Consider the following 72,089-nt stretch of genomic DNA (forward strand, 5'->3'; position numbering starts at 1 on the left):
AGCGTCCATAAAAATCATTTTTCTTAAATTTATGCAAATTTTGTGACTCGTCCATAAAACTCGTGACTTTTCTAAAAATACAACTTTATGTAGATTTTATGACTGATTTCGTTTTGGATAACGATTTTTATCACTTATTCAAAAAATTAGCCTGTTTGGTACCATAGAGGCTGAAAAAACTGTTTCCATAGATCGAACCCAAGTCTGAAATTAGCGTCCATTAAAATCATTTTTCCTAACTTAATGCAAATTTTGTGACTGATATCGTTTTGGATCATGATTCTTATCACTATTCCAAAATTTCAGCCCGTTTGGTACCATAGAGCTTGAAAAAACTGCTTCCAATTTTCGAACCCAAGTCTGAAATTATCGTCCATAAAACTCATGATTTTTCTAAAAGTACAACTTTATTTAAATGTTGTGACTGCATTCGTTTTGGCTAACGATTCTAATCTTTATTTCAAAATTTCAGCCCGTTTGGTACCATAGAGCTTGAAAAAACTGCTTCCAATTTTCGAACCCAAGTCTGAAATTATCGTCCATTAAACTCATGATTTTTCTTAAAGTACAACTTTATTTAAATGTTGTGACTGAATTCGTTTTGGCTAACGATTCTTATCTTTATTTCAAAATTTCAGCCCGTTTGGTACCATAGAGGCTGAAAAAACTGTTTCCATAGATCGAACCCAAGTCTGTAATTATCGTCCAAAAATCAGAAATTATCGTCCTGTAAAGGAAACCGCGTCTGCACAATTTCAAATTTTATGCAAATCTTCCATGCTTTGTACAGATTTAATATAAGAAGGTATTTGGGGGGTCAAGCCTTTGTTTTTTGTCTATAATGATGACTGCTTGACCCCGTGGTTTTATTTATTGATCAGTTTTGCATATAAGATTTACAGTTTTTTATACAAGTGCAGATAAGATTACAGATTTTTATAGAGAGAATTTTGTTGCATAAATTCGAAGGTGCGCAGAGGTTAGTTTGTAAAGGAACTGCCTCTGCGTAAATTCAGATTTATGCAAATTAATATAAAGTCGGTGTACACTTCCGGTACACCGCTGATTGTCCAAACTGAATCAACATCGTAAACTAAACACGTAAAACAAAATAATCTATTCAATTGATCACATGCACAGAGCTACGAAGCTTTGTTATACATTGTTTTGTTAAATGAACGAGTAAACTTCTTCGATCCAGATTTTCACTCTTGTTTTATTATCAGTTCAGGTTTTAGGTGGAACGGCATTTTTTATTATCACTTTATTTTCAAAACTCGACCTATTGTTCGTATTCCACATTCGAACTCATTATTAATTTATACTTTGAACAAACACAAAAGTAATCATAAATTAGTATAACCTGCAAATGATATGCCTTATTTATAATTGATATACAAGATCGATATAACCTGCAATTAAACTTCAAAACGTTCGCAGAGTAAGAAAAGTTTTAAATTCAACAGACAATTGAGACGATGCCCGGCAACGGCGAGTACTGACTTAACTGATAATAAGTTATCTGACCATCACTCATCTCTTAATGACAAGTTTTATCGTGAATGCTTGTATCGAAGAAGCGGAACATTCGCCGAAAAATAGCAGATGGTAAATTGAAACCACGATATCGACAATAATATCAAACATATGCGTTTTAGTTTAAATTTCTACTGAATAAACCGTTCCTTCTGATGTGGTGGTACAACCCCGAACGCCGTCCTTGATATGGTATTATTTGCAAAGAATAGTATGAATTGGTATGTACCCACGCTTTCGACTGTTCCACAGAATATGCGACAAAGCAGTTAAATTTTGGATCGCAATCGAAAACGAACTGCTACGAACATAGGCACAAGTCAAAGTCGGTCTGCAAGTTGCGCGCTTAATAAGTAGGTACCTTTTGAATGAGATATTATAACCGAACCAAGTTTCGTATTGTGATTAGCCATGTCGGAAATCTTGTTGGTTGTTCGGCGCTCGGGAGCACATATTAGCTGGCCGCCACTGATCTTAGGTGTTCTTTGACTCGCGTTTTGATATTACGCGCTGTTTTGCCTATGTAAAACGCGGGACAGTCACTACATTGCAGTGAGTAAATACCTGAGTGATTTAACCGATAGTCTTTGTCTTTAACGTTCATCAAAAATTTACCCATACTATTGTTAGTGTAAAAAGCTGGTTTGATATCTGGTGGGAGGTTTTTGATGCTTTTTTGAGAGAAATTATCGATGTACAAAATTCTACGCCATTGTTGAGGTTGATTATTATTAGTTGATATATTATTATTATGAGGGGAGCTGTTAAATAGAAATTTACTTGTCGATAATCTTTTTAATTTCTTGTTTAGGATGTTATTGACCATATTTGGATTATAGCCATTATTAATCGCGATTTGTTTAATCGTCGCTAATTCTAATAAGAAGTTGGAATTTGATAACGGGACGGTAACTAATCTATGGATCATGGAATGGAAAGCAGAATGTTTGTGGGAGATGGGATGGTTAGATGAATTATTAATAGTTTTATCAGTGTAAGTGGGTTTACGATAGATTTTAAATTCTATTTTATTGTTAATGATTGATAGGGTGAGATCTAAAAAGTTTAAGCTAGAATTAGTTCCTATTTCTATTGTGAATTTAATTTTTGTATTAAAAGAGTTTATTAGTTTTAGGAAGGAATCAAGTTGGCGCTCAGTACCTGTCCAGATACAGAAAACATCATCGACATATCTCTTCCACAATAACACATTCTTTAATAATGGCGATTTACAGTTAAAAATTTTATTCTCTAGATTGTCCATAAATATGTCGGCGATGAGGGGAGAAGTCGAAGCTCCCATCGCCAGGCCAATTAGATAATGTTAATTAAGTGTTAATCTCAAGTGACCTACCAGGTAAGTATTGAACTGTATATTTTCTCCATAAATAGTTAAGTAATAACACTGTAGAAATGTATTATAAGTTTGTACAGCGCCCTTGAGGTGTTTTTGCACAAAAACGGCGCTATAAAAGTCATCCAGGTATTATTATTATCTGTTTGTTGATAAAAAAAGTTCATTGTATTGGAAATAATTTTGGCCTAGACAAACATTTAAAAGGTGAGAAAGTTTCTTAGAGAAATTATTTGGTAGTTTTGAATTTTGTAATAATTTGAACAATATACTTTACTTTCATCTACGGGAATATTTGGAAATAAGTTAACAACACCAAATGAGACTTATTTTGAATTATTCGGAATATGTAGATTTTTCAGTTCATCAATCAAAGCGAATGATTTCTTAATGGTGAATTTCGGAGCAAACACTTTAGAATTATTAAATACTTCAGTTATAAATGAAGCTGTTTTGAAATTTGGAGAATTACAACTTGACACGACCGGCCTAATAGGTTTGTCACTTTTATGGATTTTTAAGAAACCATAAAATTTAGGGGCTTTTGGATTTTTTTTTAGAAATTTTACTTGTTGGTTTTATCGAAGGAAGCAAACACTTTGTGATGTGACATTATATATCAAATGAAAAATACACTTCGTTAAACACCACTTTTATTTTGAATTAATATTAACAACCAACCAGGTTTCGCTAAGCTCAAGCTTCATCAGGGCTTATTATATCAACTGAAAATCATACAAAATTATATCAACATCAGTTGATATCCTAATAAGCCCTGATGGAGCTTGAGCTAAGCGAAACCTGGTTGGTTGTTAATATTAATTCAAAATAAAAGTGGTGTTTTACAGCGTGTATTTTTCATTTGATTTACTTGTTGGTATGAATTGTCTTGAATGATTGGGGATTTGCATAAATTCAAAGCACTTTTAATGTTATCTAGGTATTTGGAAGTGGGGTCTTTACGTAGAATGTCAAATTTGTCCGTCTTAATAAAGTCTTGCACTTTGGAATTACAGTCACTTTTATTCATTATAATTATCGTGTTGCCTTTATCAGCCTTTGTTAAAATTAATTGTTCATCCTTTAATTTCTTCCTGATGTTCAGCATAATGGATGTTTCGCGATTATAGTTGACTTTAAGTGTAGGAACGAGCTTTTTTATTGTTTCTGCACTTTTGTATAGAGGTGGTGAGTGATTAGTGCAGTGGAAAACGTTGCAGTGGACATCGAGACCGCGTTATATAATAAACCGAACAAGTAAAATTTCTAACAAAAAATCCAAAATCACCTAAATTATATGGTTTCTTAAAAATCCATAAAAGTGACAAACCTATAAGGCCGGTCGTGTCAAGTTGTAATTCTCCGAATTTCAAAACAGCTTCATTTATAACTGAAGTATTTAATAATTCTAAAGTGTTTGCTCCGAAATTCACCATTAAGAAATCATTCGCTTTGATTGATGAACTGAAAAATCTACATATTCCGAATAATTCAAAATTAGTCTCATTTGATGTTGTTAACTTATTTCCAAATATTCCCAAAAACTCCACTCGAACATAAAATTTGATAAATTGTATTCAAATGTAAAATCCATTTTAGACAGTTACAGCTGGAAGATGGTAGCATAAATAAATATAAATCAAAAATAATTTTGAACATTCCCTCGTTCTCTCTGACTCTCTCAGTTCCCTCCAAAAACTTAAATCCAGTCCTCTTCTTCATCCTGATGATCACTTTGTATGCCTTATTCGAGTGATGATAATAATAATAATAATAATTGGATAATTTGTAGAGCGCCGTTTTTGTGAAAAATCACCTGAAGGGCGCTGTAGAATTTATTTACTAGGATCTACATTTGTTATTTAGTATTGATAGCCTCCATTCAAAGCTCTGGTAAAACTGTAACTCTGATTTGGATTCCTGGACATGTTGGTTAGGGTGGAACACTTTTGTATGAAAAAATTTTTTTTTTCGAAATTCGAATTGGAATACCAGGTCAAATATGCTTTATGTAATTCTAAATAACACTTCTCAATTTGGAACTTCTAGCTCGACATCTTGAGGTCCCGCCATAGACTTGAAATTTTATTTTTTAAGGTTTTATAGACGTTTTGTATTAAACACCCTATAAACAAAATAATAAGTAAATATTATATGTTATGAACGAAATGATAAAATAATAGTAGATTTTAATTAATAAAATTTTTTTTGTCAAAAATAAACACAGATTAAGAAAGTTATGTTGGTATGAAAAAAATCATTTTTTATACCAAAAAACCATTTTTAGGTTCATACTTTGGCATGAGTTTTCGAGATGCTAATTTAGATTTTATGAATCCCTCTCGTCTTGTCTTGTCGAATACACTTAGAACTGCTTCTGTCACAACTTTTACAAATCTTTCCACAGCCTGGGTGTGGCAAGGCAGTCTCATAAACTTCAACATTGTATCTTCTCCATTTTCAATAAGATCTTGTAACTGATCATCGGAAATATTCATCAGTATTGAGGGTTCGTATATATTTTCATGCCAGTCAATCATGTCTACGTAAGAAAATGCATTTAAGTTCACTTTTGGCACCTCAAAAATGCGCGAAACAGATTTTTTATTAACTTGACGAGCCTTTAAAATGCGTCTTGCAGCGAGTTCTCTAATGTGCTTACGTGAATCTGTTATCATACTCAATAACAAGTTTTCTGGATGAGCGAAGTAACTGTTTCAAATTATAACAGGGTCCACTATCACTAACAACTCGTCGGACAAATGTCTAGTGCCGTTCATGAGCTTCCATAAATGATTTGAACCATATTTGCAGGATGAAAGTGTTTTGATAGCAAACCAGACAGGAGCGTATGATTATACTACAAACGTTGCTAAAGTCACAAGATTATACAAATATACAAATGCAGTATGCGATTAGCTCTTGTCAACCAGCGGGCATAGGATAGTTTACCTGGGCTTCACTTTAATAAATCCAGGAGACCAGGATCCATTTATGACAGCAGTAGTAATTTCTTGTAAATATTTCTGGTCTGTACTGAGATCTGTGGATATTTGTGGAGGTAGTTCACCTTCTATCTTCTCAAAGTTAGCCAACGGCAGTGTTTCACATATTTCTAATGCTTTACCAATTCGACCTGCAAATGATTTAGGTCCTGCAGTATAGGGCCATCCAAATAGGTAAACGAATACCTCAATGGTAACTCATTGGCGTGTAAGAGACAAATTATCCATTGCAATGGTCGAGATAGTCTGTTTTCCCTTTATTTGTGTTTGTTCCATCACAGCCAACAGCCATTAAACCATCTAGTGATATCTTTTCAGTCGTTTAAAATCTGTGGATAGTTCTTTCAATATTTCTTGCACTGCCCGATGTTGGAACCCCATACCCAACATAAACAGTACCTGGTTCTTTTATAATCAAAATATGTTCCTCTTGTATAATCACTCTAAGCCTCTTCGATCTTTTTAAAACAGTTTTAGCCGTCTTGTCTTTCCTTCCATCGAAATATAATGAAGGAATTTCTGTTACTCGTTCTTCGGTTATAATTTGCTCGGGTCTCATTCTGTCTTATTGTTCTTAGTTTCATCCTATCTATTATGCCTAATTTCTTGTTTGAGAGTACGTAATCTTCTATTCAGCAATTTTTTACTATGGATAAGATCAGTTCTTCCTAAAGCCATTAGTCAGTTAGTGCGTTGGTCTTCTAAAAACACTTGTTCCTCTTTTGGAACTTTTTTTTTCTCTCAAACAAGTACAGCTTACAAATTCTTGACATTTACTTGCAGCTATGTCAAAAATCTTTCTTCTCTGTACTCTGAACTCTTCTAACTTTTCTTCCTTAAGTTTCTTCAAAGACTTTTTCAAATTATAACACTTCGAGTGATAAATTTTTAGTAATTGTAAGATTATTTTGTGTGTGACAATTGGAATAGAAGATTTTATCCACAGTTCTTCAATTTTCGTTCAAACTACTTCGGCAATTTCAAAATACGTAGGTTCTGTTGTTGTGTTATTCCTTATTTTTAAGTCTTATCTAACCCATTCGTAGAATTTCATCTCTTTTTCATATGTAGGTGGGATATTCTCTTTCAACTCTGCACTTACACCAAATATCGGACATTTTAAATTTTGTCTTCTAGAAATCAATTTAATTCACTTAAAAAATGTTTAACAATAAGTACTCGTGAATATAATTGACGCGCGACCTTTCACCTGAGACAATTATCTACAGTAGTTTAAACAAAACAATGCATTTTGTGGATTGTCAGGTGCCGCCCCCCGCTTCGTCCCGCACTTTGCACCTCTGTTACAGCGCCAAAGTATATTAAAATAAAGAAATATTTGATTGCAATAGCTATTTAACTATATTTGGATATGTTTTTAAATCAAATAAACCTGTTTTAATAAATTCTGTACTATTTTCTAGGCCGCGCAAATATCCCCTAAACTGTCGTTTTTGTAAATTTTCGATGTCTTGGCGGGGGCTCTTACCATTATTTTTAATTGAGGTAATTGATGGCAATTGGCAACTTAATACAACTATTCCAAATCAAAATTAGAAAAAAAAAATTCGTTTCGCCCTAATGTTGGTATCATGGGTAATGATATTGCGGATGCCTTGGCAAAACAAGGAGCGTCCAACCCTGTTGTTACCCTCGTAAACCACATTCTCTTATCTGACATTTTTTCCATCATCAAAGAAAGATCCCGCAATGTTTGGGCAGAGTATTGGCACATTGCTAGTCAATCCAAGGGACTATTCTCAATACAAAGGACTATTCCATCAAAACCGTGGTTTCAGCAATTCCCTCATTTTTCCAAAAAAGAAATTTCTTCACTCATTCGAATGAGGATCGGACATTGTTCCGTTCCTTCCCACCTTTTTAAAATTCACGTCCTTGACTCCCCAGATTGTACATTCTGTGGTCTAGAAGTGGGAACTTTAGATCACATATTTTTTGGTTGTCCCTCTCTAAACAAATATCCTCTCTTCTATCAAGCCTTAACTAAAATTGCCTCCCCTCCATTCAACATTTCATCTCTTTTAAGTCTGAACTCGACTCCAATTTTCATCATAATTTTGAAATTTGCCTATTTAAATAAAATTAATATTTAAATTCACCTTTCATTTCTCAATAATTTTAAATGATGGCCAAGAACACCCTTGAAGGGTGAAAGCCAGAAATTTTTATAAAAAAAAAAAAACTCCACTCGAACATAAAATTTGATAAATTGTATTCAAATGTAAATCCATTTTAGACAGTTACAGCTGGAAGATGGTAGCGTATTTATTGAATAGAAATTTGTTAATTTTTATGCCAATTTTATGTGAGGGTCAGGTACCTATTAATTTTATTCTCATCTGTGTCTGATTACATAATTTTATTAGATACATTTATATAATATTACGAATTCATACATTCATTCAAAGACGATATGTTCTTGCAGACAAAGTAACAAACAGTAAAATAGATTGAGATAGATACACACTCGATTTTCTAAAATTAACCATTTTGTCCGGAAACGGAACTAACGTGTTTTTGTTTGATCAATTTTAATCTTATCTATTATTCGTACCAACTTTCTCTAGGTCGCTTGGTGTTGTGTATATTTTATTTTATTTGGAAAACCAACAGTTATAATAATTACAAAGTATGGTGTATTAAGTGTTAATTATTTAACCAATAATAGGTTTTCACTTAAGTATTTTAATTATTTAGTGAATACCTATATAATATTTATGTAAGAAAAAAAGTTACATTAGCATATAGGGATGGGATGGGGAAGGGAGGGGTATGGGATGGATCTTGATATTGTGAATATGTTTTTACATTACCCCTCATAGGAGACCCTGAGGAAAGTAATTTCCCTCAGGGCCTATGTCATCTTTAATGATGCTGTGTGGAGGGTCTTTTTAACAAAAAGAAGGAGAGGAAATTCTGGGAAGGGAAAAGGTACGAGGAGTGGGTAAGAGCATAAGGATCAGTATGTCCAGGAGTGACGGACGTATGAATCTATTCCTCCCGCTGCGGCGCAAGGCGGTGGGTCAAGAGAGACCAGTTGGAGAGTTCAAAGGGTCAAGTGGGCAGGCGCACCCGATGAACCCGGGCACCCCTGCTAAATCACCAAACGTAGCGACCCACTTGGGGTGACCTATGTTAGACGTGTTGGTTACCCAATAATTGATTCTCGGGGCGGTGGTACCCAACCCCGCCTCCCAAATTGTAATATACTCTACTAAGGTATCTACTAATTCTGTAATATAAATATTATTGCGCCTATAACTTATAATATATAGGTAGTATATTTGTAGGAATGATTCATATGAATTAATTAAAAGGAAGGAAGAACATGTAGGTAATAGGTAATTTTGGTTTAGAAAATCTGCGTAGGTAATCACCCCACTGAAGAAATAACTTTTCGTCAGAAGAGCATCCCCGAACAGATTACCTAAGCAAATGTTTCTACCAAACTAATAATTGGTCATGTATTTAGAGTCAATTTCAATTTGGGTGGTCATTTGAGCTATTTTTATAATTATTCATTAATTGCCACCCACAAAGTATCCTTAGAGATTCACCAGTCTAATTCTCCGAATACAATATATTGGTGGGCACTTCCATCCCAGAGATAGCGGTAAACAAAACATTGCAGGTATCCTTGGGGAAAAGCGTTAATTAATTTTGGCAATCTTTTGTTAAACTGCAATGGACGAATCAAGACATCCTAACTACCTGGGTATCTGCCTATCGGGTGTGGTCAATGTATTATTATCGATTATGAATTCAATTATAACTGTTCACTATAACTGGAATTCATAGCATTTTTCGAAAAAGTTTTTAAAATTTAGGTACCTACCCACTCTTCAATAATGAATAACTAAATCCGTATTAGATATTTTGGGATTTTTTTTTAAAGAAAGACAAACACTTTACGAATACAAACACGTTACAAATAACCTGACAATATTTGAAAATCTCCTACTACCACCACGCTAAGCGGAAAATGTTGATTGTGTTGTGATGGAGGACTTAGCCAGCCGAGGAATCACAGACGCGATGTTAACTCGGCCACTATCTAATCAAGTCATACAAAATTACGTTTTTATTTTTATTATATTCCTATAAAATGTACTAATTCGCTGTCGGTGTAGTGAAATTATATAGTGGAATCATAAATGTAGTTTTTGTCCTATAAAAGACACCGGTGATTTATGAAGCATAAAATACATGTTTTAACCTAATAATCAATCAATGAGAGTTTTAGTGCAAAGGAGTCAAATCATACAATGTCCAGTGTGTTTAATAGATATGGTGTATTCTACGCTCTAAGTCATATCTTCTCCAAGCTTAAACTATATAAACGAAGGAACCTGCCAGGTAAGTATTGTTTGTATACCTGTTTCCAAATACGTAACGACCTTCCGTCAAACTTAAACAATGCAACGATTGAGGGAAACTTTTAACAGGTAATTCATTAATAATTTCCGATATTAAACACGGAAATCAATAATGGTAAGGTAATAAAAATTAAATGAATTTGGTTTTCATAAAAAATAAGTACCTATATGGAAATAAAATTCATGTATTGTCTGTAAGTGGCTTCAGAACAGTTTGATAATGTCTTCAGAAGCAAAACAAGAGCCACGCGTAATAATAATTATACGGCAGAGCCTGTTTAGAAATACGCTGTTTTTTGTGTATTGAATAATAATATTATTGAATATGTAAAAGAAAAACTTAGTCATATTTATTTTTATTTATTTATTTATTTTAGGAACATTAACAGTCTTAGTAATATAATATACATAAGAGAATAACAAAAAACAGACCAATTATTAATGTTCACAGATATATATAGAAACATAAAACTAACCTGCAAACGATAAACCTATAATATGCCTACCATAAACAGCAATAAATAAAAGTGATTTTAACTATACTTAAATAGACTTGGGTTGGAACGGGAAAGGGGAGGAGAGGGATGAGGAAAAGTTGCCACGCAGGTAATATTAAAATATTAGGTACAATCATTTTAACAGTGGTTAATATGAGTTAGAATGTGATACAATGAAATTCTGTAGTGATAGTAACTAGCAGTGAATATGTCAGCACGAGTGTCTATATTTGCAAATTTATTATTATAGTAGTTACATGTCCTTTGCATAAATTCATTTTGGTTGGAATTGGTATTGCATCTATCAATGTAGAAAAGGGTATTTTGTCTGCTGTATCGAATTGGCGCATGGAAATTTATTTTGTTCAGCAACTCCGGGCAGTCAACTTTAGAGTTAATAATTTTATACAAGAGCATCTGATCAGCGACAATCCTCCTGTTGAGTAGTTTCGTGATTCGAAAATGTTTCTCGATTTCGTCGTAAGAGTTGTATATGTTAAATGATTTAAAATTGAGGAATTTGAGAAATCGTTCCTGAACTCTTTCTAACCTATTAACATAAACAATATAGCGCGGGTTCCAAACCGGTGAACAGTACTCCAGGTGGGGACGAACATGTGAATTGTAGAGAGTCAGATATGTCTTAGTATTTTTGAAAAATTTGCATGTTCTCAGTACAAAACCTAGACTTTTTGATGCTTTGGTGACAATGTTATCAACGTGTTTATCAAAGGTAAGTTTAGAGTCCAAGAAAACCCCGAGATCACGCACATAGTCTTTATTTGTTAAAATCGATCCAGAAATGGTGTAATCATGCAGTATTTTCACACGGTTACGTGTGAATGTGACTTTGCAACATTTAGAAATATTGATAAAAAGCTTATTTCTGAGACAGTAATCCGTCAGTCGATCAAGATCTGCTTGTAAACGCGCAGAACAGTCCGGGGAGCTTATAGGAAGGTATATCTTCATATCGTCAGCAAATAGTAAAATTTGAGCGTTGTGAAAACATGTCGTAATATCATTAATATAGATAGAGAAAAGCAAAGGACCCAAAATGGACCCCTGAGGCACACCGGAAGTAATGATTTTCCAGACCGAGGAAAATCCACCCACTGTCACAGCCTGGGATCTGTTTGTTACGTATGAGGATAACCAACGAAGGAGATCTCCATGAATACCATGATTAGCAAGTTTTCTAAGCAGAATGTTGTGGTTGATCTTGTCAAAAGCCTTGCTATAGTCGGTATAGATTGTATCAACTTGCACACGTTTATCCATGGAGGCAGACAAGAAGTTTGTAAAAGTTATAAGATTAGTAGCAACAGAGCGACCTGCAAAGAATCCATGCTGAAATTCGTTGATCGAATTCTTTACCACAGGGAATAACTGGTCATAGACTATGTTTTCGAACACCTTTGAAAAAATGCAAAGCTTGGAAATGGGTCTATAATTATCTGCTTCACACTTAGTTCCCGATTTATGAATTGGTGTGATGTAGGCTCTTTTCCATATATCTGGAAATGTACCAGTCTTGATCGATATATTAAACAGTATTGATAGCGGGAGTGACAAATGATTTGCGCACTCGGTAATGAACAGTGGTGGGATACCATCCGGCCCAGCTCCCTTGCTAGAATCGAGCCGTTTTAAATATTTGGACACGAGGTCAGCATCGATAAAAACTGATCCCATCGCACAAACCTGCTTAACTACAGAGTCATCGCAGGAAATCCCCAGAGGGTCAGCCGGTTCGTAGACAGAATGAAAGTAATCAGCAAATAAATCACAGACTGCCTGTCCACCCTCGGCTGTTACATCCTTAAGATTTAATACGCTAGGAATAGATGCTGATAGTTTTTTTGATTTAACATATGACCAGAATGCCTTGGGATCTTTGGCGATATTCTCTTCAGCATTATTAATAAAGTCTTCGTGACACTTTTTTGCCATTTTTTTCTGTCTGGTGCGTAGCCTTGAAAAAGTAATGTAATCGGAAGGGTTCTTGTAGGTTGTATATAGTCTGTGAAATTTCTGCTTTTCACGAATAAGTTTTATTAATGATGAGCTATACCACGGGGGGTAGGAATATTTACCAGTACGCCTCAATGGAACCTTATCAGCGATCAAATTATTAATAATATTGTAAAAATGCGATACTGCAGGATTGACGGAATCGGTAAGGTTAAGTGCGTTCCAATCTTCTTGTGCCAGGCTATCTCTTATGTCATCATAATTAGCCTTGTGGAATGAGGGCCGTTTAATTGAGTTTTCCTTTATGACCGGGGGTTCAACGAACTCAGCAGTGATAATGATGGATTTATGATGAGCATCCTCAGGAACCAACGGATCGTTCGCGGGAGCTACGCGTACCAAAAAATTACAGAGAACGAGATCAAGAATTCTTCCTAATGTATTTTGAATACCATTATATTGGTGGAGGTTACAGTAATTAATATTGTCGATAAATGTTGAGCTTATTGTAGAAGTGTAGTTGCTAGGAATCAGGTTAACCTCACCCACAGGAAGAGTCCAGGTAATATCGGGTAGGTTAAAGTCTCCCATGATAAGAAACTTGCCGTCTGGTTGATTCAAAAGCTTAATACCTAGATCATTCGAGAAGGCGGTGATTCGAGCATTGAAGTTGAAACTTTTTGACAGGTATGTACAACAGAGATGAACGTTAGTGAATCCAGTTGCACGTGGGATGCGAAGAGTAACCCATATGTCCTCATCCGTAGAACACCATGAGTAATTACAAATTGCATTGAGTTCCTTTTTGACAGCCAGGAGCACACCACCACCCATGGTTACACCTTCGATACTTCTGTCGCGTCGGAATACGTTGTATCTTGAGTCAAAAAGCTCACCATCTGAAATAGTATCTGTAAGCCAAGTCTCTGTTATGCCGATAACGTCATAATCACCGCTCGTAACACTACGAAGAAATGTGTCAGTTTTAGTCCTCAGACCGCGTACGTTCTGATGAAAAATACTTAAAGGCAGTGACTCTTTTTCAGTTGAGTGTCAATAACAGAGAATGCGTGAATAGAATGTGAGGTACAATATAGTATTATCTGCAGAAAATAAAATAATAGTAATATCTCTAAGTAATTGTTCGTTACGAAAAGGAGTGGATCCTATAGAAGCATAATACATTGTGAGTAACATGTGCACTTGGAAATGAACGCTTAATGAGCCATTCGCACATCAGTATTACAGAATTCCGAGTTAAATTATCGAGTGACATTTGAAATATGAAGTACATAATAATATGATGTGTACAGAAAGTGAGAACATCTTGCAGTTGACAGGAGTTGTGAACATGATGATATAATAAGGTAATGTTGTGAGAGTATAATAAATATAATAGTAATGCAGTTGCAACATGAGAGGGAGGGTAGCGGGCGTGTGGAGGGAGAGGAAGGGTAGCGGGCGTGTGGAGGGGGAGGGAGGATAGCGGGCGTGTGGAGGGGGAGGGAGGATAGCGGGCGTGTGGAGGGAGAGGGAGAGGGAAGAGTAAACAATAGTAATAGAATGAGCAGTATTTTCTTATGAAATTTTCTGGAGGTCGTCTTCCCTCCTGACTAAAAAAGCTGGTGAATTATCGTTTTTTCTCACTAAGATCTTACAGTCCTTTACCCATACAAATCTGTAGCCTGCTTCCCGTGCCTTGCTTTTAACTTTGGAGAGCAGAATCTTATTGTTGATTGTTAAGTGGTTGTTAACATAAATTATTGCTTCTGGTCCGGAATATTTCAGGTCGGTACTGGTGATCTTCCTGGCCTTCTTAGATAGTGCAAGAAATTCCTCCTTTCTCCGTTTGCTTGCAAAACGGATGATTATCGGCTTAACCTGGGCGGACTTGGTAGCCACTCGCGTCACTGTGTCCACATCTTCTGGTTGTAGTTCAAAGCCAATCTGTTCGCCTATTTTCTTGGCTATGCAGAGTAAGTTTTCTCCCTTCGTCATTGGCACGTTCTTGATTTCTAGGTTTTTCACACGGGAGAGCTGATCGCGCTCGTCCAGTTCGTATCTGAAGATTTCCATGTTCTTCTTGATGGATGCAACCTCCGAAACTAACTTTTCGACAGTCTCCAGTCTCTTCTCAACCGCCTCCACCCTTTTTTCCGTATCGGACATAGCTGCTAGAGCAAACTCGAGGCTCTTCTTTATGTCAGATATCTCTCCCCACATGGGCTTGATGCGAGTGAGCTCGACATCGATTTTGTTGAGCTTCTCCATTATTTCGGCTAGAGAACTAGCCGGTACCGTTTGTGAGGACGCTGCTGGAGTTACAATTGGAGACCCACTGCGGGCTGCATTACGCGTACACGGCTTCATAATGTTGTTATAGTCGGTTCACTTATGTTGACTGGTCCAAATTGTGTTTATTTTATACACAGATAAACACTGGATATTACAGCAACTGTCACTTGATCGAAAATAGTGTTGATAAGTGATAACAATAACAATAATTAATAACAATATTGCATACTTCAATCCACTGTCTCGAATGTGTCGTCTGTACAACACAGTTGAATGCGACTGAAATACTGCAACTGCGACTTTCGGTCATATTTTTATAGCGCCCTTGTGGTGATATTGTCATAAAAACTGCGTTGTACAGATGATTCAATTATTATTATTTGAGTGATGGATATATGTCTCTCATTGGCAGGACTATGCAATGTTATATGTATCTTATGATGTTCTGATATTGGCCACTGGCCACGAGGGCATCGTTTTCAATTCCATAATTTACGACTTGATATTCTGGGCTGCATCTTCTGCTACATTAATGCTCGGAAATACAAATGGCTCTGGAGAAATCTGACGTCGCGTCGGAGACAACATTGACCGTTAATTGCTCATTTGTTGGTATTTTCCATTCGGACACGTCCCTTTCGGCCAGGGCAGAATATACCCCCGCCCCTAGAGGTAAATGCACCTCAGTTTGTGTTCAGGTGTGCAGGTGGAAGCACGTGGTCGAGCGCGAAGCAATTAAGCGTTTTAGCAACCTTAACACGATTGCCAACTTTTTACGAGTTGATCGGGGAAATAAAAAAGTTTGATTGCCAGCATTTTACGAGTTTATCGGAAATTAAAATATAGACTACGTTTTTTTAAAATTATTTATTATTGTGAACAGTTTATAAATCCAGTGAACATCATTGTGAAACTAATTCGTACCGATTTTTCGATTAATTAAAAAATGGGTTGGAATGATCCCAGTGATAACATCGAAGCCAAAATGTTCGACGATAACACATTCCGATGCCTGGCTGAGGTAAATTATTTAACTTTTTACTATTTTTTACTTGACTCATTTCAATGGGTGTCGGAAAGAGACGGAAATATGCAGTTATTCTTCGTCACTTACAGTGGGTTGCCATATTAATAGGGACAGTTCCAATATTTCCTGATTTTTATGTTTAAGTTGTCTCTACTTCTAAATAACTTGGATATGATGGCCATTCCTTCGTTATTTTTGTTGCTGGTATCACCACTGATACTTTTAAGAAGTGGCAACACTCGCAAAGTGCCACATCCCTCGAAAATTTAAGGTTTTCTCCATGTGGCCAGCATTTTTGTGAAAATTCGTAATTGAAGTTTTGGTAAATAAATATACATAATAATTATATTTAAGAGTTTTAACAGTTTAGCTGTACAAAAATGTAAGTAATTATTAATTATCTATTAATTTTGTAATTTTATTTTTAATATCTTATTTCAGTGAATAGTTTTTCCATATTGAGTGAATGTTCTGTTTTTTCAGTATTGCTAGGTCTTCAGACACGTCCCCAAGAAAATGTGCGGAAGTGAAGACACTATTGTTAAACACTCAACATTCCCAAAGGGAAATAGCAACCATTACAGGTATTTTAAAGTCTGTGGTTAACAGGATAAATTATAAAATCAATCAAAACCTGCCCCTTGAATTGAATCACAATGGGAAATGTGGCAGAAAACGAATCACTACACCTCGTACTGACCGCAAAATCAAAGACGTCTGTCTCCAAAACCGCAAAAAGAGTGTGGCTCGTCTGACCTTGATGATCAACGAATATGATATCGAAGTCTCCCAAAGGAGAGTCCAGAGGAGATTGGCTGAGGAGAACCTCATTGGCCATCGGCCAGCTAAAAAACTTCGCCTCACAGTAGATATGAGGAAAAAACTACTGGAATGGGCCAACGCACACCAAAACATGACTATAGAGAACTGGAATATTGTAATTAACAATTTCGTGGTTATCAAACTTTAAAAAAAATTCACTAGTTTGATTATGGCCTTTTTTTAGGTGTGCTTCTCTGACGAGGCCATATTCCAAATTTTGTTGGATAAATCATCGTTCGTCCGACGACGCCCAGGAGAGAAATTTCATCCGGACTGCCTTGTAGAGACGATCAAACACCCTACCAGTATCATGGTGTGGTCAGTCATCTCTTCCAAAGGGATGGGGCGCCTCCACATCGTGCAAGGGACTATGAGGCAGGATCAGTAAGACAAATACTGGAAAATCGATTACTGCCTCAAGTCGGAGAATGGTTCCCTGGTGGCCAGGAATACGTTTATATGCACAACTTCGCACCCTGTCATAAAGCCAGGACTGTCACTGCATTCCTGGCTGAAAAAAAATGTTCCGGTTTTACCTTTGCCGGGGAATTCCCCTAACATGAACCCTTTTGAAAACCTGTAGGAGCTCACCAAGAGGGAGATTGCCAAGGAGGTGGTCACAACGTAGCAGCAGCTCATCGAAACCCTCACCCGGGTGTGGCATCATTCTCCTGAACTAAAGATTACTGCAAAATTGTGCATTGATAGTATACCACGGCGTGTACAAGCTGTTATTGCGGCTAAAGGCGAAATTACGAAATATTAACTTTTTGTTCGATAATGTTTAAAAATAATAAAAAAATAAAATAATCGCAGATTAAGGACAAATACGGTGTATATAATTTTCAAAATTCAATGTCCTTGTTAATAAATAATAATAACCGCACCTAAAATTATAAATATCTTTGTTTTATGAACACAAAGTGTGAAAAACATTTTTTCCATAGGTGTCCCTATTAATATGGCAACCCACTGTATCTCTCGTCTCGCCAGTTTCTCCCGTTTTATGACTCTTATGATAATATCCTTACAAGCACAGTTGACGTTATTATTACGTTTGCAAATTATTCTCATAATGTGACTTCATCACAAATTATATTTATCTGGTTATTTCCGAAATAGGTGAGAACAAAATTTACCTACAACTTTTTATAGATTGAGGTTTTTTTAATACATTCGGTAAAATTGAACACTTTACTTGCATTTTAAAAATATTTTAATAGACCAGCGCCGTTATAAGTATATATGTACGTATTATAATAATATGAATACTAATGTGTCAGCTTGCGCACAGTATCAAACTCATATTGTAACACTGTTCTTGTATTATTAAAAAAACGTCTCGGTTATAAGTATCTATGTACATATTAAAATATTATGCATACTAATGAGTCAGCTTGCACACAATATCAAACTCATATTTTTAACAGTGTTGTTATATTTTTTTATAGCACGTATTTGCCACATTAATGATTTAATAGTTAGGTTAGGTTTACCTAGTTTACCCTTACCTAGTAGTAATTACGTGAGTTTGAGAGAATGAGAGCGCGAATGCTTGTGCGCATGGTTTTAATAAAGGCGCCATTGCTATTCTGTGGTTACGGGTGACAGTCGGGTGTATGTAAAGGGCTAATTACAGATATATATAACGTACGTTATGAATCGGAGCTGGAATTCTTAATTACTTACCCTAATATATAAAGGATACCACAATTAATCACCATAGTTTAATTGGTTAATCTGATGTTCCTCTAAGATCAATGTTGTTTATATTTTACTGGCTAAATACCCCGGCAGAAATCTTCTTCTTGTTTTGAAGGTCAAGTGTGCAAAATTTCATCAACCTCAGAATTACATTTTTAAACAAATCATATCCACGAAATTTCAATAATATATAGTTTGTATATTATGCTGTCCGTACATACTAATCATGAATTTATGGACATCATTGTTGCCTTCCAAGCAGTTGACCGAGTTCAATTATTGGCCATGGCATTTAAAAAAATATGTATTTTATCTTTTACTTTAAAAGTTGTGTTTAACTTTATATGGCGTGATTTTTCACGGATCTAGGAATTCAATCGAAAAACAACAAAATACCAACAACTTGTTTGTGGAGAATTTGATTACAAAAAATAAATCAGCACTTGGTCTGGCTCTAAATAATTAGTTTATTTATCCGTCGACTGTTGAATAGTATTATTATTATTATTATGAAATTGCCAACACAGCGGTCGTACGTGATATTGTCAAATATGTTTACCTGCGTTTCTGCGCTTGCAATTTAAAAGTCCTTCACCCTTTATCCCTGGGAGGTTTATAACCTGCAACGGGACCTCGCTACAAGACAAAGCGGCACCTTTCCTAAATTACTCCGGGAATTTGAATTTGTGGGGATACCTGGCTGTATTATCCTGTCCATGTGTATCAGAAGGCTCGTTGGCTTTGTTGACTTATCCTCTTACCATTAATGTTGAAACGGTGAAATAATATCGTTATCTACCCCCTTTATTGGAGTTTAGTATTGTTTCAGAAAAGTTCATTATGTTGTTTTGAAAATCGGTATATAAAGTTATTATAATTTTATAACCATCATGCACAAAGTTTTATAAACTTATTCATCTCGATCCGTTGGGTGCAACGGTCAAAAATTTAAATGTTTTGAGCCACACATCCTTAATTCATCCGTATAAAATAATAAATATCACACACTCTTTGCTTCATCCACATTCAAACATCAAATCATAAATAAAAAAAGTAGGCACACACTTCTTCCTTCATCCACATTTAAACGTCAAATTATAAATATAAAAGTAGGCACACACTTTTTCCTTCATCCACATTTAAACGTCAAATTATAAATATAAAAGTAGGCACACACTTCTTCCTTCATCCACATTTAAACGTCAAATTATAAATATAAAAGTATGCACACACTTCTTCCTTCAACCACATTTAAACGTCAAATTATAAATATAAAAGTAGGCACACACTTCTTCCTTCATCCACATTTAAACGTCAAATCATAAATATAAAAGTAGGCACACACTTCTTCCTTCATCCACATTTAAACGTCAAATCATAAATATAAAAGTAGGCACACACTTCTTCCTTCATCCACATTTAAACGTTAAATCATAAATATAAAAGTAGGCACACACTTCTTCCTTCATCCACATTTAAACGTCAAATCATAAATATAAAAGTAGGCACACACTTCTTCCTTCATCCACATTTAAACGTCAAATCATAAATATAAAAGTAGGCACATTCTTCTTTCTTCATCCACATTTAAACGTTAAATCATAAATATAAAAGTAGGCACACACTTCTTCCTTCATCCACATTTAAACGTCAAATCATAAATATAAAAGTAGGCACACACTTCTTCCTTCATCCACATTTAAACGTCAAATCATAAATATAAAAGTAGGCACACACTTCTTCCTTCATCCACATTTAAACGTCAAATCATAAATATAAAAGTAGGCACACACTTCTTCCTTCATCCACATTTAAACGTCAAATTATAAATATAAAAGTATGCACACACTTCTTCCTTCATCCACATTTAAACGTTAAATCATAAATATAAAATTAGGCACACACTTCTTCCTTCATCCACATTTAAACGTCAAATCATAAATATAAAAGTAGGCACACACTTCTTCCTTCATCCACATTTAAACGTTAAATCATAAATATAAAAGTAGGCACACACTTCTTCCTTCATCCACATTTAAACGTCAAATCATAAATATAAAAGTAGGCACACACTTCTTCCTTCATCCACATTTAAACGTCAAATCATAAATATAAAAGTAGGCACACACTTCTTCCTTCATCCACATTTAAACGTTAAATCATAAATATAAAAGTAGGCACACACTTCTTCCTTCATCCACATTTAAACGTCAAATCATAAATATAAAAGTAGGCACACGCTCCTCGCTTTATCCACAATCAAATATCAAATAATCAATGTAAAGTGGGCACACACTTCTTGCAAATTCAAAGGTCAAATCATAAATATAAAAATAAATGCACACTCCCGTTGCTTCATCCACATTCAAACATTATATCAGACATAATTTTTTAACAATTAGTAGCCCAATGGGCTAAAAGCTAGTTATAAAATAATTCTTTTCATTGTAAATATGTATTTGTATTCGAAAAATAATGAATAAACTATGTACAAAAGGAACTAGGCATCCGTTACTTAACGGTTACACCAAAACTAAACGCCGAAAACCACATTAATTTCACTAATAATTATTATTAGTATTATGTACTGAAATACCGGCCCTACGAGGATTAACTCTTGCAACACGGTATCACTTCTACATACACATACACACAATTCTCCACCATTCTCATCTGCCCTGATAAAGTACACTGTAACGCTAACAGAAACGTTGGCTAAATAATAACGAAGCTCTTAATGTGACATAATCACCCAAAAATTAACCACGATAAATTCAAAAGGGCCTCGCTAATAAACGTGTTTTAAATTTTATACATCTGATAGATAAATAAATCAATTGTTGTTTTAAATTTAAAACACGTTTATTAGTAAGGGGTAAGAATTTATAACGGGAAATTATTTATTGTTCTTGTACCTCCAAGTAGGTAATTACAAATTAGTCTGTGTTTGTTTGTTTGCTTACATTCTACTTAAATTGTTTTATTGTATTTTGAAATATTACGCATTAGAAATCAGGGGACAGTAAAATGACGCTCTGTTATCTACCTGATAAATATAATTTATTAGAAACTTATAAATAAACATGCACATTACATTAAGTCACAGTTTGACAAACATAATTCTATAGGCGGCCAAATGAGAAACTAACGAACGATCGAACTGTTTTTAATTTTTTATGTCCATAAAATCTACATCTGTGACGCCACCAAATTTAAGCATTTCTTATAACATTTGATTTTACCAAATATTTATAAAAGTTAATTTTCTTCTTAACATCACTTTCCAATATCAATGTTATTAAAAGTGAAACCTGAGGATTGCAACAATAACATTTGGCTGTCATCAGTTGTTTTGTTTTGCTCTATCTAAAATTAATTTTTTACCATTCTTTTTTGTTTTCTGGCAAAAAAAAGTGTAGTGTGTTGTGCCTTGAGGTTTCTTCTCCCTCCTGATCTTCCAGGAGTCACTTTTCGCTGCTGATTTCCAGATATTTATAAACTTTTTTACTTCTGTCATTTTTCATACTATTATTGTAGTTGTTTACTGTTGTGAATAATGGAGGAAGATTTCCCTCCTGGACCCCCTACAAAGCCCCCAGATCCCGCTCCAGACCCCCCAGACGTGGAAAATGTAGAAATTTCTGACAGTGATTCTGTCATCTTGACTTCTACCAAAAAAAGGAAATTTACTCCTTCTTCCCCAATAAAACTTGACTCGCCTTCGACTTCACTGTCCCCACCAGCACTTTCTCAACTTCCTCCAACAAACTTTTATTCTCCTCATTCCCGTGGCCCATTCATAGCATACGCCCAAAAAACTGAGCAAGGAAAAACCATCCACCCTCTTGAATTTGGCAAATTCCTATCAAATAGCAAGAATCTTTCAATCAAACCTGGAGGTGTAAAAGCCGAGGGTCGCTTCCGAATCTCCGTCGAATTCCTCTCAGGGCCAGCTGCCAACAGTTTCATCAAAAATATCTTCATTTCATCTAATTCAAAGTTCAAGGCATATATCCCTACTTTCAATGTCACTCGCATGGGCCTGGTCAGAGGTATCTCGACCGATCTGTCCATCGAAGAAATTCTGTCTTCACTTTCAACCCCCCAACACATTGGCAATCCCATAAAAGCCAGGAGGCTAAATTACAAGGACTCCTCTGAGGGTATAATTACCTGGAAGCCCTCCCAATCTGTTGTTATCACCTTTGAAGGTCAATCTCTTCCCTCCCATATATATTTATTCTTCAACTCATTACCAGTTGAAATGTATACATATCCCACCACTCAATGTTTCAATTGCTGCCGTTTTGGTCATACCAAAGCTGCATGCAGATCTCAACCCAGATGTTTTAAATGTGGAGAAAACCACGCAGCTGACCAATGTCCTTCTTCCTCCTCACCTAAATGTTTTAACTGCTCAGGCTCACATACAGCTATCAACACATCTTGCCCAGAACAATCTCGCCAAAAAAATATTAAAATTTCAATGGCCTCTCAGAACTTGTCTTTTCTGCAGGCTTCTAAATTATTCCCGCCTGTCAAAAAATCATTTGCTGAGGCTTTATCCAGCAACTCCTCATCCAACCCTCTTCCCTCCACTACAACAACTTCTTCTCGTTCAACTAAATTCACATACAAAAACGCTATCTCTAAACCGGCTCCTGGATACGATCAGCAACAACACAACTCACTGCTCTTAAATCCCAATGGTTCACCTCTTTCAAATGCCACAAATGGGTGTGCAAATAATTATAATCCATCCTCAATGAACTCTCTTAAACTTTCTGAAAAACTCTCCCAAGACAATTCTTCATTTATCCAAACTCTTATTATGCTTCTAATTGACCTTATTTCTTCTCAAAGTAATCTACCGTCCAACGCTGCTACTATTATTTCCACATTAAAATCATTTATTCAAAATGGCTCTTCAGGATGTCAGAATACTTCAGTGGAATAGCCGAAGTGCTATTTCTAACAAATCTGATCTCCTTAACCTATTAAATTCCAACTTGATTTCTTTGGCTGCTATCTCGGAGACTTGGTTTACTCCATCCACCCACTTTAATGTGGGAGGGTATTCCTGTCTCCGCGACGATCGCCCGGAAGGTTCGGGCGGCGGTGCTGCCCTTTTTATTAAAAAATCCATATCATTTTCCCCAATAAATAATATCAAACCCCCCAATGCTGACTTCCAAATGGTTGCAGCTAAAATAAAGGACACATCCTTTATTTCAGTCTATCTTCCCCCAACAGCCCACTTCAATAAACAAACTTGGTTGCAAATTGTAAGTCAACTAAGCCCTCCTTTCTTTATATTAGGCGATTTTAATGCCCATTCCCCCGTCTGGGGTTCTGCTTTCTCCGACCGAGATGGTCGAAGTGTGATGGATTTCCTAGATCAATCCAACCTTTTCCTTTTGAATGACGGATCTCCTACTAGGATCTCACGCCCCAGCACAAACCCCAGTGCAGTGGATCTCTCGATATGTTCTACTAGTCTGGCTTCTCTCTCCTCGTGGGTGGTGTCCCCCGACCCTTGCTCCAGTGATCATTTCCCGATCATCATTACTTATCAAACTTCTTTCCAATCGGACAAGTCTCATATTTCGACAAAGATTAAAACGAAACACACCAAATGGGATGAATTTAACTCTCATATGGACAAGTTCCTACTAAATTCACCCGCCACCGATATATTTTCCGTCAAAGATGATTATAATAACTTCAAATCAATGCTCATAACTGCAATAAATAAATCAAATCCTCCCCCTAAAACTAAATCTCTCAAAAAACTCCCTCCAACTCCCTGGTGGGATGAGGAATGTTCCAAAGTAGTAAGAATTCGGAAAGCTAAATCTCTTTCCTATCGTTACAATATGACTATGGAGAACTATCTTATATACAAAAACGCTGAATCCAATGCCAAAAGGGTATTGAGGTCAAAAAAAAGATCCGGGTGGTACAACTTCTGTAGTTCAGTATCTCCGAACACTCCAATTTCGGAAGTTTGGTCTATGATCCGAAGATTTCGTTCCTCCTTCAGTTCACCATCTCCTCGAGCGTCCCATTCTAAATGGATAGATGAATTCTTGGACAAAATTGCCCCCCCTTCTGTTCCTAACTTAGATGAAATAACGCCCATCTATAATACTCCCATGTCTAATCATTGGCTAGACTCTCCATTCACCTTAATTGAGCTAAAAAATTGTTTATCAACAGTCAAGGACTCATCTCCAGGCAGAGATGGTATACCTTACAGCATAATCAAAAATAGTAATGATAATGTTCTAAACCACTTCTTAAGCATCTTAAATAAAATCTTCCAGACTGGTATAATGCCTGATGACTGGAGTTCTCAAATAATCATCCCTATTTTAAAAACAAACAAATCTCCAAATTTTGGATCCAACTACAGGCCAATCGCTCTTTCATCCACCCTCAGTAAACTTTATGAAAAATTAATTAAAAACCGATTAGAATTTTTTGTCGAGAGTAAACAGCTTCTCTCTCCATCTCAATTTGGATTTAGGAAAAAAAAATCCACTCAGGATAACCTTGCCATCATCAGCACTGATATTAATTTATCAATTTCTAAACAGGAAGTTTGTCTTGCCGTCTTTATAGATATAGAAGGCGCCTTTGACAATGTTTCCATCCCAATCCTGAAAAAAAAACTTCTAGGCCTTGGCCTTCCCCCCATGTTTGTCCAATCAATTATTAATCTATTTCTAGATAGAAAAATTTTCATTGAACTTCCAGATATTTCTCCTCAAAGTAGGTCTATTTGGAAGGGTTTACCACAAGGCGATGTATTGTCCCCCTTACTGTATAATATATACACATATGATATGCATGTCACTATTCCCCCACAAATAAAAATTATCGAGTTCGCAGATGACATAGCTTTCTTCTTATCATCCAAAATCATCCCTCTTGCCGTCAAATATCTTAACGAAGCCATGAATGCCCTTTGCACATGGCTCACGTTAAATGGTCTTGAACTTTCAATCCAAAAGACTCAGTGTGTCACCTTCTCAAACCGCCATAAAAACCCCCCCGTTCAAATTTTATTTAAAAATTCTCCAATCTCCAACGCTTCTGAAGTAAAATTTTTGGGAGTAACATTTGATAGGAAACTTAAATGGTCTTCCCATATTAATAATTTAGTTACTAAATGCGAAAAAAATTTAAATATCATCAGATCATTATCTGGCGTTTGGTGGGGAGCTCACCCTACTTGCATTAAGTTGCTTTACAATGCACTTATTCGAAGCCATCTCGACTATGCCTGCCCACTTTTTAGTACTGCCTCAAAAAATGTACTTAATAAATTAGACAAAATTCAATCTAAATCTTTGCGAATAATAACTGGAGCGATGCAATCGTCACCCATCAATTCCCTTCAAGTAGAATGTTCTGATCCTCCTCTTTATTTAAGGCGTCAACTATTTGCTGACAAATTTGTTCTTAAATGTTTAAATTCTAAATGTCATCAGGTTATCCCCAGCGTCTCGTTGTTCATTGACTCAAACCATTCATCTACAATCAGAGCTTCAACTAAACCTATTCCTGACATCTGTAAAAATTTTAAGTCTCTCTCAGAGCTCCACATCATCCAAAATGATCTACTTCCCTTATACAAACTAAAATATAGTCACGTCACCCTATCCCCAACAATATTAGAAGGGATTGGAATCTTTAAAAGTCATTCCAATCTCCCGGCCCGAACTGTCAATAATATGTTCAATGACATTATTTTATCTAAATGGCCCAACTTTTCTCTTTTATTTACTGATGGATCCAAATCTCCCGACTCTCCTAACTGTGGTATAGGTATTAACGTTTACCACAATAATTCTAATGATAGAATATTTCATTCAATTTCAAATCAATTTTCAATATTTTCAGCTGAGTGCATTGCAATAATAGAATCTCTCAAATATATAATCAAAAATAATTTTGAACATTCCCTCGTTCTCTCTGACTCTCTCAGTTCCCTCCAAAAACTTAAATCCAGTCCTCTTCTTCATCCTGATGATCATTTTGTATGCCTTATTCGAGAGATGATAGCATCCATTCAAAGCTCTGGTAAATCTGTAACTCTGATTTGGATTCCTGGACATGTTGGTATCATGGGTAATGATATTGCGGATGCCTTGGCAAAACAAGGAGCGTCCAACCCTGTTGTTACCCTCGTAAACCACATTCCCTTATCTGACATTTTTTCCATCATCAAAGAAAGATCCCGCAATGTTTGGTCAGAGTATTGGCACATTGCTAGTCAATCCAAGGGAGCCTGCTATGCCTCAATACAAAGGACTATACCATCAAAACCGTGGTTTCAGCAATTCCCTCATTTTTCCAAAAAAGAAATTTCTTCACTCATTCGAATGAGGATCGGACATTGTTCCGTTCCTTCCCACCTTTTTAAAATTCACGTCCTTGACTCCCCAGATTGTACATTCTGTGGTCTAGAAGTGGGAACTTTAGATCACATATTTTTTGGTTGTCCCTCTCTAAACAAATATCCTCTCTTCTATCAAGCCTTAAATAAAATTGCCTCCCCTCCATTCAACATTTCATCTCTTTTAAGTCTGAACTCGACTCCAATTTTCATTATAATTTTGAAATTTGCCTATTTAAATAAAATTAATATTTAAATTCACCTTTCAATACACCTTTCTCAATAATTTTAAATGATGGCCAAGAACACCCTTGAAGGGTGAAAGCCAGAAATAATGGAAAAAAAAAAAAAAAAAGTGAAACCTATGACAGATAGACGAAGAAAATATTCAGTTGTTTTTTGTTGTTGTTGTTGTTGTTCTTAAATAATATTTAGACAGGTCTCTAATCGGAGGTTGGGGAAAATAGGTTTATTCCTTATACACCGTGTCCGGAAACTCGTATTACAAGCGGGAAACTGATGAATCTACATCACATTTAGAGTCGATTTTCTAGGATATTTTTTGTTTTGATTTAAGCTTTTGTTTTCCAGTAAATCGAATCCGAAGATGGGATCAAATTTTTAAAAATATCAACTGTTTAATGTATTTTAAATTGCATCCGGCTCCAAAATTTTTTTTACACTTTAGTGGTCAAAAATTGAAATGATGAGATCTTTAAAAAATATTTTTTGGGTCCTGGATGTGACTGAGGTAGATCACCATTTTCTCGCTTGTACTGCGAGTTTCTGGACACCGTGTATAAAGCCTCTTAATTGTAGGATTAATTATTTATTTCCTTAATTCCTCTGTCTGCCTTATAAAGAAAAATAATACACATATGATTTGGGATTTTCACGAATTTTTTTAATGAAATTTGTACAGTTTTTGCGTTTTTTCTTCTCGCATGTCATTTTAACTATGATCTGTGAAACTTTGCAATATACATTTATTTGCTTATTTAAAAAAGGCTTAATACAATAAAATCATTTGCCGCTTAGCTCACTACGGAATTCCTGTCCCGAGATGTGCAGCTTTTGAATTAAAGAAATAAAAAAATAATACATACAAACTTAATATAATATTATAAATATAAACCTACAAAATTCTCATCAAAAATACAAAATTTCAGCCCGTTTGGTCCCATAGAGCCTGATAAAAGTGCTTCCAAAGTTCGAACAAAAGTCTGAAATTAGCGTCCATATTTCTTAAAATACAACTTTATGGAGATTTTGTGACTGAATTCGATTTGGACTACAATTCTCATCACCATTCCAAAATTTAAGCAAGTTCGGTCCCATAGAGCTTGATAAAAGTGTTTCCAAAGTTCTAACCCAATTCTGAAATGAGCGTCCTTAAATATCATGATTTTTCAAAAAATACAACTTTATGGAGATTTTGTGACTGAATTCTATTTGGACTACAATTCTCATCACAATTACAAAATTTGAGCCCGTTTGGTCCCATAGTGCCTGATAAAAGTGCTTCCAAATTTTGAACCCAAGTCTGAAATTAGCGTCCATATTTCTTAAAATACAACTTTATGGAGATTGTGATATTTTCGCCTTTTCGCCATTCTTTTATTTGTTTAAAACAATATGAGATTTTCTTCTCTCTTGGCTATGGCCGGTATTTAAAATTTTTTTCTATAAGCCTTTGCATATGTGTTCGCAGGGATGGAAAATTCCTCCCCTACAACACATAAGCCTCCATGAAAATTGGACCCTTTATTTCTTTGATATCTACAGAAAGCTACTTAAAGCTCTCTTGCACTACATATCTTTATAGTCAATCCAAGGGAGCCTGATATGCCTCAATACAAAGGACTATTCCATCAAAACCGTGGTTTCAGCAATTCCCTCATTTTTGCAAAAAATAAATTTCTTCACTCATTCGAATGAGGATCGGAAATTGTTCCGTTCCTTCCCATCTTTTTAAAATTCACGTCCTTGACTCCCCAGATTGTACATTCTGTGGTCTAGAAGTGGGAACTTTAGATCACATATTTTTTGGTTGTCCCTCTCTAAACAAATATCCTCTCTTCTATCAAGCCTTATCTAAAATTGCCTCCCCTCCATTCAACATCTCATTTCTTTTAAGTCTGAACTCGACTCCAATTTTCATTATAATTTTGAAATTTGCCCATTTAAATAAAATTAATATTTAAATTCACCTTTCATTTCTCAATAATTTTAAATGATGGCCAAGAACACCCTTGAAGGGTGAAAGCCAGAAATAATGTTAAAAAAAAAAAAAAAAGTATCTTCTCTCTTGTCTAGATATGTCTGCTGATTGCATAATGCAGGTAGCATCTACCAAATGAGAAGAAGAGTTTTTTTGTACCAATTTAAATAAAAGTTTTTTTTATTTTTTTATTTATTTATTTAATTTAAATTAACAATTTAATGTTATTATACTATAATTGTATAATATTTTATAATAATCTTTAATTGTTTTAATCTAATTGTTGTAATACTTATAAACAATAATTAAAATTATCATTAAAAATGTTTTATACAGTAGAAATATTTTTTTTAGAGACCCCAGTTCTGCAGCTGTTGACTTTAGCGGCGAACTTCAATGAATTAACAGTTTCCTGGTAACTTTCCTCTAACTGGGCAATGTTGACCAACATCAGCGTTTTAGAGTTGCCACCCAAACTGGGCATCAATAAATACGTCAGCTTGGAGTTCCTGTACGGGATGTAGCTCTGCTTGGCCTGTAGAGCCAGAATAACATTGGACAACTCGCACAGAGACTTGTTGATGGATTTGGTTTCGTCCATCCTCTGCGAAGTCTTGCCGCTTTCTGAGCCGGCTAAATCCACGAGGTTCAAGTTGCTCACGTATCTCTCCTTCTTTTGTTGGTGGTAAGCAGATATTTTAATCTTTGAGACGGCGTGAGACCGGGAACTGCGCTCGTTGCAGATGGTGGCCGCAGTTTGCCTGTTTCTCTGCGATGTCATCAAAAGCTTCATGAGCTCTGCGCAGGTAGTCACTGGTTCTTCCTTCAAATTAGTGACGTACACATCCAATCCTTTGCTGTCTGCCATCTTGATGCAGTGCTCTTTCTGTTTCTTGTTTGGATTTAGTAAGTCATAAATATTTTCATTGTAAATCTCCAAAAAGGAAGCGTGGATAGTAAATTCCCAGCCGACTTTGTTGAGATTGGGAAGGCTGGTAAAAATCATTTCGATGGCTCGAGGGATGATTCCCATCTTGTCGGGTTCACTGAGCCCCTCCATGGTGTACGTCTTGCCAGATCCAGTCTGGCCATACGCAAATATACACACATTGTATCCATCTAGTACCGACTGGATTAATCCTGACACCTCGGCAAAAACATCACTCTGGGGGGAGTTGAGGGGGAAGATTCCATCGAAAGTGAATTTTTGTTTCTGTTTCTTTAAGCCTCCGGAGATGCTGTTTGTCAGAGCCTTATCTATTTCCATAGTGCAGGAATCCAACACGTTCACACTCAACAGTTGCTTGTAGGACTCCCCGGATAGAGGAGGCCGGATTCTGCAGAAGATTCTGATATGTCCTTTGAGGTCTTGGATTTCGTTCCTGAATTTCTTTTGATTTTCATGCATTGACTCGATAGTTTTTTGTAAATCAATATTGTGTTGCGTAAGGTGGTCAATTTGTTTGCTATACTGTAAATTCTTCAATTCTAGAAGTTCTTTGGTTTTATTTGTAGCTGATAAGTCACTGGAGTAGTTAAGGATTAGTTTACTCTTCTCTCGAATGATCTCATCCTTTTCTTTTCCTTTTTGAGCTTCCGAATTATAAGCATCGGTGAATTTAGTGCATTCTATGCTCTTTTCGTCCAATTTCTTTTGAACACTTAAAAAATCGTCAGTTGGTACGTTTAACTTCTTATTCAACTCAAGATTGAGCTCTCTCATCGCACCGAGCTCCGTTGTAATGTGAGCCAAGTCAGAGCTCAGTTTGGATGTTTGATTAGTTAAATTCTGAACTTTGATGGAAAATTCGGAGGATGTTATTTTTTCTGACGCGTACATGTTACTGAGATCTTCAAACTGGCAATTGAGGTTTTTATGGCTCAATGTAAGATTTTCTAACTGACCGGTGGCTTGGGAACTTTTACTGAAAACAGAATCTAAGGATGATTTGAGGGTTTCAAGCTCATTCGAGCACTCCTCGAATTGATCTTTTAACTCTGAATTTTCAAATTTTACCACTTTGTGTTTTTCCAACAAATCATTATACTTAGCTTTGAAATCGTACGGTGCAATTTTAGCTGGCGGATTAGCGGGAAGCGCTTTGGGAGCGGTTTTAAATTGTTTCTTGGGAGGGTTTAAACTTTCAGATGGAGCGACCCTTTTGTTGTTTGTATTTAACATCAACTTTGGCGTCATCTTCAGCATGTCCGGTTTTCCAATGGTGGCGGGGATTTTGATTTCCTTGTTGATTTCATGCAACGGCACCTTTTTCGCACTGTCAGGAGGGGTCATCTTGGAGCTCGGACATACGAATTTCGGAACCTCCAACATCGATAGAGGAGGTTGACCAAGAGTTGGCAACTTCGATACCGAAATTGGCTTGGCAAATGATCTTGGTATTTTACTCATTTTCTGTAACAGAAGAATAAAACTTACTAGAATAAGTTCTGAAGATAGATAAATACTTTTGTGCTGAAATACAAACATACAAACACGAACAATACTTCACTAAGGAATTAATTCACTTGATAAATTGTAAAAAAGAATTTCATAAAATCTATAAAGAACATAGATCTGTACCTAATTATATTAAATTTTAAAGTGTCAGGAAAGCTTGTAAAAATTTGTCTAAAAATTGTTATAAAAATTATATAATGGAAGTGGAAAATACTATAAATCATGATGTTAAACATTTCTGGAAACACGTAAAGTCTATGAAAAAAAATGAAGTCGGGATCCCCGGAACTATGAATCATAAACAAAAGAGTTCTAGCAACATAAAAGAAATTGTTGACATGTTTGTCGATTTCTAAAGATGCGTTTTAACCTGACGTTTCAGATGAACAAATTCCGGAATTTAATTCTGATATAAACTTGCAATCATCAAATATTAATATTAACATCACCGACATTACAAATTACCTTAAAACACTTGAACCAAAATTAAGTTCCGGGCCGGATCAAATACCACCCATCTTGATTGAAAACTGTGCAGACAGCTTATATATTCCGTTGTTCATATTATTTAATTAAGTCTCTGTCAACGGGAATTTTCCCAAAACTTCGGAATAAAAGTTACTTAGCTCCAATATTTAAATGCGGAGATAAATATGCAATTGAAAATTATCGTACAATTTGTATCCAATCATCGTTACCCAAGATTTTTGAAAAATTAATTCTTCTAGAGATAAACCCCAGCGTGAAATCCATCATTACAACTTGCCAACATGGTTTTGTTTCAAACAGATCAACCTAAACCAATCTATCCCTTTACGAAAATTATATAACAAATGCACTTGCTAATAGACAACAAGTCGATTCTATATACATATACTGATTTCAGCTAGGGTTGCCATCCGTCCGGGTTTCCCCGGATTTGTCCTAGTTTAGAAGGCGTCCGGGGAGCGTCCGGGCGGGGTTTCATTTGTAGTCCGGGTTTGTCAATGGTTCGCCAACGTGGAGAGAATATTCTCATTGATTTCACAACAATGGACAAAAGAAAGAAATTTACTAAACTTAGAAACAATCTCGTCAGTAATTAAAATTAAATTCAATTTCCAAGAATACAGCTGCATTGATTTTTACAAATTCCTTTTAAAAAGGGAAGATATTCTAAAAGCTCTCGGAAAGATAAATACAAAAAGACAAGAGGCTGAGGAAAAATCTTTAATAGCTATATAATCAAATAATGTACTTACAAGTGCTATAATTTCTATTCATTTTTGTAGTTAAAGTAATGATTGTTTTTATTACGTAAAAAAAATGTAGAATTTTAATTTTAATTTTTTATTATTTCATAGATTTCTTGAAATTACAATTGTTATGTTTTTTTACAACCATACTAGGCTAATGCCCGTGTTAAGGTAATATGGCTGTTGATTAAAATTTAAGGTGATATAAATGAGAATAGTTTTGGATATTATATGTTTTAAAAATTAATAATGTAACTTACATTCCAGTAAGTCTAAACTTTAAAAAGGGTCAGTTTTTTGCTTAAGATTTAAGAAGACTGAATTTAGTTCATATTATGTTAAGAGGTATTTTGTTGTGTAAATGGCTGCTGATACAAATTTAAAGAAGATAATTATTATTCATTTAAAAGAGTTACCTCAAAAATTGTAAGACTGAATACTAAAATGGTCTCAGTATTTTTATGATTTTTGTTTAAAAATTTAATTGAATTTTGTTAAGTTTAATATTTTAATAAGGCTTAGTTTTCATAACAGTATATTAATAATTTTTGTTTTATTTTAAGAATGAAAAAATTCTAACTGATTATGAAAACAATGTGTAACAAACTGTAATAAGATTCTGTTTTGATAGGTACATTTAAAATGATGATAAAAGATGACAAAATTCAATTTTAAGGTCTGAAAATAAATGAAAAGGTGATTTATGACATTTTAAACTGTTTTTATTACACTGATTGTGTTTAAAAAATTCTGTTGACATGTCCGGGATATGGGCTCTAAAATCCGGGGTTTTCACGCCTCTTGTCCTGGTTGCCAAATTTTAGAGATGGTAACCCTAATTTCAGCAAGGGTTCGATAAGCTGGCGAAAATTGGCATAACCGGTAACGTACTATCCTGGTTTAAGAATTATCTGTCTCATCGAGAACTTACTGTCTGCATTAAAGTTCAACTGTCCTACACTTTTACAGCTACAAGCGGCGTGCCCCAGGGATCCATCCTTTTCAGCATATTTATAAATGACGTTACAAATGTATTTAAACGTGTCTTTATTTTGATGTTCGCAGATGATATGAAAATTTACCGAATTATTGACAATATTAATGACTGCTTATTATTACAATCAAATCTCATTAGCTTTTCTGATTGTATCCTAAATAAATTAACCCTTAATGTAAAAAAGTGTCAAGTCATGAAATTTTATAGGAAGAAAAGCCCATTGATTTTCACATACTGTATGAATAATCAAGTCTTAGTATCTGTACCCAAAATAAAAGACCTGGGGATAATATTTGACATCAAATTAACATTTATCTCCCACATTAACAATATAACCACTAAAGCGATGCAAATGTTGGGTTTCATAATTAAGAACTTCAAAAGATTTCAAAAATTTAAAAAACTTATTAATTTACTGTATTCATCCATTTTCAGAAGCCATTTAGAATTTAACTCAACCATTTGCAATCCATTTTACCTCTCCGCGGGACACACTCCCTCCCGCATTCAGTCGCACATGACAGCTGCCTTGGTAGACTATTTGCTAAAATGTACTTTCTTGTTAAAACTCTGTTCAATTGAACAATTTAATTTTAATTTTACTATTGGTACTCAAATTACAAGTTACTGTTGAAAATCTAAATTAAATCAACTTTAATTCGACTCCGTATCACATTCCGGGGCAGAGATATTGCGTTAAGTATTCCTCTGGCGTTCCCGACTTCTTCTACCATTCAAACAAACCAGTCTCTAAACATTCCTGGCACTAATAAGAACAAACATTGAAATTTTCAGCGATATCGGTCGACACCTTTTAGAGTTTTGCCAGTACAAACCAAAGAATTTGTATTATTTTTAGCGACTTTCGCAAACGATAGCAGTCGTTGAGGAATGCTATCATTTAGCTTAAGGCTAAAAGAACGAGAATCGCCCTCCTGGACCCATTTCATGGAAAATCAGTTCTTATTAGTGCCACTAGTGTTTAGAGAGTGGTTTGAATGGTAGAAGAAGTCGGAACGCTCAAGGAAGATATGGCGCAATCAACTGAAATAAATATGTGTGGAAAATGTGACGTACGTAATCAACAAAGAAAGGGGTGTGAGAATGAATGGCGTGGAAGTGAACGCCTGATTTGACATGGCACAATCAAGTGATACAAATACTTGAAAAGGAAAACTTTTTCATTTCTTTAAAATAATTTAAATTCCAGCTTTAAAATGCACCTAGTTTTCCTTTACACTAGAATTCATAAAACGAACATCACTGGGTATGCACATCAGCTAGTAAGATATAAAACTCACAGTGGCATCGGTGTTATTCCTGGGCATGTTTTCCTCAAAGCCGCGGCCCTGCTCGAAGCCTCCGCCCTGGATCATGTGGTCCTCCGGCCGGTTCAGCACTGCGGCCATGGTCACGGAGCGGTCTGCGTGGATCTCAAAGTTCTGGCCCTCAAACTGGTTGACGATGGGTACCGGAGGCAGGGATCGCTCCGCCACAACTGAACCAAACAACAAATATATTTTCATAGAAAGCTATTACTTTGTGATTTGTGGCAGAACCGCCTTGAGGTCCTTATACGGATTGTTCTCCTTATTCGTGTCCTGCTGGGGATGCTGGCTAGTCGGTGGCGAAGTAAGGTGAACATCGTGGAGGCAATAGAGAACCGTTGCATAAGTTGCCTGTATGCGTTGTTGTAGCACACCCTCAGCTTGTCCCATTGCGCTACTGGATATTGTGTCCACAGTTCCCACGTGTATAGGGCAGTGCAGTATGTCTTAAAGAGCCTAACATCTTGGCTGCAGTGGCAGATATCTTCTTACGTATTTATTTATTTAACTACAAAACACAGATACAGACAGTCATTTATAAAACAATAACTTGAGAATTTGCCTGCATCCTAACTATTTCTCACGGATTGACTTGATATTTTAAATTTCCGTGTGAGAGAGCATAGGTTCGTATACAGTATTGAGATATTGACTATGTAATTATTTACATGTTTTTTGGAATTTTTATAATTTTAGGGCATCCTTTGATGTATTTGATTGTCAATTCCTTCTCCCCCTTTTCTGTTCTTTGATGCAGCTCATTCCTTAAATCAATTAAATGCTGCCGTTGCATCGGAGTAATTATCTTGATATTTTTGGGATATTATCACGGACACTGTAACACTGTCGATATGTTGGAAGGAGGAAGCGGCTAAATACTGACCTTGATTTAGAGTCACTGTCTTCTTGACCGAGGGCAATTTCTTCAGCTCCTCCAGCATCTTCTCGGCGGCCCGCTTCTTCGAAGTCTTCTTGCTGTAACCTTCGCCTTTCGTTACATGTTCTGCCACAGTGCACGTCGTTATAAAAAGCTGAAAACAATAACAATGTTTAGTGCCTAGTGCAAATATGTATTGTAATCTTTTGGTGTGTTTAGTGCCTAATGCAAATATGTGTTGTAATCAGGGATGTGCTTTATTTCAAATAAATCCATTTCAAATGGAAATGCAAAATGCAAAATGGGTATTTTCCATTTTGCATTTTAAATGCTTTTCTCAATGCATTTTCCATTTTAAATGCTTTTTTGCAACATTCTTCCTGTTATCTCCACTCGTCTTTTTATCATAGGCCCCGTATATCAGTCGGTCCTCAACCTCGCTATGAGAGATAATTTACGTCTGTCAAGTTGCTACCTGGTAGGAGCCCTGGTAATTAAGTGATACCATTAAAAAAATACAGATTCAAATAGTGAACACGGGGCCATGACGCTGTAATATTAAATTTTAGACAGCGGTTTCTATTTTTTTACGTTGCCAACATTAGTCCCGCGCAAATTTTTTGTGTTTTCAATGGTTTCATCATCTGTGGTCGTGGTATTTTTGGATTTACAATCATGTAAGTACTGTAATTTATTTATTATTATATCTCACATCTAACTATCTACCTATGCACGCTTCCTAAAGAAAATCAATATATTATGTTAGAATTGTAGAATGCTATGTTAGTATATTCAGTAGTTTAAGAATATACAAGTGAAGATGGATTTAGATGGATAATTTGTATAGCATTGCTTATCTTATTTCATTATATAAATATATGTACGAACTGCATTTTAACCAAATATTTTTTTTCCTTCAGGGATGTGAGAGATATCACAATACATTACCACAAAAATGAAGTATTTCCTTCAAAGATGTTAAGTACCATCATTGGCAGCATTGAGAATGGAAATGTTTCTGCCACTTACTCAACTTGTTTAAAGGTTTTAAAATGAAGCATGGTCGCTACTACAAGTACAATTTGCGCTACAGTGTCGTATCCATTTTAAAATGAAGTGGACACCTAAAGAACAGAAGGACAGAGTACGTTCAGTGTTTTTATACAAATAAGGAAATTAAAAGAAAGTACCAAAAAATGATATGTAAATCCACAAAGTGGAACTAATAGTCTTGTACAGAATGAATCTTATTTTTTAAGATAATGAAGATTCATCTGATTCTTCCGCAGCAACAGCAGGAACTCCGGATTTAAAAGCCTTGCAATACCTTCAAGACAAATGAACCGATTTTGAAATGTTTCATGACTACTCTACTGTTAGGCACATGTACAACTTGTCTTCCGAGTTTAGCACCAGTTGAATGTCTCTTTTCAAATGGAGGTATAATCATGAGACTTCATAGAAGAAAAATGAGTGATGATGTTTTTGAGAAGCTCGTTCTTCTAAAATCTAATAATGGCTAAGACTACATAATACCTACATAATATAGAAAATATATTGGTTTTCTCAAAGTTGTATCATATTATCTGTGGGTTTTCTAGTGCGCCTTGCTTGGAGTTTTCTGTGACAATCTATGATCAAATAATGGGTGCGCACTAGAAAACAACATTTTATATTGTCTGATTGTCTCACTGTCCTGTATTTCTTTACTATTCACTGGTGGATGTCCCCTTATAGAGGGTTACAACACAAATGATGATGGCCTTAAGAAAAAATCACGTCCAGTACAGTGGCTGATCTGTCTTTTTCATTGCAACGAGCTGCAATGAAGGGATTAAGCTTTCGCATTTGTTTTGAAATAAGGTTGCCCTCTTTCAAGCGCGTGATATCATCATTAAAATGTACATGTTGAGTGCGTTTAACTACTGTCAAAAGTGAAGTGTGAATTTCGGCACGGTTTAATGGAAGATACAAACAACGAGATTCTTTATTCTGTAGGTTGTAGATGAATCTAAGACAGTAACCTAGAATGCGTTGGATCTTCCGAATCGAAGAAAATTTAACTAGTAATAGGTCCACCAGATTTTCGTCCTGTTGGACAAATAACGATCGAACTCGTTCCTCAGAGTGAAGTTCAATTTCGTCGACATTGCCATCGAAAGACGGCCAAGAATCGGAAGGCCCCGCCCACCATAACGTGTTATCGATCAGATCGGCTGGAGATTGACCACGAGAAGCGACATCCGCTGGATTATCTCCAGATGACACGTGATGCCAAGAAGTCCCTTCGAGGGTATCTTGAATGTGACTGACACGGTTAGCCATGAAAGTCTTCCAGCGACACGAAGGAGAACGTAACCAAGCAAGCACGATGGTTGAATCCGACCACGCAAAAGAATTGGAGATCGGAAGCAATGGTACGTATAAATCTTTGACATATTTTAATAGATCTGCTGGAAGAACTGTCGCACACAGTTCAAGGCGAGGCAACGAAATCTTTTTTGTAGGGGCGACTCGAGATTTGGCGCAAACCAAATATGTTTGGACTTTATCGTCAACATCCGTGATTCGCAAGTAAACTACCGCGCCATATCCAAGTTCCGAACTATCTGAGAAGCCATGAAGTTGACACGACTCCATGTGAGGGAATGACACCCATCGAGGGATTTTGAACGACTTTAAGAGCGGTAATTGTTTAGTATAACGATCCCATTGACGAACAATGTCAACAGGGGGGGTGTCATCCCACCCAACCTTTAGAACCCACAACTTTTGTACTAGGGATTTGGCGAAAAACGTCAAAGGGCATAGAAAACCGAGGGCGTCAAAAACCCGAGCGACTTCACTGAGGATAGTGCGTTTAGTGCACTCGCGATCGAGGCATAGGACTTCGAATGAAAATGTATCATGTCGTGGCTCCCACTTTAATCCCAATACCTTGAGAATGTGAGAGTTATCAACATCCATGGACACCAAGTCATTGAGGCAGTATTCCGGAGGCAGATCGGCGAGTAATTCTGGTTTGTTACTAGCCCACTTCCGCAATTCGAATTGACCTTGTTTGAACAGCTCGATAACTTCGATTTTCGTTTGTTGAGCTTGTTCTAAGCTGTTACAACCGGTGACGATGTCATCTATGTAAATATCCGAAGTTAGCACACGACGCGCTAGCGGTAAATCATAACCTTCATCTTTGGTCAACTGTTTGACAGTACGACAGGCCAAAAATGGGGCGGAGGAGACACCATAGGTTACAGTGTTTAGTTCGTACTCTTGGATGGGTTCCGATGAATGAAAACGCCAAAATATTCTTTGGAAAGCGCGATCTGGTTCTTGAACCAATATTTGGCGATACATTTGTCGTACATCAGCAGTAAACACTACCGATGGTATACGGAATTTTAGCAAAAGCTCCAGCAGGTTCTTTTGAAGCTTTGGACCGATAAGCAAGGTATCATTTAACGAGGATCCGTTCACATCCGTCGCTGAGGCGTCGAAAACCACTCTTAACTTAGTGCTAGCGCTGCCTGGACGAAGGATGCAATGATGAGGTATGTGATACTTTCCCTTGTGCAAATCTTTTCCAGGAAAACGAGTCATGTGACCACTGTGTAAATAATCAGTCATGAAAGCAGAATATTGTTCACGTAAGGTTGGATTTGCTATGAGTTTGCGCTCGAGTGAATGGAATCTGCGTAAAGCGATCTCACGCGACCCTGGGAAAGAGATGTCCCTTCCCCTTTCTCGGAAAGGCAAGGATACGATGTATCTTCCCGAAGATCCGTCCCGTGAGTGGTCAGTGCAGTACATTTGTTCACAAAGTTGTTCCTCAGGAGTAAGGTGTGAAGACTGGGGAATGGTGTCTAACTCCCACAGTCGCTGGACCTCTTCGTGAAGCCGGTCCTCGTTAGTAACGATGAAAGATTTCGTTTCGTGAGCAGTGTCCGAACCAACTGAACCTAGAAGAAGCCAACCAAATGCAGAATTGAAAGCTGATGGCTGACGTAGACCACCATTCACATTACCAGGTCTCAGAAGAGAAGAGAAAACCTCAGCACCCAGAAGAAGATCAATCGGTCCCGGTTTGTGACAGTCAGGATCGGCAAGAGGCAAGTTTCTCAACTGATGCCACGATGACTTATCTAGACGAACAGTTGGCATGTTGCCGCAGATACTAGGCAGCGTAAGTGCCTTGATGTTGAAGAGAACCCGTCCCTTAACACCGATCTCTAATTGAATGACTCCCGACGTGGTTGCGGAAGATTGGCCTAAGCCGCTAACTCTCTGAGAACTGGCTTGACGAGGGATGCCTACGAGCTCCGCAGCACGATCGGTAATGAAGTGAGCTTGAATGCCCGAATCGATCAATGCGCGAAAGGTTTGGAAACGGACGGATGAATCGCGAATGCCAACATTGGCGGTTGACAATAGTACTATGGACTTGACTCCTAAATTGGTGAGGACCTGAATTTTAGAGTCGGAAGAAGAAGTCTCCGGGTCCGTAGACGTCGTGAGGTGTTGATGTTGATCTTCCAAAGAAGCATTTTCGTCTCGATGGAGCAAAGTATGGTGTTTTTGCTGACATTTTTGACATGTAAACAAAGATTTACAATCTTTAAGATAATGAGAAGAATGAAGGCAATTGAAACACCAACGGTGTGATTGAGCAAACTGTAGGCGATCCTGAACTGACTTGAGTGCAAATACCTTGCACTTGGAAATGGAGTGGTCTTCCCCGCAACAGGAGCACTTCAGGTAAGTGGTGGAGGTCGAGGACCTATTTGTTTCAGACTGTCCTTTCTTAAGATCGCGAAGAAGCGCTGAAGTGCGTTTTTTGGCAGCCTGATTAAAGTTCCGTGCAAGAGGTTTGTCAATAGTACTGCTATCGCGAGTCGAAAAATGTAAGTCCCGTACAAGAGCTTCGCAATTGTTGTAAAGAAACTCTTTGAGTTTCAAATATGAAGGCAGCTCGGTAGGAGACTGCAGTTGTTTGAATGCGCATCTTGTAGGTGAATCTAATTTCGATAGAATTAAATAACAAAGCACGAAGTCCCAATTGTCCGTTGGGAGATCCAATTCCTTTAAAATTGTTAAACCCTCGTTAAATATATCGAACACGCGACGGAATTCAAAAGGATCGTTGGGCGGAAAATTTAAATTTAGCATTTCCCGCCAACACGTAAATGCGAGTTCACGCGCGTTACGATAGCGCGCGATTAATCTTTGATATGCTTCAACGTAGTGAGCTCCTTGAACTGGAAATGTCCGAATTAACCCTAAAGCTTCTCCAGATAAACATGAGAACAAATACTGCATGCGTTCGATGTTGGATAAAGATTTGTTTTCATGAATCAGAGCGTTAAACATGTCGTAAAATTCGGGCCATTGCTTGACATTTCCAGAAAATATTGGAATGTTTATTTTTGGTAATTTAACGTTTGTGCACGCATCCGCGGTCTTACAATCGAGAGGCTGACTGGTTAACTCCTGGTAAATTTCGACAATTTGATAATACATCTCGTCAAAAGCTTCGCGAATTTTATCCTCATCAATTTCGTTTGTGTCATTTAAAGCTAATATTTCCGCATGAGACGTTTCAAATTCAAGAACTATCTTTTCCAGAGTAGTATAATGCGCTAACAGTAAGTTGCACTTAGTTGCATCGTGTAAAGCGCTTTTTGCTATTTCATGTGTCTTGAGTAACGTATTATTCGCTAATGTCCGTTTCCGGCGCAATGTTTGAATAGCTGGGGCCATGTTGAATAAACACGATTGGAAACGTACCCAAAAACGAAACGAAATAAATGATAATAATTTAATCTATTATAATTATATGCGCGGTAGGTCGTAAATACAAAAGAGCTAGGTACCTACCTAATTACTGTTCGAATTGATTATTATTCAAATTTTAAGAAACATTCCACAGCACTATCCGTTTTGGCATAGATAGATAATAATCTTAAAGTTCCCTAGTTTCGGCACCAAAATGTTCGAAGAACGAACAAGGGTTGGAATAGCCGACTCAAGGGCTATTCCACACAGATAACGAATAAATGAATTATATGGCTTTGACAGGCGAATGCGGAAACACAATGCGTAACGTTACTTCACAATCAACTTACCGGTGAAATCTGCATAAGCCTCATCTGTCAACACTGGAACGGGATTGTCGTTCGTTATCACTCGTTATTTTAAATTAAATTGCGATAAAAAATACGTATTACGATTAATCCGATAAGACAACCGGGGATCGATATTTGACAGGACAAACGGTTTTTGTGCGACTGCTCGGCCCACGGCCTCCGTGGATCCAGCTGACATGTGCGAAATTTAAACTATACAGTTTAAATTCTGACGGTACGATTGGTTAGTTCACAGCCTGTCAAAAGCAATCGGCGTTTCGGAACAGTATGTATGATTTGTTATTCCACAAGTTGTTCTACATTGATGTCCATTATTAAATGACAAAGTCGTTTAAAAATTCTATAACTATTTTAATTGTTTGACCTGAGAAACCATTTTGCAATTTCAATGCATTTTGAAAATAGGTATTTTGCATTTTGCATTTGAAATGCTTTTCTAAAAACCATTTTGCATTTTCAAATGGAAAAGTTTTGACCCATTTCCATTTTGCATTTCAAATGGTTTTGGGTACCCATTTTGCACATCTCTGGTTGTAATCTTTAATTTAAATTACGATTTTCATGAGGTCACCGGTGACCTACATGGCGTTCAACGTGTTAAGGGTAAACGCAACATACGTTATAATCTATGCATTACCAGATGGCAATAACTTAATTATTTCATTAAAATCCAATTTTTGTAAGTTATGCTTTGAAATATTAAGACAAATTGTTTATTTGCGCCCGTATGTAAGCAATATGAATATGAATAAATATTTTTTTCCATATAAAAACTCATTTCTTTCACGAAAGGATACAAAATTGGATTGAATCACCGATAGAGTATTGTGTTTGTATGCCTTTCCTGAAAGAATAGAGTTTTTAAACAAACAAAACTATTTATTCATATTCATATTGCGTATATACGGGCGCAAACAAATAATTTGTCTTAATATTGTAAAGCATAACTTGCAAAAAGCATATTTTAATAAAATAATTTAATTAACGCCATCTATGAACACGTAGATAATAATGAATGAGACATTTAACCTTAAGGATAAATATATATGTTTATTCATAGATGGTGTTGATGTAATTATTGTATGAAAATACCCTTTTTGCAAAAAAATTCATTATTATCTTTTTTACTTCTACCATCAGGTAAAATCACATACCGAAGTCTGTGCACTTTACCCCCGGACACCCTGTATTAATTAATTGTACAAAAATAATAATGAAACAAAGATATTTAACACAGGGAAATCCAGATAAAAGGATACTGTCTTTAAGTTGTACAGGAAATAAACATATTATGTATCTTTCTACCTTCATATGTGGAGGCCCTTTTTCGCTTTTGGCGTTAAAGTTGACAGGGAGGTGGAATTTGAGCGCTATCTCATGGACCATGGAAACGGGAGATTTCAGGTCACACAAGTCGTCTTCTGTATCACCATCTGTTAGAGAAGAGCTAAATTAATAATACCAGATTACTAGAAGTCGGGTTTTTTTGACAGTGCAGAAATTCTGGGACTAATTACCGTAATATGAACTCCTCATTGGCCAGAATAGGTACCAAAGGAGGGCGATAATGTGGATTCTTCAGTGGACATTATCAATTTATCACTTAATATTTACAAAAGATTGTTCCTAGGGCACTTCAGTTATGTATAAAAAAAGCTGTTTAGTAGTAAAATAATTGCATATAATTTTATAAACTATTCCCTATGTAAAAGCCCCTAAAAAGGTGTTTGAAAACTAATGTGGTCACTTAATGGAACACATCTACTATTTCTGCAAAAATATTGCCAACTGCATGCAATCTAGATAACAAGGGAGTATCATTATTATAAAAGATTACCAATGTTAAAAGAAAGAAGAGAAAGGGATGACTTGATCGAGAATAAGAAATCTTCACCACCAACCAAAATGTTAATTTTTTTTAACATAACATCTTTTGCATTCAATCCTTGCAAATAGAGTAAACACGGAAGAAAAAAAAATACCACAATACTTATATAAAACAATTTAAAGCTCGATTGGATGCTTAACGCAATTACTGTTAAACTTATTGTGAAATCAGATACGAGCGCATCAGCAGAATGCTGTCTGCTCATAACATGTAATAATTATTAAAAATAATTTGGAAGTTCTAGATGGTGTATTAGGCTAAGAAAATCAGGGAATAATATAATTCCATCAACAATTAGTTGGAAACAAATCATCTACGTGAGAGTTTAGTAAAGAAAAAGTAGTTTACATAAAAACCGAGAATGGAGATACGTATTTTACAAAAGATGGCACTGCAATCGTAAAATGGTTTTAAATGGCAACACCGAGATGGTTGAAAGGAAAAACAATGATACTTTTTAGATCCATTTTAATATATTTTGTTGCAACAGTAAAATTATCTAATAAGTTTTTTCTTGGGACCATAAAAAGCCTTGCCTGTGTGGTGTGAGGAGGGGTCCCCGCTGCAGGCTTCGGTGTCCTCATTCTGCCTCAGGTCCAGGGCCTGAGAGGCTGCATCATGTTGCATGGCCTGGGGTGACCCACCTTCTCCGCGGGACACACTCCCTCCCGCATTCAGTCGCACATGACAGCTGCCTTGGTAGACTATTTGCTAAAATGTACTTTCTTGTTAAAACTCTGTTCAATTGAACAATTTAATTTTAATTTTACTATTGGTACTCAAATTACAAGTTACTGTTGAAAATCTAAATTAAATCAACTTTAATTCGACTCCGTATCACATTCCGGGGCAGAGATATTGCGTTAAGTATTCCTCTGGCGTTCCCGACTTCTTCTACCATTCAAACAAACCAGTCTCTAAACATTCCTGGCACTAATAAGAACAAACATTGAAATTTTCAGCGATATCGGTCGACACCTTTTAGAGTTTTGCCAGTACAAACCAAAGAATTTGTATTATTTTTAGCGACTTTCGCAAACGATAGCAGTCGTTGAGGAATGCTATCATTTAGCTTAAGGCTAAAAGAACGAGAATCGCCCTCCTGGACCCATTTCATGGAAAATCAGTTCTTATTAGTGCCACTAGTGTTTAGAGAGTGGTTTGAATGGTAGAAGAAGTCGGAACGCTCAAGGAAGATATGGCGCAATCAACTGAAATAAATATGTGTGGAAAATGTGACGTACGTAATCAACAAAGAAAGGGGTGTGAGAATGAATGGCGTGGAAGTGAACGCCTGATTTGACATGGCACAATCAAGTGATACAAATACTTGAAAAGGAAAACTTTTTCATTTCTTTAAAATAATTTAAATTCCAGCTTTAAAATGCACCTAGTTTTCCTTTACACTAGAATTCATAAAACGAACATCACTGGGTATGCACATCAGCTAGTAAGATATAAAACTCACAGTGGCATCGGTGTTATTCCTGGGCATGTTTTCCTCAAAGCCGCGGCCCTGCTCGAAGCCTCCGCCCTGGATCATGTGGTCCTCCGGCCGGTTCAGCACTGCGGCCATGGTCACGGAGCGGTCTGCGTGGATCTCAAAGTTCTGGCCCTCAAACTGGTTGACGATGGGTACCGGAGGCAGGGATCGCTCCGCCACAACTGAACCAAACAACAAATATATTTTCATAGAAAGCTATTACTTTGTGATTTGTGGCAGAACCGCCTTGAGGTCCTTATACGGATTGTTCTCCTTATTCGTGTCCTGCTGGGGATGCTGGCTAGTCGGTGGCGAAGTAAGGTGAACATCGTGGAGGCAATAGAGAACCGTTGCATAAGTTGCCTGTATGCGTTGTTGTAGCACACCCTCAGCTTGTCCCATTGCGCTACTGGATATTGTGTCCACAGTTCCCACGTGTATAGGGCAGTGCAGTATGTCTTAAAGAGCCTAACATCTTGGCTGCAGTGGCAGATATCTTCTTACGTATTTATTTATTTAACTACAAAACACAGATACAGACAGTCATTTATAAAACAATAACTTGAGAATTTGCCTGCATCCTAACTATTTCTCACGGATTGACTTGATATTTTAAATTTCCGTGTGAGAGAGCATAGGTTCGTATACAGTATTGAGATATTGACTATGTAATTATTTACATGTTTTTTGGAATTTTTATAATTTTAGGGCATCCTTTGATGTATTTGATTGTCAATTCCTTCTCCCCCTTTTCTGTTCTTTGATGCAGCTCATTCCTTAAATCAATTAAATGCTGCCGTTGCATCGGAGTAATTATCTTGATATTTTTGGGATATTATCACGGACACTGTAACACTGTCGATATGTTGGAAGGAGGAAGCGGCTAAATACTGACCTTGATTTAGAGTCACTGTCTTCTTGACCGAGGGCAATTTCTTCAGCTCCTCCAGCATCTTCTCGGCGGCCCGCTTCTTCGAAGTCTTCTTGCTGTAACCTTCGCCTTTCGTTACATGTTCTGCCACAGTGCACGTCGTTATAAAAAGCTGAAAACAATAACAATGTTTAGTGCCTAGTGCAAATATGTATTGTAATCTTTTGGTGTGTTTAGTGCCTAATGCAAATATGTGTTGTAATCAGGGATGTGCTTTATTTCAAATAAATCCATTTCAAATGGAAATGCAAAATGCAAAATGGGTATTTTCCATTTTGCATTTTAAATGCTTTTCTCAATGCATTTTCCATTTTAAATGCTTTTTTGCAACATTCTTCCTGTTATCTCCACTCGTCTTTTTATCATAGGCCCCGTATATCAGTCGGTCCTCAACCTCGCTATGAGAGATAATTTACGTCTGTCAAGTTGCTACCTGGTAGGAGCCCTGGTAATTAAGTGATACCATTAAAAAAATACAGATTCAAATAGTGAACACGGGGCCATGACGCTGTAATATTAAATTTTAGACAGCGGTTTCTATTTTTTTACGTTGCCAACATTAGTCCCGCGCAAATTTTTTGTGTTTTCAATGGTTTCATCATCTGTGGTCGTGGTATTTTTGGATTTACAATCATGTAAGTACTGTAATTTATTTATTATTATATCTCACATCTAACTATCTACCTATGCACGCTTCCTAAAGAAAATCAATATATTATGTTAGAATTGTAGAATGCTATGTTAGTATATTCAGTAGTTTAAGAATATACAAGTGAAGATGGATTTAGATGGATAATTTGTATAGCATTGCTTATCTTATTTCATTATATAAATATATGTACGAACTGCATTTTAACCAAATATTTTTTTTCCTTCAGGGATGTGAGAGATATCACAATACATTACCACAAAAATGAAGTATTTCCTTCAAAGATGTTAAGTACCATCATTGGCAGCATTGAGAATGGAAATGTTTCTGCCACTTACTCAACTTGTTTAAAGGTTTTAAAATGAAGCATGGTCGCTACTACAAGTACAATTTGCGCTACAGTGTCGTATCCATTTTAAAATGAAGTGGACACCTAAAGAACAGAAGGACAGAGTACGTTCAGTGTTTTTATACAAATAAGGAAATTAAAAGAAAGTACCAAAAAATGATATGTAAATCCACAAAGTGGAACTAATAGTCTTGTACAGAATGAATCTTATTTTTTAAGATAATGAAGATTCATCTGATTCTTCCGCAGCAACAGCAGGAACTCCGGATTTAAAAGCCTTGCAATACCTTCAAGACAAATGAACCGATTTTGAAATGTTTCATGACTACTCTACTGTTAGGCACATGTACAACTTGTCTTCCGAGTTTAGCACCAGTTGAATGTCTCTTTTCAAATGGAGGTATAATCATGAGACTTCATAGAAGAAAAATGAGTAGTTGCGCGTGAGGTTTAAAATTGAATAGCCTTAAATGTGTACCCTTCACCCCCCTTTGCCCTTTGTCCCCTTTCCTTGATCCGGGCCCAGAGACAAGGAGTATTGTTATCAGTTGTTATCGTTGCATCTTACCCGCGAACATTTCGTGTCATATTGAAACCCGCATAATATGTTGAACTCGGCCGTGACTATTTTGGAGCACACATCGTCCAGTGAAACGTTTTTACCCGCCGCAGTGAATTTCACTGTCTTGTTTTGTTTTGTGTTAAGTGTTAATGTTAATTGTATGCAAACTGATAAGAGAACAGAACCAGCGGCTTAAGGAGAACGAGACCAGGGTAAGTCTTTTGGCCTTTCCTACTCATTTTCCTCTTGCAAAACACTAAGGCAATTCAATTCGTTTTTATTTGTCTTAGTCTATATCGCATCCGCATTACCGCAACCCCCCGCACAATTGCGTACGAAAGATTTCCGCACAACCATCAAATTGGTCCAATTTCGAACCGGGTTATATTGTATTACTTTCGTTCGCAATTGCAATCTATAATCATTATTTGTACCAAAATCATGGCATTTGCATTATAAATGGGTTAAAATTTAGTCCGTCAAATAGTTATATTAAAAACGAATTACATTTAATTCCTCGTGGCAAATTATAGGTTGACAATAATTTAATCGTGTATGTAGGTACCTGGTTTAACGCAAGGAATCGTATTGTGTAAGTAGGTACTTGTATTCAATACTGAATTCTAATAATACGAGTACATACTTCGCTAGCGTTAAGTACGTAGGTATGTATTAACGACCGCTAACAATAGATAGTAAACAGAATAATAATATTCAGTTGTTATTGAGTTTAATTTGGAAACACATATCAGAAGAATTGTTTACTTTGATCAATTACGCTAGCGTTAATTCAATTATAGCGTTATTTAAATTATAATTAATTATTTGGGTTAATTATTTATTGCTAAATACATAATGGCCACTAAAGAAAAAAAGTTGAGATTACTGACGGCTCAGCGAGATGCGTTAGATGCACGTCTTACTAAGTTATTTGAACTATCAAATAAAATTTCCGACTTGAGTATTCTAGAGGAGTTTCTTTCGTTAGTTGAAACTCTAGACTTGACTAGAAGTAAGTATGAGGACATATCTCAACAAATAAATATATTAAATTTGGAAATCGATTCAAACTTTGAACCTGATTTTGAAAGATGGTTCAAGTTCGACGATATGTACGGACATATCAAAAGAAAAATATCATTAAATCGGGAAAACACTTCGCGGGTGGTTAGTAAACAGAAAAAATGTAGTGTAAAACTCCCACCGATTGAATTGGCATATTTCGATGGGGAAATAAAAAATTGGCCCATATTTTATTCAAGTTTTATTAACACCGTACACAATAACGATACACTTTCGAATTCAGAAAAGTTATATTATTTGTTGGGAAAAATCAGTAACCGTGTTAAATCAACGTTCGCCGGGATCATTTTATCGCCGGAAAATTACGAAATTATTTTTAACTCGTTGATCGATAAATATAACGACAAAAGAGTAATATCTTCTGCATACATCGATCAAATTTTGGATTTTAAATCCTTTGCTGTTGCAAATATTAATAATCTGGAATCCTTTATTGATCATTTTGCGTCAGCTGTGGCAGCCGTTAAAAATGTAAATTTAGATAATTTGTGTGACTTTATTTTCTTACACATTGCATTGAAAAAACTTGATATGGACTCGGTGAAAGGATTCGAAACATACAATCGGGAAAATGAATTCCCCTCGTTTGAAGATTTGGTGAAATTTGTGCGTGAACAAATTAAGATCTTGCAAAGAACCGGTTCTTCAAGAAAATCGGTGGAAAATAAAAGTGAAACGTTAAAACGGTCACAAAAATCGACGCAAGCCTATATGAGCGCTGGTAGTGAGGAAAATCGTCAGCCTATTAAATGTTTACTTTGCAATAATCTATCGCATGGAAATTTGTTTAAATGTTCAGAATTTAAAAAATTGACTGTAAGGGAACGGTTCAATTTTATCAAAAGCAAGGGATTCTGTTTTAGGTGCCTTAGTGATAGACATAAGGCTAGGACTTGCAATTCAAATCAAAATTGTCATAAGTGTAATGACAAGTTTCATCATACAATGTTACATTTTGAAGAACAGGGTGCATCACACAAGGGGCAGTCAGACTCTCAAAATGCCCAAAGAATTGAAAACCAGAAAGCTGATCAATTGAATGATCCAAAACCGGGCTGCTCCAATTCTGATGTAGCTTTGTGTACTTTTTCAACTGTTCGATCTCATAATCTAAAGACTCATTGTACTGTATTGCTGGCTACCGCACGAGTGGGAATAATAGACGCACAGGGAAATGAACATCTCGTTAGGTGTTTATTGGACAGCGCATCTCAGAGCAATTTTATTACTCGGGATTGTTGTAGAAAATTAGGATTTTTTGAATATCAACGCCCGTCTTGTTCCACCGTTAAGGGTATTGGAGGATCGTCTAAGCCCATTACAGGCTCCATACAGACCGAAATTTACTCTCGTTTCAATCGAGCAATAAATTATAACATTACTTCATTGATTGTGAATAAAGTTACAGAGCGCTTACCTACCGCCAAAGTTGATGTACCTTCATTGTCATATTTGAATGACTTACCGTTGGCGGATGAGTCATATGGAGAACCAGGAGAAATTGACATGTTGCTAGGAGCCCAGCTCTTCCCGCATCTCCTGTTGTCAAAAAGGGTTCAAGACCCTTTTCAGAGGCATAATCTGCATGCTTTAGAAACAGTTCTAGGATACGTTATTTTGGGATCAGCACCAACTCGGGTTGAGGATAATGTTAGCGTATCTTGTTGTGCCATGCTAGAAGAACCAGATGATATTTGTCTCAAAAGATTTTGGGAATTAGAAGAGGTAAACGTACCGTCTATTAAAAGTCCTGAAGATCGTGAATGTGAGGAAATATATCAAAGAACAACCACAAGAGACCCTGAAAATGGAAGATATATAGTAACTTTGCCATTTAAAGGGGATGTTTCAACCCTTGGGGATTCATTTGCAATGGCAAAGAAACGTTTTTTATGTCTTGAACGTAAATTGGAAGCCTCTCCAAAATTAAGAGAAGCTTATAATAATATTATCAATGAATATTTAGAGAAGGATTATTTGACTCTCAGCACTTCAAATGAAGGAAATGAGATGCCTTCATACATAATTCCGCACCATGGAGTTGTACGAGAGGATAAAATCACGACCAGTTTGAGAATAGTCCTGGACGCTAGCGCAAAAACAAGCACTTCCGTGTCATTGAATAATATTTTATATAGTGGGGAAAATTTACAGGGAAATTTATTTATATAATTATGAATTTTCGTGTATTCCCAATAGCTCTTTCAGCTGATATACGCAAAATGTTTTTGTGTATAAGAGTGAAAGATAGTGATCGGAGATATCAACGAATCTTGTATCGCTTCTCGCCCAGCGAAGATATTAAAACTTATGAGTTTAACCGCGTTTGTTTTGGTCTTACATCCAGCCCATTTCAAGCTTTACGCACTATCAGGCAATTGGCCTCCGATGAAGGAGAAGCTTTTCCTGAGGCTAAGAAAATTATTGAAGAATTTTTATATATGGATGATTTTGTATATAGTATGGAAACTGAAGAGGGTGCAAAGGAAACGTCCTCTCAGTTAATCGCATTATTGAAGACTGGCCAATTTGACCTTGTCAAGTGGACCAGCAATTCGCAAGATGTTCTGGAATCTATTCCAGATTCGCATAGCTTATCAGCGATAAAGGAATTTGATGAAGTAAGCATGCATAAAATATTGGGCTTATACTGGTCACCAAATTCCGATTTATTCTCGTTCGTCACTTCTACACCTAAAACAGGTTGTACAAAACGAAATATATTGTCTTGTGTCGCAAAAATATGGGATATTATGGGCTTCATCGCGCCTGTCGTTTTATATGCCAAGCTTTTAATTAAACAATTGTGGCTACACAAATGCGATTGGGATGATGAGCCTCCCGACGATATTGTAAGGATATGGACGCAATTCTGTGAGGAACTTTCCTCACTGAATAGAATACAAATTCCGCGTCATACTGGCATCACGTCCAGTAGCATCGTAACCATTGTTGGTTTCGCAGATGCCAGCGAAAAGGCATATGGAGGTATAGTGTATTTCCATGTCCAAAATCATGAAGCAATTTCAGTACATGTTGCTTGTGCAAAATCGAAGGTTTCTCCTGTGAAAATTGTTTCTCTCGCACGATTAGAACTTTGCGCTGCATTAATACTTGCAAAATTAATGCATAACGTAGTAGAAACCTTAGAAAAACGCTTGAAAATTGAAAATATATACGCATTTACTGATTCCACTGTAGCACTTTGTTGGATTCAGTCTTCTCCGCACCGTTGGGGGACATTAGTGGCTAATAGAGTTGCTAAAATTCAATCTGAATTATCGGCTACCTGTTTTAATCATATAGCAGGCACAGATAATCCCGCTGATTGTCTGTCACGAGGGCTTACCCCCAATCAAATTTTAGATCACCCGCTATGGTTTCATGGCCCACCGTGGATGAAATTTAGGCCTGATCGGTGGCCTTTTACCACATTTGATGTTACTATGGTGACAGAACTACCCGAACAGAAGTCTATTTCGTTAGTAATGACTTCTGGTTTAGAAGAATATGATATTCTAACCCTGTCAAAGCGTTTTTCCTCGTGGAATAAATTATTACGATGTTTGGTTTACGTATTTCGTTTTCTTAAGGTGTTGCCATATCGAAAATATATAAGTGGGTCAGATTTAGAGTTCGTTGAGCTTAAAATATTGCGCGAAATACAACGAGCGTACTTTCCCGGGGAATTGATAAATCTACAACAAGGAAAAACGTGTAAACCCGTATTTCAACGTTTGAGACCGTTCTTGAATGACGGACTCATAAGGTTGGGAGGTCGTTTAGTCAATTCGGATTTAAATTATGATCAAAAGCACCCCATAGTTCTCCCGCGAAAGGATCACGTTTTAAATTTGTTGGTTGATCATTATCATAAAATTCATTGTCACTCGGGTCCCGCATTATTAATGTCTATTTTGAGGCAAAAATATTGGATACTGTCAGCCCGTAGTTTAATTCGAAATCGAGTACATAAATGCAATTCGTGTTTTCGGCTACGCCCTAAAACAATTGCACCTTTAATGGCGGATCATAGAGATTGTCGTGTCATTCAGTCTATAAAACCATTTACGCATGTGGGTATAGACTTTGCCGGGCCTATAAGGGTAACTATATCACGTGGACGTGGAATTCGTTCTCAAAAGGCGTATATTTGCTTATTTGTGTGTTTGACAACAAGAGCTATACACCTTGAATTGGCGTCAAGTTTGAGCACCGAATGTTTTCTGAACGCATTCAAACGATTTCTTTCTAGGCGTGGTCCTGTGTCAAATTTATACTCAGACAACGGAACTAACTTTGTAGGAGCCAAGAGAAAATTGAATGAATTGCACGCATTTTCGTCATCTTCACATTTTGGTGAAGAATTCGCAAGTATTTTGGCCAATAATAGAATAAGCTGGCATTTGAATGCGCCAATAGCACCCCACTTTGGTGGAAATTGGGAATCCAATATTAAAAGTATGAAGACTCATCTTTTTCGGGTAATAGGAGATCAGATTCTATCGTTTGAAGAGGCAACTACAGTACTTGCACAAGTAGAAACCATTCTGAATACGAGGCCATTGTGTAGAACGCTCTCTTCAGACCCCTCCGAGCCCCTTGCGTTAACGCCAACTCACTTCTTGACGACAACTCCCTTAAAACACCTGCCCGCCATGGAAATCGAGAAGGATAATTTGAACCTTCTATCGCGTCATGATTTACTCGATAAATTAATTCAATCATTCTGGAAGCGATGGAGATTAGATTACTTGCATACTTTGCAAGTACGTCCAAAATGGAATACTCCTACTAATCCAGTAAAGGTCGGCTTAGTAGTAATAGTGGGAACTGAAAACGCCCCACCATTACATTGGCCGTTAGCTATTATTGATGAAGTTTTCCCCGCAAAAGATGGAGTAATTCGTGTTGCTCGTGTCAGAACAGTGCTGGGATCTTATATTCGCCCAGTAATACGGCTATACCCTTTGCCAACTCAATAGTAGTCTAGTAGCATTAGGTTTAGTCAATGTAGGTTAGGAAATTTAGGATAACTGTAGGTTATGTTAATTTGTTTATAATAATAATAATAATAATAATTGGATAATTTGTATAGCGCCGTTTTTGTGAAAAATCACCTCAAGGGCGCTGTACAATTTATTTCCTAGGATCTACATTTGTTATTTAGACCAACTGTGCCAGCACGAGGTTCGTCATCCGTTCAGGCATGTGTCTGCCGCCAATATAGCGCTGACATGTATCTGCTGCCAATAAAGAGCGCTGACACAACATCCTCACATAGACAACAAACCTTGGCAGCACCGCTGTGACGCTCGACGAAGACAGAAGATGGAGACTCTGCTGCAAGAGTCCTAGGTAGCGAAGGAACTGTACCAGCTGCTGCAGGGAGAGAGACTACCCCGTCCACCAACTGTGCCAGCACGAGGCTCGTCATCCGTTCAGGCATGTGTCCGCCGCTAATATAGCGCTGACATGTGTCTGCTGCCAATAAAGAGCGCCGACACAATATCCTCACATAGATAACAGACCTTGGCAGCACCGCTGTGCAAAATCACCTCATCCTAGTTTACCTTAGTCTCTCCAATCACCTCTCAGTCTTTCATGCCACCTAGTGCATCTTCTCGACCCTTTCAGACTCCTTCCTGGCTCCAATACATTCTTTCTATTGTCGTGATCCGACGATTTCACACCTCTGTCTCAGACCCTTAGGGCTCGCTTATCGCAGGCTATCATAAGCAAAATCTTGAACCAAAGTCAAAGTGAAGTTTATGAGTGTCATCTGTAACAAAATACATAAACAAAAACAGAAAATAAAAACAAAGACAAAAACTTTAAACAAAATATGGCTTATCTGTCCTCCATGCAGACATCCTCGGTTGAAAAGGTCCCGTAAATCCCAACACCACTTGACACTTGAGTCAGGTATAAAATCTTCGACTGCATTGAGAAATCTTCGTTCTAGCTTCACTTTTAATCGGTTTAAAATGCTATAATAATTTCAAATTCCGGCTAAACGGTAGAAGTTACGCACATTTCGTGAAATAAGAAGGTAAGCACTATATAAAACACGGATGCTGAACAATTTTCAGCGATCTCTTAGCAAGGGAAACCTTCTGAAAGGATCAAACAAACCGGAGCGGTTAAAACACGTCCGCAACGAAGAACCAGTGTTATATGATAAATGCCATGACAATGCGGTTTTAAAAGGGGTGATTTCGCACCCTTTCAAGGCGGGGGGGATAGTTGCGCGTGAGGTTTAAAATTGAATAGCCTTAAATGTGTACCCTTCACCCCCCTTTGCCCCTTGTCCCCTTTCCTTGATCCGGGCCCAGAGACAAGGAGTATTGTTATCAGTTGTTATCGTTGCATCTTACCCGCGAACATTTCGTGTCATATTGAAACCCGCATAATATGTTGAACTCGGCCGTGACTATTTTGGAGCACACATCGTCCAGTGAAACGTTTTTACCCGCCGCAGTGAATTTCACTGTCTTGTTTTGTTTTGTGTTAAGTGTTAATGTTAATTGTATGCAAACTGATAAGAGAACAGAACCAGCGGCTTAAGGAGAACGAGACCAGGGTAAGTCTTTTGGCCTTTCCTACTCATTTTCCTCTTGCAAAACACTAAGGCAATTCAATTCGTTTTTATTTGTCTTAGTCTATATCGCATCCGCATTACCGCAACCCCCCGCACAATTGCGTACGAAAGATTTCCGCACAACCAATGAGTGATGATGTTTTTGAGAAGCTCGTTCTTCTAAAATCTAATAATGGCTAAGACTACATAATACCTACATAATATAGAAAATATATTGGTATTCTCAAAGTTGTATCATATTATCTGTGGGTTTTCTAGTGCGCCTTGCTTGGAGTTTTCTGTGACAATCTATGATCAAATAATGGGTGCGCACTAGAAAACAACATTTTATATTGTCTGATTGTCTCACTGTCCTGTATTTCTTTACTATTCACTGGTGGATGTCCCCTTATAGAGGGTTACAACACAAATGATGATGGCCTTAAGAAAAAATCATTTAAAATGACAATATTTAGTTAATAATAGATTCTATTATATTCCACTCAAATTCAATTGTTTTTTACACAGTACATATCAGTATGTATGATTTGTTATTCCACAAGTTGTTCTACATTGATGTCCATTATTAAATGACAAAGTCGTTTAAAAATTCTATAACTATTTTAATTGTTTGACCTGAGAAACCATTTTGCATTTTCAATGCATTTTGAAAATAGGTATTTTGCATTTTGCATTTGAAATGCTTTTCTAAAAACCATTTTGCATTTTCAAATGGAAAAGTTTTGACCCATTTCCATTTTGCATTTCAAATGGTTTTGGGTACCCATTTTGCACATCTCTGGTTGTAATCTTTAATTTAAATTACGATTTTCATGAGGTCACCGGTGACCTACATGGCGTTCAACGTGTTAAGGGTAAACGCAACATACGTTATAATCTATGCATTACCAGATGGCAATAACTTAATTATTTCATTAAAATCCAATTTTTGTAAGTTATGCTTTGAAATATTAAGACAAATTGTTTATTTGCGCCCGTATGTAAGCAATATGAATATGAATAAATATTTTTTTCCATATAAAAACTCATTTCTTTCACGAAAGGATACAAAATTGAATTGAATCACCGATAGAGTATTGTGTTTGTATGCCTTTCCTGAAAGAATAGAGTTTTTAAACAAACAAAACTATTTATTCATATTCATATTGCGTATATACGGGCGCAAACAAATAATTTGTCTTAATATTGTAAAACATAACTTGCAAAAAGCATATTTTAATAAAATAATTTAATTAACGCCATCTATGAACACGTAGATAATAATGAATGAGACATTTAACCTTAAGGATAAATATATATGTTTATTCATAGATGGTGTTGATGTAATTATTGTATGAAAATACCCTTTTTGCAAAAAAATTCATTATTATCTTTTTTACTTCTACCATCAGGTAAAATCACATACCGAAGTCTGTGCACTTTACCCCCGGACACCCTGTATTAATTAATTGTACAAAAATAATAATAAAACAAAGATATTTAACACAGGGAAATCCAGATAAAAGGATACTGTCTTTAAGTTGTACAGGAAATAAACATATTATGTATCTTTCTACCTTCATATGTGGAGGCCCTTTTTCGCTTTTGGCGTTAAAGTTGACAGGGAGGTGGAATTTGAGCGCTATCTCATGGACCATGGAAACGGGAGATTTCAGGTCACACAAGTCGTCTTCTGTATCACCATCTGTTAGAGAAGAGCTAAATTAATAATACCAGATTACTAGAAGTCGGTTTTTTTTGACAGTGCAGAAATTCTGGGACTAATTACCATAATATGAACTCCTCATTGGCCAGAATAGGTACCAAAGGAGGGCGATAATGTGGATTCTTCAGTGGACATTATCAATTTATCACTTAATATTTACAAAAGATTGTTCCTAGGGCACTTCAGTTATGTATAAAAAAAGCTGTTTAGTAGTAAAATAATTGCATATAATTTTATAAACTATTCCCTATGTAAAAGCCCCTAAAAAGGTGTTTGAAAACTAATGTGGTCACTTAATGGAACACATCTACTATTTCTGCAAAAATATTGCCAACTGCATGCAATCTAGATAACAAGGGAGTATCATTATTATAAAAGATTACCAATGTTAAAAGAAAGAAGAGAAAGGGATGACTTGATCGAGAATAAGAAATCTTCACCACCAACCAAAATGTTAATTTTTTTTAACATAACATCTTTTGCATTCAATCCTTGCAAATAGAGTAAACACGGAAGAAAAAAAAATACCACAATACTTATATAAAACAATTTAAAGCTCGATTGGATGCTTAACGCAATTACTGTTAAACTTATTGTGAAATCAGATACGAGCGCATCAGCAGAATGCTGCCTGCTCATAACATGTAATAATTATTAAAAATAATTTGGAAGTTCTAGATGGTGTATTAGGCTAAGAAAATCAGGGAATAATATAATTCCATCAACAATTAGTTGGAAACAAATCATCTACGTGAGAGTTTAGTAAAGAAAAAGTAGGTTAGGTTAGTTAAGATTTGATGTTTATTCTTTCCTTCAATATTATGGAACCACTGATCAACCGAGTGGATTCTGCTAGGTGTCAGTCTCTACGATATGTAAGTATATAAAGTGAATGGTTACCATTTGCCCTACGGGGAGGGGGCCGGGGGTAGGCAGTGCGGCGCAGGGCCTCGGCGGCCGCGGCGTGCTGTGCAGCATGGATTCGGCTGCCCTCGGCGCTGTACTCTTCCACGGGACCGCCGCCCTCGCCTCCCCCCAACTGCAGCGACACCACAAACGGCTTGCAGTGGGCGGGGCCCTGTTCCGAAGTCAGGCGGTACTGGTGCTGGATCTAGAGGGAAATGAGACGGTTAAGGTAAAACGCGCAAACAGGACTGTGACGAATTAAAGAGTCTTGACATCTGAGGAAATATCATGATCCTCAGCAATGACGAAATTAAAATTGGTCATCTCCAAAAAAATACTTTTGAGATATGTATATGAGAAAAACAGTTTATGACAAAATATTAAAATAACAAGTAGAATTCAGTACACGTGTATTATTGTTTGTGCCAAGTCTACCCTTTCAATTCCAATTTTTTGTTTAATATACATTTTTTTCTTTCCTTGAAAAATCCAATTTTTGATAAATAAGTTAAAGGCCATTTTTTTGCAACTGCAGGAAGACAGAATGGGACACTACACAAATCTGTTCTGACACACATTTTTGCTTAACCTGTTGAAAACTAGGGCAGAAAATCCTCAGAATACAGTACAGTCAGCTGAAATATGCAGAACTGGATGAAAATTACCTAGATGAGTTTTGCTCAAATATGGGAACAAAAACTGCAATTTATTTTTATGATTAATTATTTGTTTTCTGTTTACCAGATAGGTAATATATATTCCACGTTTACATTGTTAGACGTTTGCCCAGAAGAGTTTGTTGTATCAAAAAAAAAACTAAAAAAGCATTTGGTAGACAACCTGCAAACTTACTGACAACTTAACTTTGTTTAAATGAATACATACATAAACTGGTTTTATTACTTTTACATAAACCTGAATAAACTATACATGAAACACAATAATCAAAAGGTGTTTTCAAAGAAATGATAACCTTGACATTCCTTTTAAAATTCGAAAATTTTGGAAGGCTGTTGAACAAAAATGAATTTTGACATGAACAGACAAAAGTTTACTCTATTTCTTCTCTTTCCGCTGATTCACCGATTCAAAATCTCGTCAGTGTTCATTGGCTCTATATATCCAAAACATCCCTCTCTCTTCTACACGTACGTAATACATGGTTTTCAACACATACCCTCCAATCTATCCAAGAGGGTATGAAATGTGCATGCAGCATTACTTGCCTTATTGAACCGAACCAACTCATTGACCAGGAGCTTGGGCGTATTCTCTGTACTCTTAGCCACACTGCTGGAAATATCAGGCCGGATCTGCCTCATCGTGGCCTGCACCGGCTCCAGCTGATCCATCTGGGTCTCCTGCGCAAGGTGCTGCTCCAGCTGTAGCTGTGGCTTCTGCTGGTGCGGCTGGTGCACGGGTGGTGAGGAGTGGTGCTGCTGCTGCGGCTGGGACTGATGCTGCGAGGACTGGTGCTGCGAGGACTGATGCTGCGAAGACTGGTGCTGCGAATAATGGTGCTGCGGAGGAGAGTGGGAAAGAATCTTCTCTAGGTGCCATGGATGTCGGAGAGGACAATATAACAAATTGTAAAAAATTTGGTAGACTGTCCAGGGGGAAAATTGGTATCTTTTGCGTTAGCCTCACTCCTGCATTTTGCGTGGAGGCACAATATCATTGCTCTACTTTGAATGGATTCAATGTCAAATTCGGTGTTCGATTTGAAATCGACTGCGCTACCACGCGATTGGTTAATGCAAACGATACAGACTCACCCCACGAGGAACAGTCATCCAAGGCAACCTCTAAAGGTCAACTGAACTTGGATTGCTTGTAACGAGATAATTACGAAGATTTACAAGATTTCAGTTAGCTCAAAATTCTTTAAAAAAGTTAATTAGTTTAACGTGACATGTTCCTGAATTATTTGCAGGTTTAATGGTGATGCCTCCAAACAATGTGCTGTCTCTAGAACCAAGCAAATATGTACCATCTAACTTTGTGGTCTGACATTTCCACAGCTTTTTCTGTTAAAAATTTCTAAGTTACCGTATCTATTTTTAGCTCGCAAATGTAATTTCCGTTATGTGATATGGATATTAGGAATAATATGAAAAGGACGCCCAATGCGTGTTCCATATTTTTCAATCCAAATCTCGGATGTATAGGGGTTTTCAAAACGAGTATGATATAAAACGTAATTTTTACGCTTTGAAGGACTGTTTGCCAGATAAATATTATTTCTCATTGTTAATTGGTTAACGGTAGCGTAACATTGCATTCAATTGTATTGAATCTAGAGCTCATATTTGACTTTCATAAAATTAGCATATTTATTAGCGTGTAAGTAATCATTTCATTATTAAGACGTAAGATCCAAGGAACGAGAACGAGGTGCATTAAGCGTTTGATTTGTTGGAGCACCCGACTTGAGAAGCCTTCGTTTCACCCTTCACATAAATAGCAACAAAAAGCATATCAAAATAAACAAGTTAGGCAATAACAAGCCAGGTTCGGCGGCAGAGAGAAACACAAAGAACAAATTGTCTTCTGACGATTAAAACAAATACATGTTTATAGCATTACACACGCGCAGTGAACCGCGCGGAACGGAGCGAGCTGCTACCTTTGTCAGAATGCCAACATGATTGACATTTGACGTCGACATACAATGTAATCCCGAAGAATGAGAAGCAAGCGATATATTGACATTTTAACCCGTGGCCGTGATTAGTCGACTATTTGACACTGACTTTCCGTTTCTTTCTCGGAGGCCATATATATTACTATGTTACTATGTATTATTATGTTATTATTATGAAGAGGCCATGCCAATGGTACAGTGTTATCTCTGACATGCCAGCAAGAATCTATAGCGGGTTCTGGGAGTTTGTATGAAGTATAGTGGGATTTTTTTTAACAATGACGAACACTTTTATGAACAAAATATTAACTCTACTATTCGGCTACAACCCGGTTAATGGAAAAATGATATTTTAATGACGTCAAAAAATTGTTTTTTTTTGCGGAATCGGTCTATATAACTGTTTACAGCTTGAAACCTCATTTCCATCTGTCCAGAGGATATTATGAGACAAAAATCATATTTTCTTCTTCATAGTTACCATATTAGTTACACGGAGGAAAAATACTAATATTGAATATTGCTAATTGATTAAGTATCTCTTCAAATACTCGCAAGCCGGTTAGAAACGGGATTGCAGATCCTGAACGAATGAAGTGATAGGTTTCCTAATAAACCTCATTTCGTCATTGTACATTTTCAAGGGAAAGGCAGGGCATAAACACGTGTTTCGATATATTACGAATTTACTAAAAGTTTACCAGGAAACGGTCTGCAATTCCGTTTTTAACCGGATTACCAATAATTTGAATACATTTGTAATTAATTAGTAATACTGTTTTTTCTCACACATGATCACACGATCTTCAATTGCTCCATATAGTTAAAAAGTTAGTTATTATTCAATGCTTCTCTGCAATTCGCTGAAAATCCATACGATAGAGATCCCGATAACTCCGCCGATATGATTAGGAATTAGAAATCTAAGCTGCGTGCGAAGTTCTTATTTCCAAGTGAGATTGAAGCACGAACCAGCATAACTAATAACTCGCCTCGAAGTGTTCTGCTTGCCCAACTAAATCGAGGGCGATAATTGCATTCAGATTCGTCAATTTACACAAATACTACAAATAATCAAATAGTACCTACGTTTATTCGATCTAATATAATATTATTTTCATGGAAACAGAAATGTTTCTTATATTAAGATATTCAAAAGAATCTTCATAGATTTAGGCAGATAGAAGATACTAACGACTTTATATTTCAAACATCATCACTGTATATTGTATCCCCAAAAAGAAGGCATGACCTCAAAAAGCCGCTAATGGGCGTTTACACCATTTCTTTTCATATTTTAGAAGAACTAAGCTCATAAACAGACAGACGCGGATAGAGAAATTTATGTATTATTTTGAGATCTCTTCAAATTATTAGTCATCCTGTTGAAAACGTGACTGCAAGCCGCTTCCTGACGAAGTGTTGGTAAATTTGTAATCATATTGGAACACGTGTTTCATCCACCTGCATTTGTCTAAATTAATATATCATGACGAAATGCAAAAATGTTAGAACTTTTATGGAATCGTGACAACAATTGGTAATTTTTATTTTATTTTTTTTTGTTGCATTATATGTTGATTATAATGATTGCAATACTAATATCTGATAGAGTCTTTCATCTACTTTCAAGAACAGTAATTTATAACAATTATTTTACAAGCAATAATTGTTCGCCTGAAACACTCATCCACATTGAAAAATCTCCTGATAAAAGATACATGACGCCAACGGGACTCGAACCCGTGTCCCTTCGATTTCCGGTCGACAGCTCTGACCACTGAGCTATGGCGGCTTATCTCCTACCCGCGAAATTATTCAATATAATATACTAGTGTTTCATTCAACAATTACTGCTTGTTACATTTTTCACCTGAAAACACCCAACTTTATTTTATATGAGAAAGGCATTGTACCTAAGTGCTAACTCTCTCACTAGATGGCGTCGAGACAAATTTTCTACATTTTTAGGTGAAATACTTGAACTTGTCAAATATTATTTATTATTTTTTGGTAAACTAATGTTTTTAAGACAAGATTTTTATGCATAGCACAAAGGGTAACAATTATTTACCTAATAATTTAACCTTTAATAATTGTTACCCTTTGTGCTATGCATAAAAATCATGTCTTAAAAACATTAGTTTATCAAAAAATAATAAACAAGTAAATTAGTTTATAATGGTAAAGTATGTAATGGACCTGTTTGGGGTAAAAGAACGTAAAGAATTTTTTTTCATAAATTAAAATACGTTCAGAGAAAAGGGAGAAACGAACAGACTATGGACATCTTTGGGACACACTAGAAGCTTTATTATAGAAACCTACGTCGGTAATAGGTGTTAACCACGTAATAATTGAAAAGAGGCGTGATGGAGCTCAACGAATCAGATCATTCCCAAAATCAATTAAATAATTTTTCGCCAATCACGGAGATTAAGGGCGGTCTAAGACACGATACACTCGAGGTTGATTTACTGTTGAGTTAACCTTGGGATCCGGTCTCACGACACGTGCAAAGGCACTTGGGATTACGATAAATTTGCATTCTAAGGCAGAAACAAAGCGATACCCAACCATCGATAACGAAAAAAGGGGGTGACGGTTTGGTGAAAGGAGAGGGTGTTTTAGAATGTTTGGTCCAGAAGACATATTACGAGTTGATCCTCGTAGAGAGAATTGTTTACGTTCGCTGAACTTCTGAGTGCTCTTTTCAAGTGGCCACAGTGAACATAAATTTTAACTTAAGATAGGACGTTTGGCCGAAATTGCCTAATTATATTAACACGGGGGAGATGCAAGTTGGGTAATTAAGAAAAGACATAAAAGTTAATGGGTTACGAAGTCTCTGATTAACGATCAAAATTTTACGACCTTTTTTGCGCGTAAACAAAGTTACGAAGATAATATATTGAAATTCCTAGATGAAGCGAGAAAAGAGTATATGGGTTGGGCTAAAACTAGACGCAAAAAACTGTAAAAACAGGGATGTATTGGGCGTAGACCACCGAAAAAGAAAGGACCGGGAATCGAAAAGAAACCCGAAAGGTGGTTTAGCTCATGATGGAAGGGGTTTCAACGACTCGGGTAGTGGACAGCGATGGGTTACGAAAGATTACCAGAAGAGATGCGGCGGATATCACGAAAAGAGTCAAAACAGGTAGGCGAAATTACAAAAACGTGTCGGATCAAATTTTGGAACGAATGCCTACGTATGTCATCACCGAGGGGAAGGTATATGTGTCCTGGGATCACCCACGGATCGTGTAGACACCAATCAAATGCTAGAAGGCAGCACACAAGGAAGGATACTGTATTGCGCAAGCGCTGGACATAATAGGTGAAAAGCTTCCGTTAGTTGGGATAATTTATCGATTATATTATCGATATCAATAGCGAATTTCTCGGAAAGATTTCAAAAACAACGATATAGAAATGAGCTACACCTAGTCTATAGGCCGGAAATCAACCAATATTACAGACACAACACGTGTACGAGGAAAAATAATCAAATAATTTTGCGCAATAATCTACATCGCCGAAAATCATTTAGGGCGCCCGAAAGTCAGATCACCGAGTACGCGCCTGTACCCGCCTCGGCAGGGTGGTAGATGTTTACCTCAACTCGGCAGGCGGGAACCAAAAAAACTGAAACGGGGTTATGCAATTCTAAACTTAAACTTAAGGCGACACAATACCCTGATAACGGGGATTTGCCCCGACGCTCACATTTTAATTATTTCTGATGAGCTTATTACTAAAATCTTAAATGTTTCTAGAGGGATTCGAAGGGATGCAAGTTATTTATATTTAAGATTAATAAAAACAGGACCTTACAATTAAATATATTATGTAAAACGATAAGTACATTTTATTAAATGTAAAATGTTGTAAGATAAGCGGCAAGTACCAGATTTTATTTTTCTAGACGATGAATTAGTAACTTCCCGACGACTCCCTCACAAAAGATTAGAGATTTTATTAATGTATTCATAAGAATTAATTAAAATAAAAACACTCGCGAAAATTCAATTTCTGGCCAGATACACGAAAGTCGACCGCCAGTACTCCAAAACTCTGGATTGTTCGTAGTATATTTGTGTGCGCGTTGGTAAGGAGTTATTACGTAATGACTCAGACGCCGCCAAAGTTCCGGCCTGTAAGGTTGTGTGTCATCCGGCCCGTCGCTGCGGTCATTTCTTTTGCGTATTATTTTATTTAATCAAACGATTACTTTGAAATCTATTAGTGAAATTTTCTTTTTTTTATAATTTAACTTCTTCCTCAAGTGAGTAAAGGTTTTTTATATAAATAATAAATATAAATATAAATAATAACCAATACAAAAGAATACATTATTAAATGTGTAGGCACTTGAGAAAAAAGATGACACTAAAGTATTGTCGTTATGTTATTACGTATCATTTCTAGCCCAAGTAGACTTTTTTACTATTAATCCGTTTTTTACGACACTTGGCGAGCTGGCTGTCAATCAGCGGCACAGAATGTTATAGAGTGGCCCCTTCACTAGAATCGTTTTCCTTTATTTACGCCCTACTGGGCTTTTACATAAATTTCTAACTATACAGTCGTTGTATAGTTAGAAATAGAGTAGTTGTAACAATAGTATATCTAATAAATTATGGTAAAATAAAAGGAGTTTTTTACTAAGGAGTGGTATTCTCTTATATTTCAATTAAGTGTTTGTGAAGAGTTCGTTTCATTACTAATACTCCAGGGCAATTAGCGATTCGCGATCGTAATTATTCCGGTAGTCCCAATTTTTTTTATATGTTTTATAAACTGGTCCCCTGATGTAAAATCTGAATTTCCGACCTTGGCACACCTGTGCTCGCGCCGCCATTTTGAAAAAAACCGGCCGAAATCGCTCCAAAATCTAGTTTTTCCAAAATATCTCATTTCCAATGCAGATTTTGGCTAAATTAGCTAAACAATTAAAGTAGAACATAAAATTACTTACAACTTTTGCGAAAACAATTTTCTTCAATCTCTAATAGGTACCGAGGTAGAAAGTCGTAAAGGTGCGTATATTTTTGAAAAAAACAAGTTTTTTGCGCGACTAGCTTTGGTTTTTTGTAAATATCTCGTTTCCAGTACAATTTTGTGAAAAAATTATTGATACTAATTTTGTAGAAAATAAAATTTCATAAAATAAATAGGTATTTAATTTATGTGTTTTAACTCTAATATGTATCCAAGCTCTAATCCACCAAAACCAGTTAAATTACCCAACAACAAATTTTTGAAATTCGAAAGTTTTTTTTTCCATAAAACAAAAACTCTACATCGAAAGTTTTTCTCCATACAGACAATTAGACATATGTCACCTATAAAGTACCTAAAGTCATTCGAATATTAAAAAGAGTCATTAATCTTTTAAGTTTAGATTGTTAGATCATTTGTTGTAGATAGAATTGTGCAATTATCTCCCCAAGTTACTGCACTTACTTACGTTGAAATGATTTTCAATTTTAAGGTAAAATTGAACCAATTTATAATAAATCTCTTGGCTAATATATATACTTACGTTTCAGTTAAATATGGGAAAACAGAAGACAAAAGGAGTTTTATCCCGAACAAAATTACGGCACCAAGGAAAATGTTTAACGTATAAATAAATAACGTATAAAAATATAAATTATATACCTATTTATTTTATGAAATTTTATTTTCTACAAAATTAGTATCAATAATTTTTACACAAAATTGTACTGGAAACGAGATATTTACAAAAAATCAAAGCTAGTCGCGCAAAAAACTTGTTTTTTTCAAAAATATACGCACCTTTACGACTTTCTACCTCGGTACCTATTAGAGATTGAAGAAAATTGTTTTCACAAAAGTTGTAAGTAATTTTATGTTCTACTTTAATTGTTTAGCTAATTTAGCCAAAATTTGCATTGAGAATGAGATATTTTGGAAAAACTAGATTTTGGCGCGATTACAGCCGGTTTTTTTTTAAATGGTGGCGCGAGCACAGGTGCGCCATGGTCGGAAATTCAGATTATACATCATGGGATCAGTTTATAAAACATATAAAAAAATTGGGACTACCGGAATAATTACGATCGCAACCCCCTTTTTGGCGCTATGTGTACTGGCCTATAATACGGAATCCCCAAATATATCGACAACATTCTCACATTTATAACCCAGATAACATGTAGGTACGTTTATCATCAACAAATCAATACAAAAACCGACCAATATCATATAACAACAAAGGCAAAGGCATATGGCAACAAAGAAAAAAAGAACAGGTATCCGCTAGTAAGCAGGGTGAAAAAAATCAAAGGCAGAATAAAGAACACAGAAAAAATGTGCAATTAATGCTTGCTTCTAGACTCAGCAATATACCACCTCTATCTATATTACAGCAGGTAATTTATACACTTGTATATACCCGTCTATACGTACTTATACGCTCGTGTGTATAATTCCAAAATTTGATTGAAAAGTGAATTAACATAATGTTTCTAATATTGTTTTTATTTCATCACGAAAATACTTAATATATCAATAATCCGATGCCGAAAGGACCGATTTCACCGGAGAAAAATTCTGAGCAAGTAATAACTGATTTAAACATATAATTTTATTATGAACGTATTGAGTCGTAAAAAATTTTCAAATACATATTTCCCATACATATTGTTTTCAATTATATATCCGTAATAGAAATTTTAAACCGTTAAATATTTATGTTATATACAGAAAGCCTACCTCAAACATTAACGAATTCTTAATGTATCATGAATCTATTTTAAATAACTGTACAGATGATACCCTTATCTTTGGTGATTTCAACATTGACATTCTTCAAAAAAATAATACATCTCTTAAATACATCAACACGCTAGACTCATACAACTGTTTCATATGTAACACATCCTATCCTACACGAGTAACAGATACCTCTACTTCTCTAATAGACCATATCATCTCAAACAGACAAAATATTTCCTCAACTACTGCAAATATAGATGCCTAGCTAAGTGATCATAACATTTTGATATTAGATTACCAAAACAGCTTGAAACATCACACTAATAATAGAATACATTCTTTTTAAAACAACACCAAAACCGATAAAAACATGTTAAAAACATATGTAGAATCCCACAACTTTCCACACCAAACCACCAGTAATGCCAATGAAATCTATAATAATTTTAATGAATACATCAAAACAGCAATAAAATCATCCCAACATAAATCTGAGTTACGCATAGGAGACCAACGGAGGGGTAATACTCCATGGTTTGATGCAAAATTAAATGCACTTATCAAACAGCGCAACAATGCGTTTAAAATCTGGAAAAAAATCAGCAAAGTGATATATTCACAGCACTGAGAAATAAAACAAGAAATCAAGTTACCAACTATAGAAGATATGCTAAAACCAAATACTACACGACTATATTTAAAGAAAACCTGCGTAATCCGCGACAGACATGGAAAATAATAAATGCAATTCTAACAAATAGCTCGACACCCCAGAAAGATGAAATTGAATGTCTTCTCATTAAGAATGAAGAAATAACATGCCCAACACAGATAGCTTCAACTTTTAACAACTTCTTTATATCAGTTGGGGAAAACTTAGCAGCTACAATTGCATCATATCCAGATAATTCTATCACTATAAACACGGATCAAAAAGCAATCCAGTCCTTATACATGGCCAAAACAAATAAAACAGAAGTTCTCAGTATCATCTCTCAACTAAAGTCTAATGCATCTCCAGGTTTAGATGGAATTACACCAGTGTACCTGAACTTTTGCAAAGATATATTAGCTGACCACCTTGTATTTCTTATTAATCAATCCCTGAATAGTGGAATCTTCCCAGATCAACTAAAGATAGCAAAAATAATTCCGATTTACAAAGATGATTGCAAAAAAAATCCTTCTAATTACCGTCCTATATCCATCTTCTTTGTCGTCTCTAAAGTTTTTGAAAAGGTTATTAAGCTTAGGCTCACTAAATATCTCCTATCAAACAATTTACTCGCATCCAGACAGTATGGATTCAGAAACCAATCTAACACAAAATGTGCTGCCTTCGATTTTGTATACGCCCTCCAAAAGCATATAGACCAGGGTAAGCATGCTGCAGGCTTATTTATAGATTTAAAAAAGGCTTTCGATACGGTTGACCATGGGATACTACTAAAGAAGCTAGAACACCTAGGCATAGTAGGCACTCCCCTGAAGTTACTGTGTAGCTACCTCTCTAACCGACACTGTCAGACCTTTGTTGGAAAGGGGACAAGCAGCATGGGAACGATAAAATGTGGCGTGCCTCAGGGCTCCGTACTTGGACCATTACTATTTTTAATATATATAAATGATATTGCTAAATGGGGACTTAAGGGTACAATACAACTCTATGCAGATGACACAGTGATTCTTTATCACAATAATGATTTAAACGAACTTGAAAAGGAAATGGAAAGGGATGTAGCTTGCCTGGCAAACTGGCTGCGATTAAACAAACTTAGCCTAAACATAAAAAAAACACATTACATACTGTTTGCAAATAAAAAAATGTAAGTCTTAATATAAGTCTTGATAATAACCACCTTGAAAGGGCTGATGTTACAAAATATCTTGGCCTTTTCATTGATTCACAACTCACATGGAATCACCAATTTAAACATGTTCTATCCAAAATTACTCCTATAACTGGTGTTTTATATAGACTTCGCGGGTTACTTCCCCCCTCTCTATTAAAATCGATTTACCATGCTATGATTCACTCACATCTAATATATCTCGCCGGAATCTGGGGATTTGCTACAAAAAAATGATTTCAGAAGTCCAAGTCGTCCAAAATAGAGCCCTGCGAAATATTTTCAGTTTACCTTGGGACACACATGTCAAAGACATCTACAGAAACACCCAAATACTTCATTTTAATACCATTCCCACTTTTGAAATAACGAAAACTATATTAAAAGTAATTCAACACTCGGCACATTCCAACACTACACTCTATTACAATTACGACGTACACCAACACAACACAAGAAATCACAACAAACTACATATACCAAAAATCAAATCAACAAAATATGGACTAAGATCCCTGGAATACATAGCTCACACAAAATATAATCAACTACCCAACGAGATCAAATGTGCAAGTCAATGTAAAAAGACCCAAACTAACATACTCAAACTTCATCTTATTAATGACTATCTGAAATAATAATGTTGTGTATGTCCCATCATATGTCCATTTAATACATACAGCTATATGTTTCATGTAATGCGTATCATTCCCGCAATGAGTTTATTAACTCCTGGGAGTACAATGCTTTATATAATATACTATATTCTGTATTGTATACTTTTAATAAAAAAAAAAAAAAAAAAAAAAAAATTGACGTAAATAAAGTAAAAGTTTTGTTTACACAGGAAGAGAAGAAACCCGTTATTCTGGAAGGAAGGAGAATAGAAGACATATTTTTTCTTTAACTGTATTAAATAGAATTTCGCAGCACGACTCTTTTTATGATTGTAATTATCTAACTTAGAGATAGTTGAGCGTATACTTCGAGATGACAAGTTCTGGGAAGAAAAAATGCTTATTAAATTAACTAATTTTTAAATGGATTGCATTCTTGTCGAGCTTATCGATCCTGGAGTCACAAGGTCTATGAATGTTCGTGATGCTCCACATATCTTAGATATTGTATGTAAAGAACGTCAATTTGGAAATCGTCGTTTAGATTTCGACGAAATGCTATTTATTGAATAATTATTTTCGTTTTTTATATAAAATTATTTTTACTATTTCTAACTTATATTATAATAAATGATGGCCTTTATACAAAAAAAGTTGCATCTTATGCTTTTTACATTACATAATTATTTGTTTTGTAACTTTTTGTAAACGATAATAATAAATATTGAAAATGACTGATATTTTATTTATCTTGTCAATATATTCAGATATAATTATAATCAGATATTATGAAAATGATTCGTGATTGAATACCGTATTGCTTTGACATCTGTCAATGAAGAACACGTCGGTTACGAGTCATAAGTTACTGCCTACCGTCTATCAGTATGGTTACAGAAATCTGATAAGAATCATAAAATCATGAGCTCCTTCTGCAATAGGTAACGTTTCTATCGAAATTTACCTAAAACATGCACATTCAACTTAATATTACTATTCACATAGTTTGAAAGACGCCCATTATTAAGCATTTCATGTTCAAACCTTACTCATGGGTACCATCTAGTGGATTTCATAGCTGCTCTGACTTCGAACCGAGTTGACCGCGCTTGGTCAACTCAACGTGTCGTGTTCCCCGTTCAAATTTACTTCATTCCTCCACACCCCGAAACATTATAATATTTGTTTCGATACCGCGGAGCGCAAGTGAAACTTTTTTGGCTTCGCCCACTTAAAGCGCGTTCACGCCCATAACTGATATATTTTTAGGATCTTATTTCGTCTTAACCTGGAGGAAATCGGGGCTTTTTTCGTTTTAACTTGGTTGGAGTCGGTCTTCGAGATCCTTACGTCGTGACATCTTTTGTGTGCCATTTTAAACTAAACTTATAGAGTTTTAAATGTAGTGAAGTTGTGAGTTTAGAAAATCAAGGTATTTTCATGAAGTTAGAGTGCTTTTAATATTAATTGAAATAATTGGAGTGTTTTAAAATTTAATTAGATTCAACCAAAGAAAAAGGGGTGACTCATAATTAGACAATACTAAATTCACGGGTTGGAGTCTCTTGGTTTGGACTAATTTAGAACGATGAAACTCAACTGCAGTAATGTTTAATAATAACGCGTGTGCCATTAGAGGAGAAAAAAATAGAGAACCATAATAATTATCAAATGACCTGACAAAAACGGCTAAGACAAAGTTCTAAATTTATTGTGAAATTGAAGAGACAGTGTTTTCCTTGCGAGCACGGGAAGGATTTTAACGGTTTACACGATATAAGAATTTAGTGAAAAAATCGA

General features: G+C 36.1%; 1 protein-coding gene across 1 annotated transcript; it reads right to left on the reverse strand.

Moving 5' to 3' along the window:
- Positions 1 to 29,564: 29,564 nt before the first annotated feature.
- On the reverse strand, positions 29,565 to 59,951 carry LOC149408909 (uncharacterized; the record flags this gene model as incomplete). Its single annotated transcript, XM_089650317.1, has 10 exons — positions 29,565 to 31,649; positions 35,228 to 35,424; positions 36,138 to 36,285; positions 43,580 to 43,707; positions 44,699 to 44,873; positions 45,631 to 45,827; positions 46,541 to 46,688; positions 57,377 to 57,504; positions 58,426 to 58,636; positions 59,658 to 59,951. Coding segments are annotated over 10 exons (3,711 nt in total), but the record flags the coding sequence as incomplete, so codon positions are not given.
- Between the last annotated feature and the right edge of the window lie 12,138 nt (positions 59,952 to 72,089).

The sequence above is a fragment of the Hesperophylax consimilis genome, unplaced genomic scaffold (assembly GCF_061612785.1).
Source record: "Hesperophylax consimilis isolate HC1 unplaced genomic scaffold, BYU_Hcon_1.0 scaffold_44, whole genome shotgun sequence".
Lineage (NCBI taxonomy): Eukaryota > Metazoa > Arthropoda > Insecta > Trichoptera > Limnephilidae > Hesperophylax > Hesperophylax consimilis.